Below are 72089 nucleotides of genomic sequence, written 5' to 3' on the forward strand. Positions count from 1 at the left end.
TCAAGTTTTAAAACAAGATTGAATGTTGGACAGCAATGATGTAACATGAGACATATCATAGCACAGTTCCACATAAGTACAAGCTATCTTCAATGAACACTTCAATAACTTTATGTGCAATCAGAGAAATATGCTAAAACATAAGAATATTAAAAAGCCATGGACATAGTCCCAACGAATTTATTTTGATTAAAGTAATTGTATATTATTTTTTACTGATTGTCAAGCGGAAATTATGTTGATACATATATTTTATAAATGTTTATAGTTTTTATTTTTTCAGTGAATTAACAGAAATGGATTCTGATGAAGATTTGGAGGCATTAGTAGATAAAAAGAGTGAGGCAAGTTATGAAAAATATTTTAAAATACATTATTTTCTAACTGATTTATTAATGATTACATAAAATTGTCCTTTAGATAATTTGTTATATTAAATATTGAGAAATAAGCATGTGATTATATTCATTGTTTGGGCTTTGTATCCTTACAGATAAACTTTTATAACAATTTCCTTTTTTTTTCAGAAAGAGAAAGTTCAGGAAAGACTTGCAAAGAAAAAAAATTCTTTACCTAAAGAAAGTATTAGAAATCAGGTACTTTTGTCCATATTGAAATAGAATATAGTATATTCTTTAGAATTTTGGATAGTCTTCAGAAATTGCTTTTTAAAAAATGCCTCTATGTTGACAACTTGCTTTGAACTAAAGAAAAGATTATTTGAAAAATATTACATTAAATATACACCAATTTGTACCCTGAAGTTAATCACAAAACAACAAAAACAGTACAGGTTATATTTAGGTTTCTTCCAGGTGTAGAATAGTTAAAAACAGGAAGCAGGGAGGAACAACAATGGATAACTTTTATGCTAGAGCAGGGGTGTCAAACTGGCAGCCCATGGGCCAAATGTGTCATAGCAATAGCAATAGCAGTTAGACTTATATACCGCTTCATAGGGCTTTCAGCCCTCTCTAAGCGGTTTACAGAGTCAGCATATCGCCCCCAACAACAATCCGGGTCCTCATTTTACCCACCTCGGAAGTATTTGTTATACTACCTTGTTGATTTCTATTGTTTTCTGCATGTATTGCACAGGTTTAAGAGTATATCAAATAAAAATACTAAATGCTACTTGTTAAAATGGCAAATATAATTCAAGGAAAAATGTAATTCAGATATAAATGAATGGAAATTGAGGTCAGTGACCTGTTGTGGCAATTGTTGAAAAAATGTTAGTAACTAAAGGAATGGAAAATAAAACTGCCAATACTATAATGCCTTTTTTTAAATACACAGTGTAAACCCACACAATGCACAATTTGGGTTGCTGAACTTTGATAACTGTATTATAAAAAAGAGGCAAAAAAGAGCAACCAAAATGTTCAAGCTGAGGAAAAGTCGTAATATGAGATACATAAATTAAAATAGACATGACAGAGATCTATAAAACAAGTAACCATAGTGTATAATGAAAATGGACAGAAATAATTGTTTTACATTGATACTTTTTGAATCTGATCAGCTTCTTATTGTGGGAAATAAGAAGATTTAAATGGAAAAACCTGGAAAATAAAATGTTTTGCAAATATCTGTCCTGGAGGAAAGATGGGATATAAATTTATTAAATCAATCAATCAGCCATACGGGAATGTAGTTGTTATAGTTTATTAGCAATTTTTGTTATTCAATTTAGCAAACTGAGGATAACCTATATGATGAAAGAATACAAATTGAAGCACAAGAACAAACTCCACAGAAAGGTAATTCAATGTTTTATTTGAGTGGATATGAAATTTAGAAACATTTAGTGTGCCTTAAATTGAGTTTTATTATTTCATTTTATCCTTATTTAACAGGATCTTTATTTCATTTTATGCTTTTATGCATACTTTTCAATATTAAAAAAAAATCCTGGGAAGATATCTTGTCTTGACTTCTCAATATAATACCTTATTAGAGAAAATCAGAATGAAAAAAGATGCACTGTGAAAGACAAAAACGTTCAAATATCACAGTACAATGGTCCACTCTTAACAATGTAGAAATATTTCAATATTAACTATAACATTAAAGTAATTTGTAATATTTTGTTATTCCTGCATCTACAATTTCAAAAATTAATTGTGAATTCATTTTTGTCAAATAAGACTGTTCTCAGTACTGCTGCTCTATCTAACTTTACTGCTTAGCACAATGATTCTTAAAGTGGAGGTTTTAAACTATACTCAAAGGGGTAATTTGGGCATATGTTGAGGGTAATGAAACATCGTCTAAGACAGGGATGTCAAACTGGTGACCCACCGGCCAGATATGTCACGCATAAGCCACATCCATCCCAGCTCCACGAAGGCAAAAAAGTCGTGATACATCACTTGACATCAATGTGACGCAGCACGTTCGACACCCATGATCTAAGTGATTCCTACTTCCCCAACCCATGTATGTCTACAGATGCCCCCCCCCCCCCCTGCTTTCCCACCTTTTCTACAAAGGAGTCATGAACCTGCCCTTTTTCTGCTGGACCTCCTATTGGAGTGTGGTGGTAGCTGTTTAAAGAAATTATGCAATACCTTTGCACTTTTAGAAAGTTACTTTTTGATTCTGTAGTCTTTTTTTTTTCTTTCTTTCCATACACTTTTGTGTGAAAACTTATTTGTGAATTGTTTAATTTGTTGTTCTGTAATTAATCAGTATCATTGCAGCTTGGCCGATAATCCAGCCTTCTAGAGAATTTATGAACAGAAGCATAACTTTTGAAGAATAATAATCACCGAAAACCTAATCTCATTCTAATTTAAGAGACATTGTCAGCTGCAGAGTTAATGTGGTTTGTGACTTCGTGCTTTTCCATTCTTAACATAAATTACTAGGTCCTTTGAACATGTTGTTAACTGCATTTTTTCCAATTTGCATATGTGAGAGACCTCCTCTAGAGAAATTTTACTGAGGGGAAAGTGAAGCAAAAATATAATTCCCCGCCTAAACACTGCATTACACCATCTTTTAAAAAGGTTTACAACAAAATGGTTAACTGAGTAAGCTGATGGATTATTTTTCCAGAAAAAATATACTTTGATACTGTATATAAATTATCCATTCATGGAAGAAGGTGTTGTCTGATTGATAATGAAATGGTGTAGCTCCTTCTGTTACTGTCAGACTTTCTATTCTTTGCGTGTTCCAGAATTTTGCACTCTTTCTCTGGATGCAAAATAACAGTGCCAAATACTTGTTATTTAATTTCAGGGGCAGGAAATGTGGCTCTTTTCCATGATTAGCCACAGATATTTTCCCCCTCACTGCTTCCACTTCTGCTTTGTCTCCCTTTAGTAGCTCTAGCACAATGACTTCTAAATGATTCTTGAAAGACAGAAGGCGACTGAATAGAACTAAAACGCATTATTGGGCAACATTCCTAATAAAGTATAGTAATGTTGAAAGAAATGTCCTTTTGGGTTCAGTTCCAAATGGGGAAAAAGACACTGGAAACATGGAGGCTGTTTGGAGAGATGGCTTTAATGGTGGACAGGACCACATGATTTGAGGTCCTGAACAGGAAAGGTGATCACATTCTTCAAAATGTTGAGTGAAGAAGAAAAGAGAACAAGAGGCCTAAAGTTCCTGGCTTTATACTCTCTGTTCAGCCCCACCTCTCTGTTTCCTGTTCCTGTGTAAGAAATATATTCTGATTAGTTGTCAGGCTCCCATGGAGCCCTTCAGGGGCAACCCTCTAGTCTAGGCCGTCGTTTGGTTGAGCATTGCTTCTTGCCAGATGCCGTGTGGTGAGTTTCTGTAGAAGGCAAATCCTATCTTTGTTATGTAGAGAAGACCAATTCAGGGCCCCTAATGGCCCATTGAGAAAGTGGGGGCTATTAAGAGTGAGTCTGTTTCGTGCCTAAAGACATGTTTCTCTCCCTTTCTTATCCAGGGAAATATAATATTCTGCCTTTTCAACATTTCCCAGGATATTTCATTTTTTCTAGGAGAGTTGTGGGATTTAACTTCCTTCAATAATGCCAACACTAATGAAGTGTAATTGGAGCAGAATCAGTTATGGACAATTATGGAAATTTTATCCACCTCAAAGTATTACTTGTCCCAAAAACTGAATTGGGTTCTTACGTTATAGAGCTCAATTTGATTTGTAGATATGCTGGTTGATCCCTGAGTCCAATATTCCCTTTCCTCCCCACCAATATGGGTAAGTGTCAGAAATTACTGTTTAAAAACCTTCCCCTATTTTTGGGTGCAAAACACAGCATCCTCTCTTTTCCAGCAGGCTGATCTCACAAACTCATGATCTCAAAATATTAGAAGTAGAATTCCATGACGATTTTGAATCAGAGATAAGGCTGTCAGAGACTCTCATGTCAGGTTGAAAGCTGAATCAGAGCACAATCCTATTAAATATGCATTCATTTGGAATTTTGCTAAATGTGTGTCTCTGTATGTGGTTCATATGCAAAACGCAACCATTTAACAGCTTGAAAAACTAAAAAAATATAGTGACGTATTTTACTGTTAGATCTACAGTATATACTACAGGGACAGTGAAATAATTCTGGCACAAACTGCATTCTAAAAACGTATGTTTTCTTGATTCTAGTTGTGGCTGAAGTAGAAGAACAAGATACATTAACTGAAGCATTACGGGACAGAGTAAAAGAAAAGCTGAAAACCGTCAAGGTGATAGTTTTAATTGGTTTGTAACTAAATGAAAAAAAAAATACAGAATATTGATTTATGTTTCTATGAAAGGAAAAAAAGATAATCTAATGTAAAATATTCACCTTCAACATCACTTGAAGTGTCCCAGGAAAAAAGTGGTTATGTGATGTGTAATTTGTATGTGATTTTAGTTGTTAATGTGTATGTTAAAAGTAATATACTAAATAGAGCATAATATTTATTTTAGGCTGCGCAGGAAAAAGATTTTTCTCACAAACAAAATTCTGCTGCAGGTTTTCAAAACAATCAAGAAATAAATGCTGAGGTAACAAAACTTTTGTGAAAAAGATTCCCGAGAGTAATGAACTATAGTTTGATTCAGTTTCAGGATATTAATAAAGAGAAAGGCACAATTTTGTAGAACTGTAGTTATGTGGTACTGCCTAACATAAATAAAAAAATGATTCCTTCTTAATTTTTAATATTTTACTAAATATTATTAAAAGTTAAAGTTGATGGTCTATATAAACTGTGCAAACATATCTGTAATCTTGTAAAAGGATTAGAAATAGAGCATATACAAGACATTTGTTTATCTTTTTTCAGAGCTTTCAATGGCCAAAGAAAATAATAACAAAAGTTGCAACTATGGGACATAAAGAAAAAATGAAAGCAAATGAATTGCACATATTTACCTGTACTTGAGTTTTAAGATTGCATCTTGGTTAGAAAATAGCTGCAGATTGTGTACTTCTTTATTCGATTGTTGGTGTGAAGAAAAAGAAAAGTTGCACATTGGAGGATTTTTTTTTTCCAGACAACAGGAAGCTTGAATCTAGGAGAATTTCTAATTGATCCTAATGGGTCTATTCCTTTTAACTTTAAAAAACATAATCTTTTCAATTGTTTTCCTTCCTTTTAAAATCTCATCTAGTTTTTGAAAAAATGTTTTCTAGCAAAATTCTATTCAGTTTTATGTTTCAATTTTTCATATTTATATTTATTTTAAAATTAGTGGTACAAGCATCAGGGAGGATCCAGAAAGCTTAATAAAATAAAAATGATCTATATCTGGAAGGTCAACAATAAAAAAACAGGAAACGCCCTTTGAAATTATGTCAGCAGAAAGCTAAATATGGATTTCAGTCTGTCAAATATAACAATGAAAGGTTAAATAGCAAAAAATTGATAGCAACAGAACCCTGCTGCGACAGCGCAACACAGCTGTTCACCCCTGAGGTTGTGCCCATGTCCTCCGGTCCCTGCGCCAGGCTCTTTGGGAGCCTGTTCACAAGAGAGCAGCCACGCAGAAACCCTTTTCTCCAGCCGGACAGAGCGCCACTCACTGCCCCGGTGGTATCCTGAAGGCAACAAGCCGTGGGAGCTGAGGGGAACAAGCACTCTCACAGCTTGGCACCTTCAGGATACCACTTGGTTGGTGAATGGTGCTCTGCCCAGTGGGAGAGGGGGCTTGTGTGAGCACCTATTCCACCCCCGTTCGTGTGCCTCCCAGTCTCACCATCACGTGGGCCAGTTCTCCCTGCAGGGCCAGGGCTGTTGCCGCTGCCATGCCAGCACTGTGGATAGCTTCTTCTGTGGCTTCCAAACCCCGGAAGTCTGCTGCCGAGTCTTCCAGGAGCCAGGGCAGAGAGCCTTTCAGGAGCTGGGCCACAACCATAGAGCGGGAGGCGCACTCCCAGAGTGGCCACTGCCGGAAGACTCTCTGCCCTGGCTCCCAGAAGATTTGGCAGCACCGCTGGGGTGTTGTGTGGCACTTTTCCCAGCTGGAAAGGGGAGTTGCCGAGTGGCTGCTCTCTTGCGGGTGGGCTCCTGAAGAGCCTGGCACAGGGACAGGAGGACACGGGCACAACCTCAGGGGCGAACGGCTGTGTTGCGCTGTCGCAGCAGTGCAACACAATAGCCATGAGGTGACCACGCTTACTGCCTCCTGCACCCAAAACAATAAGCTCCCCCCCAATAATAATATCCCAAAGGCTCCAAGGCACACAAGTCCCTGTCCCCCCCCCCGGCTCCAACAGTTTGGCGCCTTTGGGATACCGCTGGGTCAGTGAGTGGCGCTCTGCCTGGCCGAGGGCGAGGTTGCCCAATGGACTTATTTTTAGGGGATGGCATATATTTTTGCCCACCCCAAAAATCTGGCATGGCCTTTTTTTCAGGACATGTGATGTTTCTGGGTAAACACGGTATATGAACAAATTACATAGTTTTAGTTAAAGGGTAACCTATGCATCTTTTAAACATAACAATGTTTCCCTGAGGATTGGATGGTTGCTATTTTTAAAATAAAGCATAATATTTGAACCATAACTTCTACTTTAAAAGAATATGAGGACAAATAAAGGAGAGTATATTTTAGAAGAAAATAAAAGGTTGCTCTATGACTGGTACAATCTATCAACAGTTGTTCAGATATCTGTTCTATTTTCACTCTTAGAATGAAGTACCCTTAGATGTGGGTTTTGAATTTTTTACATCAACTTTTGAAGAGCACTCCAATGTGAAAGAACTTGATACAAATGTTGGACAGGTATTAATATTCTTTACATATGAATTGTCCTTTTCTTTTGTGTGGCTTGTAGTTCTTTCTAATAAATAGGTTAGATATAGTGCTGTATACTTCATTATTGTTTTTAATGAAATAAACAATATTGAAATGTTATTTTAATGTCTCAGAATGTATACACACATCAAGTAAATATTATTTTATTATTTTTTTCTTTTTGGTAAGTCTTCAATAGTTTCTTGGAAATCTTTCACTATAATCATGGAAGTAATATGTACTTATATGTAATTACATTATATTATGTTTTTTATGTATAAAAACAGTGCATTTGCAACTGGATTAGAAGTCATATGATTTTTTTTATATCCTGCCTTTTTTCAGTCTTTTTAAAAATTGCTGCATTGTTTTTTTCAAAATAATCTTTAAAAATGGAAGAAGCAACAACCATTGGTTTTAATTGTTCAGTGCAGAAAGTTTGTATCATTTTCATCCTCTTACTGGCTCCAAATGAGAACTAATAAATTACATTGAACTATGCGTATTCTTTTTTAGATAGGATCTAAATAGCCCCTTGCAGAAGTGGGAAGCTGTTGTAAAAGAAGAATGCTGTATACTACTAGAAGTGTGTTTCTGTGTCAAATACCTGGACCACTTCTGATTGCAAATAATCAACTTCTAGAAGTTCATAAAGTAATTCCACATTGTACACATTAGCCTGTTCAAAGCAAACAATAGAATGTTCCAGAGCCAGATTGTTTCAGTCCAAAACTTTTTTATATCCTTAGTGTGCTCCCTGTTCAATGTATATTGGATTGCATCATTAGTTTAATAAGTTATTGAATTGTTAAAGAAGTTATTTTAAATGAGTTACAAAATTTTAAGTATTGAAGAATTACATTTAAAAAACAGAAATATGAACACTGAGAAATTGTTTATTTCTGTCCTGAAGGTAGGTCATTGATGCATATTTGATGAAATTTGTCAAGTTAAATGATATAATAAAATTCAACAGAAATTATCAAATAATTATCTTAAATTATTTCAAATAGGATAATTTTTTGTTAATACTATTGACAAATCAAAAACCAAATTATCAAATTTGTATATTTAAAATATTTATATTTATAGCCTTTCTACTACCCATCTTTTGAGGGTAACAATGTGTCTCTTTTGACACCTTTTTGTGTTTCTAATAAAGATATCCCTCTATTTACTGTCTACATAAGTAGAATCTACTATTGTGCCACTGGAATTCTGTTTGTTTTCAACATCTACTCCAAATGATTAAAAAGTTTTCCAGCCAAACTTTGAAGATACATGGAAATTGAAAACAGTAGATATCATTGCTTTTCATTCAGACTGGATTTAATTTATGAACATATTGATTATTTTCTAGGAATTACCTTTATCACTTCAAAGAATTAAGTTGAAATATGTTTCATTTTAGTTTGTATTCAATTATTCCCGAATGTATTATTTAACATTGTTTTTCTTCATGATGAACAATAGAAATCAACAGATGGCTGCCTTCAAAACATCTGTAGCTTAAATGAGCAAACTCCACTGCTTGTCCATGAGAAAGAAATGTTGACAGAATTACTTGAAATAAAATCTCCTGCCTGTAATTTCAATAAAGTAGACAAGGAAAAGGCGTGGAACCAACTCTTTATTCCAAGCACATCACCAGGTGATGTAACTTTCCAAAGATAGTATAACTTTGATACTGATTTTATAGACATAAATATAAATATTATCTCTGTCTGCTGATTCAGGACAGAACTGTTACCATGTGCAAAATTAAATGTAGTTTGCATTTTCACTAAACCTATCTATACTGATGTACAATTCATCATAAAACTGTTTGTAAATGCTAGGGAAGATTTTTATGCTGCAAAAAATGGCATAATGGCACTATGTCAAAGAGGTGCTCCCCCTCCATAAAAAAAAAACTATATACTTTGCTTGTGTAAAATGTCTTCATATAGAAGGAGGCGAGAATAATGTTAAATGCAGCGATTCTTAAGAACAAGCCAAAGTTGGGTCCCCAATTCAGGTCCAAATTTTCCTGGAGGTATGAGTTGTTTGTCATTGTGAAGTACTCTGACTTTCTTATGAACACTGAAACCATTCAATATCAATAGACAGAAGAATCTCAGTGCTGCATTAGTGGTCACCTCTAGCAACTTAGGAAGGAGCTGCTTGGTAGCAACACATGGCATATCAACATTTTCCTGTCCTCTTCAAACCATGAATGAAAACCAGTTAGATTAAGGACATCGCTGGCATAAGTCTCTTGATGAGAAAAAAAAATCATGATGGATATAATGTAATTCCATTACCTTATTTCTAGGTAATGGCTGCACCTCAAGGGATGCAAAACTGTACCAATGACATTACAGCAATGTTATCCTTTTTTTAAAAGTATTTTTTTTAAAAAAGTGGGTAAATATAAAAAAATGATACTTCTGATAAATCTTGGTAGCATGTTCAGTCTAGCCTTTAAGAGACAAGATAAAGAAATGTCATAACTGCTAGGTACATTGTTGTTGTACATAATCAGTGTTATGACATTTCAGATTTCCTTAATCTTTCCATAGCTATATGAGAGCAGTAAGAAGCTTAGAAGAGCAAAAGTTGCAGAAAGTAAATTTTTTACTAGCAATTAACTTTATGATGAATATTATCTGTAGCAGATTAATATGGGTGTATAAATGATTTGTGGAATATTATAATTATTCCACAAATCATTTATACCTCTTTTCTCAGCATGTAACTAGTAAAAGGAAGAAAACTAATGAGCATTGCAATCTCTAAATAAGTATACATCATTCTTGAAGTCATCTTAATTATTCTCAGTTACACATAGCTGTAAGCTACCAATCAATATGTCACCACGACTCCTAGAAGAGGAAGGATTTTACATTCCAAGAAAGCCTTATATTCCTAGGAATATGTACCACAAAATGGAGAATCGCCTTCAGCGAGAAGGGGTAAAATGATTTTGCATTTTTTTTAAATAACTACTTTCTAAACAATTTGTTTGTTAAAAAGTTATGTTTGTTAGTTTGCTTGATTTTCTTTATGCTTTTGAATCATCCTTATCAAGGCAAAAGGCTGGTTTGAAGAAAGTGGGGAAATAATATCATTACCTTCTCCAGTCAAGCAATCAAGCCATCGCGTAGTGTCTTTCCCTGTTAAGACTGTCACAGAATTAAAGACAATATACAAAAAGGTTTGTTTTCATTCTTTCACACTACTTCACAAAGGGATATATTTCATTGGATAGCATTCAGTTTGTATTGCTAGAAGTGCTACATATATTCAGGAACACTGACAGTATATTTTAGTTGTTGTTTTTTTCACCATAATTAAATAACAATTTGTGGAGGGGGTGTTACTCATGCAAGGGCTGTACTAGCGTTTGGAATTACATAAGATAGGTGGAGATGCTATGATATAATTGCTTCATCACTTTCCATTTGCTTTGAAGGATACATGAACGAGCAAGCGGCAAACATCTCAGAGATCTCTGCTCATTTTGAATTAGTTTTTAAAGCCTAGCTGCCTATTCAGGCCTTTCAGCTTTGGTTTTTGTATCAAATCTTTTAGGGGATACAAATGTACCCAATCACATCCATGGCTTTGTCACACATTGCTGTTTATTCATACAAAAAAACCTAGTATTTGACCCAATCTCATATCTAATAGTTAAGTCTGAAATATTTCATAAAATTGAAATGGTGTCAGAAAAACATAATTTTCTATGTTGATTCATAAAAAGTTTTATCTATCAGGCCAAACAGGTTTTTCTCACTTTGGATTCATTTACAGAGCCTGCTATAAAAATGTGCATACATAGAAGTACTGTCTGTATTGTTGTTCAAAATTTATTTCTTTAAAAGAAAATTTTGTGTTTTTTACCCCACAAAATAGGCAACGCAACCAGAGTTGGAAAATTGTACCAAGTTTGATGACTGTAAAATGTATCAACTAGATCTTAACATATCAAGTATTGTCTTCAGTCATCATCCTCTTTTTAACTATGAGCAAGTGTTGGCTGTTAAATTGATTGATATTTATGAATGTTTTCAGAAAAGACAAGAGCAAAATGTTACTAACTTGCTTTCTGAAAAAGTAAGAGAATACCTTAGTTATATTTTAGTTATAATGTTGTTTGAAAGGATGTTGTTTAAATGACCAGATTGTCTCAATTTGAAAACTAGAAATATCCCTAACTTCAATATATATTGTCATAATATCCGTACATATTGATTTTGAAACTTTGATTTGATTAGAGCTCTATTTTTATATTGCTTACAATATTCCAACATAGATGAGACAATAAATTTATTGTTAACATGTCAAATTAACATTCAAAAGAGTCTAAAATATATTTCCTAGAAATATATGGTGAATTGTTGTTTTCCCCCCACTCCCTGCCAGCCTTTGAACTGTTTTTGTTTAAACATAAATTGAATTGAATGCATGAATTGCATTCATGCTACATATTTATTTAGGGCACTTGGGAACCAGTCCACATTTACAGCCTTTTGTAACATTCTGCAGTCACAATGTTTCACTGGAAACCAATGCTTACCTCTGGTTTCTGGCAAAGCACCCCATAGCGAACAATGGATTCACTTAACAACTGCAACATTCATTTAACAACCACTGCATTTGATTTATGACTGCCACATTCACTTAACAACTGCCCCAAAAAAGCTAAAATCAGGTGAAATCATGTAGTGATTTGCTTTATGTCTGTTACAGCTTACAACTGAAATTGGATGCTCAATTACAATTGTAAGTCAAGGACTACCCGTAATAGGACATATAAAACTGTAGTCAATTTATGATACTAGAAATATTTACATCTCTTTTAAAACATTGTGATGAAAAATTCCATTTACCATATAGAGAGCTATTTATGGCCATAATTTGTTTGGTTTCCTAAAATTAAATCTCCAGAACATAAAAAAAGATTCTAGAGAGACCAATTATCCTCTACTGCAAAGTTCTTTTAATAGTAATATCCGGCTGAATGAAGCCAAATTACTTAGTTCTTTTACACTGAAGTTTGAGGATTATTCATTTTTTGTGAAACAAATATTTCTGCTGGAATTATGCAGAATGTCTATGACTATTCTTTTTATTTTCTGTTATTACATCATGACTGCAAAATGTAGACATTTTCCACTATAAATATATGCATCGGTTTTACAGACTGCTTTTTTCTACTTGTTAATGCTAATTCACTAATAACAATTAACTAATTATAAATTATTTTTATTATAGCTAAAAGCCTTAATAAGTGCAACAAAACTAGCAGAAACAAATTTAAAAACAGGCCGGTTGAATACAAATACTATAAAGGATTACAAATCACAAATCAGGTATCGTGTTATCCTGGAATATTTCAAACATGCGGCAGATATGTTATTTTGTTATTATTGTTGTTATTAATGGTATTATTTATTTAGTTTGCTTTATTGTTATTTCTACAGTCCCTGAAATCTATATACTATTAAAAACTCTTATGTCTGTAATCTTTAATAGGCAAAACAATAGGGTAAAACATTTTCAACGAAGGCACCTCGAATGGGCTAAAATTCACAGCCGATGACTCTTGTGGAATCGGGAAGTTTACATATTTTATAAAACTTTTTATGACATAAAAATCAACATAAAGCATTTTTCCCATATCAGAAGCACCAAAACACTTATCTGGTGAAAGGATCAACCAGTGACATCCCCACTGCCTGGGGAGACAGCCAGTTGGGGGCTCCTTTCATGTCCCCATTAAGTTCCCCTCCAAGACCTCCAAGGTCCCTTCCATCTCTGTTATTCTATTTTTCTATTCTATTTTTTTCTATCCAAAGGGGAATTTTGAGGTGCTGATCCTTTTGCCCTCATTCCATTGCCATCACTTTCAGTCCACCGTTATTTTCCTGGAAGTCTCACTAGTTATTCTATTCCGTTCTAATATTAATTTTAATATTAAATAAACCTCATGATCTCTATTCGAATGTTGAAAATGTAAGTGTGATGGAAATTCAAGATCTTCATTAAACAATAGTGATTTTTTTAAATGTCTCAGGTAATCTTTTATTTTTTGTGGTGTATCTCTGTTTTCACAAGAAGACACTTATACAGGTAGTCCTCGACTTACAACAGTTATTTAGTGACTGTTCAAAGTTACAACGGCACTGAAAAAAGTGACTTAGGACCATTTTTCACAGTTACAAGCTTTCCAGCATTCCCAGGATCATATGTTCAAAATTCAGAAGCGTGGCAACTGATTCATATTTGTGATCATTGCCGGGTCCCGGGACCACGACGTTTTGCAACTTTCTGACAAGCAAATTCAATGAGGAAGCCAGATTCACTTAACAAGCAGGTTACTAACATCAACTGCAGTGATTCACTTAACAACTATGGCAACAAATGTCGTAAAATGGGGCAAAACTCACTTAACAAATTCTTAACAACATAAATTTTGGACTCAATTGTGATCATAAGCTGAGGGCCACCTGTTCTTTGCATAAGTATATAAGAAAAGGTTTTCGGTGTATTTGCATTCCTAACAGGAGAAATTAATGTTTAGCTTTTATTGTGCCTTTAAAGAGTAGAATTCCCACTGTAATTTTCTTCCCTATGTTCATTCTAAAAAAGAAATACTAAAATATTATATGACAAGGAACAACAGCGCGATTATTCTTTAATACAAAATATGCTGAAAGGGTGGAAACAGATGAAGACTTTACGCAGACAGCAAAGCTTTACCAGTACAACTATAAAGATTCAATTTCAAAGGTAGATGTATAAGGCAATCATAATGCAATTAGAATTTGTGTATTAATTCTCTATAAAAAGTAATATCATGGCAATCTTGGAAAAATATGTATCTTTAGCTTTAACGAAGAAGCCTAGAAGACATAAAATCTGCATTTGGCCTGATACGAAGAGAAATTTCTGGAAAGCTCAATAGAAACGGAATATAAATGGCTGCTAATTTTTATTCATATAATATTTGAATATTGAAGGTGTTTCTGAATATTATGGTTTAATCTAAATTTATGGCTTATTTCATAATTAAATTTTATAAGCCATAATTAATGTTAATTGTAGTATGTTGTTTTAGATCCACTTTTAACCAAATATTCTTGTTTTAAGTGCCCTTCCCAGATACACAGTAGAAAGATTGAGAGAACTGATAGAGCCAAAGTGGTGCTATTTAAGATGATGGACAAGGATTAGGGAGAGTCCAACTAATTGTCCAATTAATTGGGTTGCTTTGGGCTACTCAAACTCACAGGGGAGGTAAAAGGTCAAGTAAAATTCTAAAAATTAAAACTACCACTAAATGATAAATACTTCATTTTTGCATTAAATTATACCTATGAACAGGACACAGAGAGTTGAATTTGGGGGTTCTGAAACATTACTGGAAAATGCAATTGTTTATTGCTAGAATATGATGTGGCACACAGAATTTTATAGAAGTGGATAGGCTGTATGCTATCACCAAATGCCATAACCTTGTGGCCTTAAAATCATTAATAGGCTGGGGTGACTGCAGCAATATGTTAATCATACACTGCTGCTTCCGAAACTCTAATTTAGTGTTGGTATAACAATAATTAATCAAGCTTATATTTTACCTTGGACTATGTTGGGCGTGTCTTTCTCTTAATAGCTGGCATTTTTCAATGCAAAATCATCAGTAGAAACTGCAGTTTTTTACAATGGGTATCAAGGACAGTGAAAAGACTATCCCCACTTTTCCATTGTTAATTGTATTCTCCTTCCTACTGAAAATGAGGGGAAGAAAGTAATGTATAACTTGGACATTTTTGTTAACTTTGTACTCCTGAATGTCTATTGTTTATTTTTCATATATTTTCATATTCAAGGCAAATGCATAATTCTGAATTGGATGAATATCTAGCCAAAATATCAGAAGATGATGAAAAAGAGGTAAAAAAAGGAAAAATAAAATGTTGTGAAATCCGTAAACCTGTGTAGAAATTTTTATAAAATGCATTTTAAAAAATGCAGATGTTATCTTTTGAGAGAATATTGATTATAATCAAAATATTAATATTGAATTCTAGGATTCTTTGGACTCTGTTTGTACCTCTCAATCTTTAACAGACCTTAAAGAAGGAAAGAAAACATTTTTCGTCCCTCATATGACCTTTATATCGGAAATAACACCAGCAAAATTATGTCCACTGTGAGTTCCACATTTTTCCCCACTTCGTTTCACTTTTTGTAAATTATATTTTTATTTAATTTTTTAAAAATATACATCCATATTGTGTATGTACAGAGTAACAGTATTGGTAATCTCTATCACATTTATCATATTTAAGTAATCCTCATTCTATTGTTTAAACATACATAAACAAAAAATGCCTAACTTCTCACATTTATCTCTATCTTCATCTATTTCTTGTTCAATCTAAACATTTATCTATTGCGTATAGGCAGCGTTGATTCTGAGTATCATTCATATTTGTTTCACTTTTCAATGGCTATTTTTTTTTAAAAAAAAATGCAGATATATCCTTTGGTATCTTTAAATTTTCCTCCCTGTACCCCACCTTACATTGCAATCTTCTGTAGAATAGGCTTTCTATCGCCTTCTCGTAGAACTCAGAGCAGTCCAAGCTCTCCAGAAGAATACTGTGGTTAATAGTTCAGCTAGGCCTTGGCTTATGTCCATTTGTTCAGTGACTGTTCAAAGTGACAGCAACATTGAAAAACATGGATATAGCAATAGCAATTAGATTTATATACCACTTCACAGTCATTCTCATTAGCAACATAAATTTTGGGCTCAATTGTGGTCCTAAGTAAAGGACTACCTATAAATGCATACTTCATTTTTTTTCCCTGCAAAAAATTATGTGTAGTTTCTTTTGTGTGACAGTATGGTTAAATAAAATATTAACTTTAATTTGTTCATTTTTAGTGAAGAACAGAACAGAAGAGAAAAGGTCAAAATGGAGAAATATTTTATTAAAATATATTACAATAATAAATTGGTCTCTTGCACTCCAGAGTTTTCTCTTTGTGATGATTTTAAAGTTATATTCCAACAACATTTTATAATTCAGATTTTAAACTGGTCTGAATCCCTTCAGCTAGAGGTATCTATGCAGATGTGAATATTGCATCTGAAATCTAATAATCTTCTCTTTACAAAACCTTCATCTAATTGAATGTTCTGTTCCTATTATTTTGAGGGGAATTTTTATATTTAACTATTTTATCTCAGGATAAGCATGTAGTTGACATGCTTGTTGAATGAACTTACTATGTCCTCCATAATGTTTGAAATACTGTAGGTGGTCCTCAACTTACAACAGTTTGCTTAATGGCTGTTCAAAGTTCCAACGGCACAGAAAAAATTACTTATGACAATTTTTCACACTTATGACCGTTGCAGCATCCTCATAGTCACACGATTTACATTTGGATGCTTGAGAACTGATTCACATTTATGACTGTTGCAGTGTCCTGGAGTCATGTTATCATCTTTTGACAAGCAAAATCATTGGGGGAACCAGATTCACTTAACATCCATGTTACTAATTTAACAACTGCAGTGATTCACTTAACAAGCAAGAAAAGTCATAAAATGGGGCACTTAACAAATTTCTCACTTAACAGTATAAATGTTGGGTTCAATTGTGGTCATAAGTTGAGGACTACCTGTAATGTGCTGCGATCAGTAACTTATATATTCCAGGAGATTACACTGGTTCTTTTGCAAATGTGCATTGTAGATTGACATTACAATATCTGTGGTCTCGTTATATGGTATCCACCAATCTACAAAATTAAATATAACACCCCCCCAAAAGGGAAGAATTTCATGATGTAGCTATGTCCTGTGCATTTTTTGTTAAGACTTGATTTCAAAACATTGCTTTTGTTTACATTTTAATTTTTTTGGTATTTATAATAACATTGTGCCTTCACTATAGTGTAAGATTGTGCAATCCTGAAAAACTGACTGGCCCCTAGATATTATTTATTTATTATTAATTGCATTCTATTTTGGGTTTTTTCTCTGTTCTATTTTTTTTTAGAACTGAAGTCAATATACATGGCAAGCTTGTCTAATTTTATTCTTCACAACAACCACTACTCCATGACATAGGTTGTAATGAGGGAGAATAAATGACCCAAAGCTACTCAGCAGTGGGCAGATGGGTACCTTGATCTTTCCAAAAACATACTCATTATACTGAATTAGTTCTGCTTATGTAGAAGCAACCCATGGGGGAAAATCCTTTTAGATCTAGATACATATATTTATAATATTAACCTTACGTTTCTATCTGTATAAAATATTTTTATTGTGGCTTTTTCTTCCTTATACTTTGGTTAATTAATATCAATTCTTATTTGACACAGATGGTTTTATATCATATGATATATTATTTTGTAGATTATGGAGTCAAATAAAAACATGTTGCTGGCCAAAGTCTACTTACCTCTTCCTAATAACTGTATTTTGAAAAGCAAGGATGTTTTGGATGAAGTAGAGTTTAGCTGTGAACAACAAGTTAAACCTTCAGATGGAGCAGTGGGAAGCAGTAAGTTACTACAGCAATACTTCTTCAAATTACTTACTCTGTTTCACTGTATGTTTTTACGAGGCAGGTTTTCAGTTTCACTGTGGTTTTTCTCTCTCCAAATTTTAAATACAAAACGGAAGAAGTATTTGGTGTTAAACTTAGAGGCAGAGAAGGATTAAGTGTAATTTTGAAAAAGATGCCTCTGAGGTTTCCCTTTTCTTTCTTTTATTGGTAAAAATAACTTGTTCATTCACAACGACTATGGGCTTCTAACAGTGCTTTGCAGTGTTTCCTAGAATGACCATGTCATGCAATGGAGAACTGTAAAGAAGAAGGAGTTTCCCTGAAAGGCTGGCATTGCTGGACACATACTAAGGCTGGAGACAAGCATAATATCTTTGGGTTCAGATACATTTTTTAAAAAAACGCTTGTAACTCTTTCCAAATGTAGCACATTTTTTCTAAATTATTTAAAATTATTTTCAAAGCCCTTCTTTTGAAATGATTTGGGGTTTTGTATTACCATTATTTTTAGTAATATATCTCAATTATTTGTGCCAGGAAGAAACCTTAGTAAATTAGTGGTCCTCATGTTTTCATTGCTACCTGAAGTATATTTCAAAATACACATGGGAACAGACTATAAGGCTATGATTGGTGAGATGAAAGGTCTTTGTTTTTCTAAACAATTTGAAAGCAGATGCTCACATACCCATTTTTATCAGCCATATCCATTTTATTGTGACTAATTTGACCCTAATTTTAAGCGCCAAAGATTTGTCATTAGCAAGTGAACAGTCTATTGGTTAGTTTCAGAAGTTAGCATTTAAAACTTACATCAATGAATATGTGGCATTTAAAGTGAAATAAAAGTCTGGTGTTTCAATGATGTTTGTTTTGGTTATGTTTATACTGTAGATGTTCCTTTTTCCTTTGGTGAAAATCAAACAGAAGAATTATGTATTATGACATCAGGAAAATTAATATATTCTTTATCTTGGACAGTTAATGATAAGGAAATTCATTTGGCTCCTACTATTCAACATGCATTTATTTCCTCCAACAGGTGATGATATTTATGTATTAGTTTCACTGTTTGCTTTTGTAAAACAATATCTATACAGTCTATTTTTCCCTGCAATGCACAAACTACCATGCCATGCATCTCTTTTCCTTGTCTTGCAAGGAATCTATGAGTTCTAAGTCTTCCTAGAAATAGATTGTGTATTTCATAAAATGAGGAAATACCTATTTTTGCTTTTGCCTCAGTAATCATGTGAATTATAATCTTGAAACTACGCTGATAGAACGATGCTAATCTAATTGCATATATCTGTGTTACCTCTGCACTCCAGTTTGAAGTAGTTAAAAATTGCAGGCTTTGGGTTAGCACAGCCTATTTCTACAAGTTTCCTACCCACCCACCCAATTCCCAGAAGCATTTTATTATTATTAATTTTATTGGAATTCTGAAAACTCATAGCTTCTCATCACCCAGTCCAATTAAATAGGCATGGAGGAAGCATGAAATGGATATAAATACAGATAGTCACCAACCACAATAGGGACTGGCAAGTCTGTTATTAAACAAGTTATTAAGCAGTCACTAATTGTGATGTTACATTATCGCACTGATTTACAATGCCAGTTCTAGTTGCAGTCATGAATCAGATCACTGCAGATTGTTAAATTGATGTCATGTGATTGAAACTTCTTGCCAGCTTCCTCACTGACTTTGTAAATAGTGATCACATGACCATGGGCCATTTCAATCCTTGTGAATGTGCATGGTTTGACAAGCACTTGAATCGCAATCATGTGACTTCAAGAACTAGTTGTAAGCAATGTTCCCTCTAAGCTGTGCGGCTGCGCGGCCGCGTATGTAACAAGAAAATGGCGCACAGCAGTTTCCAACTTCCGCCAGTGTTTTTTAATGTCTTAAAATACGACTTAAAATATTCCCCCTCCCTCCCTCCTTTCTCTGCACCAAATTCTCTCCTCCAGCGGGTGAAGTCAAGGAAGACTCTGCCAGGAGACCGATGATGTTGCAGAAGGGAGAATTCCCATTGGTCCTCTGGGGCTTAGTCGGTTCCTTGGAAAACGTGATTTGCTAGTTGTGGCCTGCATTTCTCTGCACATCCCGCGTTTCTCAGGCATTGCATCATCTGAAGGCACGTTCTGGGCTCAGCAGCCTTTCTGCGATCCCTTCGCTTTGCGGAGAGAGGGAAGCAGCGTGAAGTTGGACTGCCTGAGCCAAAGGAATCCACGGGATCTTGAGACTTGATTTTTGAGCAGTACCAATCCATTCCACTCTTTCCTTTCCCTTTCTGTCCTTCTTCTATCTTCCTTTCCTTTTCCTTTCCTTTTTCCTTTCCTTTCTCTTTCCCTTTCCTTTCTCTTTTCCTTTCCTTTCCTTATTTCCTTTTCCCTTTTTTTCTTTTCCCTTCCCTTCCCTTCCCTTCTTCATCCTTTCCTTTTCTTCTTTCCCATTTCCTTTCCCTCCCCTTCCCTTCCTTCCTTCCTGAGGGTCTGAGGGAGAGGGAGGGGACCCTTTCCCTCCTTGCTCCCCTCCCCAACATCTGCTCTGATGGCAATTATGGCTAAAAAAATTCAGGTGCTCAGGCATGAAAATGTGCTGCTCAAACACTATACTTTTCCGCACACACTGAAAAAAAAATTAGAGGGAACATTGGTTGTAAGTCTCTATTTTCAGTGCCATTGTAAATTCAATGAATGAGTGGTTGGAAAGTGAGGACTTAATGCACTTCAGATTTTGCTCGAAAAGTGAGAAAATGTTAGCATTAAGTTTCTGTATTGCATAGATACTGGTCATAAACGACATGTGTTACTAATCTTGTGATGGCGTAACCTGTCTCCAGATAATTAACTAGAAATTTATCATGGATGGCTAATTGTAAGCATGTCATATGTTGATTTGCTCTGTACTTAATAGCCATCATTGGAGGGCCAGTGGTCCTTGGGCCTTAAACTGGGTCTGACATGAAATTTTCCCACTTTGGATTTAGATCAGAGCGTCTCCTCAGAATAGCAATAGCAATAGCAATAGCAATAGCAGTTAGACTTATATACCGCTTCATAGGGCTTTCAGCCCTCTCTAAGCGGTTTAGAGAGTCAGCATATCATCCCCACAGTCTGGGTCCTCATTTCACCCACCTCGGAAGGATGGAAGGCTGAGTCAACCTTGAGCCGGTGAGATTAGAACCGCTGAACTGCAGATAACAGTCAGCTGAAGTGGCCTGCAGTACTGCACCCTAACCACTGCGCCACCTCGGCTCAGTGAATGAGAACAGACCAATATTCCTAATGCAATGTACATGTTCAGCTTATCGTCATAGCTATTATTGCTACAAAGTTTTCCTAAACTAACCATAAATTTAGATCTTACCCAAAATTAAGAGGAACATACATACTTTTATTCTCAGAAATGGTTACTTTCTTACATTCTTTTAGATGCAGCACAATTTTGCTCCCAGTAGCCTACATTTCAGGTATATAACCCTATTGACTTCTTTTAAGGGTCTTTTCCACACTCTTATAATTTACGGCCTGTTTCTACACCCTTAAATTAGTAGCTCTGAGTGTATGATTTAAAGTGCTGGAATACATCTTGAGGTTCATATGCGTTGACTATTTTAAACTGTTAAAATAAGTCTATATTCTTTCAGGTTTCTTTTTTCCTATTGTGGCATCATAATGAGACTGTTATTTCACATTAAGGTTTTGTTTTTTTTTGTTTGTTTTTGTTTTAGTGTACCAAGGAACATCAGTTCAGGAAAAGGGACAGGAATTTGGTGGCATTCTGATATCCAAAAATTAATTGACTGGGCAAAAGACATAAATATTGACCCAAATGATCCTTACTACTCAGATTTGTTTGAGTTAATTATGGTAATGATGGAATTTCTGTAATGAAGTTCTGAGTTCTCTGAAAGAAACTGTAATAAATGTTAAACAATATAATTTTTTTATTCTAAATAATAAATTTAAAGACTTAGAAACACTGATTAAGAAACTAAAATAGGATGTTGTAATAATTTTTGATAAGTAAAAAGTGTGTATATGTTGTTCCTTTTTAACCCTACATGATCATATCGCTTATTTATTAATTTTACAAGAACCAAGTTTAGAACTGTCTTTTATCCTTTTATCCAACTTGTTTCATTGTAGCTTTGATTCCTCTTTAACAAACATGAGAGTACAAGTACAGTTTATAGACATTTGACAAAACAAAGCCTTACAGTGTGAGCAGATGCAAAAGGAGAGTTTTTCTTTCTCTCATAATACAGGACATTTTAGTTAACAATTGAAATTGAATGGCAATAGACACAGGACTGGTGTGGAAACATTTGTACATATAATGTGACTTATGGAATTGATATTCAAAATGCTTGTAGTTATTAGTTCATTGATTAGGTGACTATAAAATTAATTAAACGGAAGGATAAATACGTATTTGAATTATAGATATCTATTCACTATAATAGTTACAGTACATGGTTCTTTAAATAGAAACATTATAATCCTAAAATGTAGCAGATGTTAGATGCTCTGTTTAGATGCTGACTAAACGAAAGTTTTCATAGCATTTAGTAATAGTTCTACTGTTTCTATACATACATATACATACATAAAGAAAAAAGTCAATTATTTTCTGAATAAGTTTGTTTTTCCAAAACATTTAGCTCTCCTTATGCTTCTTTAGTGGCAAAATCTTTGCAGATTTCATTATATTTTCTCCTCTTCAGCATGTGAACAATGTTCATAGCAGTAAAGTTTTTGTATTTATTGGTTGTATTTATCAAAATTATCCCAACTTATATTTATTATTTTCTAACAGTATGCGCAATCTCAGGAGAAAAGTGATTCAAAACACTTTCGCCTTAAGCTACTGCAAGAATTTAACCTTGCTATTGAAGAACATATTGAAAATTGCAAACGTTTCCGGTTGTTACAGCTTAGGAACTTAGGACAGTTGGGCTTCTACTGTTTTCAGCAAATTCCTCTCTTTGACAAAGAAATCCCAGACACAATTTTTCAGGTATTTTACTGTAAGAACAAATATTGAAGTTTAATTTTACATTGTGCATTCACACCATGTTCTACTTTCACCTCTTCCAATGCCTATGCCAGTTGATGTTGGCCTGGTTCCCAGTGATGGCTAAAGCAGTGAGCCCACACCTAAGCTTCTTTCGAGGGAGCCACACTTGGGAGCCACAACTAAGCTTCTTTGGAGGGTTTCTGATAATGGCTTTGTACAGATGCAATAACACATCAACTGAGCATTTAAAAGAATCACAGTGATAAGTAAGCAACTAGATTGGGGTGTTGGGGGAGAAAACAGAAGAAAGTAATGGAAAGCAACTCCATTTAATGGCAACAAAATTCCATGAAGTGACTCTGTAATCGATAGACCTAAGGCTTAGCTTTTTACAAATTCAGTTTTTCTCATGGATCAACAGAGGTTCCTTTTGCTTGTTTTTTCCCCCTACACCTTGCATGCATTAGTTACACTATTTATTCATTCTATATTCAGTCCTCCCATTAAGAAGTGTCATAAGAGTTATATGATTAACTAGTGGAACATTTTCTAATACTTAAATTATATACCAGCATAAATTGAGGTACTAAAATATTAGATTTCTATAGTAGATATCACTGTATGAAATCAATAGAAAGTACTACTCTAAATAATTGTTACTTAAGACCACAACAATCTATATCTTTCAAGAAGGTAGAATATAAATATAGTGACCTAGATGCTGTATTTTACTTGGCTGAACAGCCTAGTGTTCCTTTTAATTAATAAAAACAATCCATTTCTTCTTTCAGGAACATGGAGGCCAATTGGAAAAGGACATGTTTATGACAGATATGGATCCTATTTCTGCACAAAGAAATAGTTCTGCCAACTTTGTTAGGATGGTATGACAGTTTTTAATATATTAGAAAATGAATGGTTGGAAGCTACTGCATTGAAAATAAAATAATGTAGTATTCCATCTCTATCAAACCTAAGGACAGTTGTCTTAAGATAAGTTAACCTTTATTGTCACTTTTTTCTTGAACATACTGGCGCACATTAAAAAATTAAATTCTAATGCCCGCTCTCAAAAGAAAATAGAACCATACACATACATGCACACACATATACATATGCTACACATGCACACCCATGGGCGCGCGCACACACACACAACACACACACACATCAGTCCGTTCTGAATACATAGCAGAAAAAAGAGCCTTGAGAATTGGCAAGGTTGATACTATATGGTTCAAAGCTATAACAGAATCTAGTTGTTCTGCTTCTGATAGCACGAAGCCTCCTCTCAGAAGGTAACAAAGAAAACTGGTCATGGATAGGTTGTGTAGCGTCCCTGACAATATTGCAGACCCTGGTTAAGCAACTCTTATATGCTATGTCCTGCATAGAAGGAAGAGGACATTGAATAATATTTTCCGCTTCCTCACCCATCTCTGCACAGCCTTCCTATCCGAAAGAGTAATACTTCCAAACCACAGAGTAATACAATATGACAGGGTGCTTTCAATTGGCCATCTATAGAAAGATTTGATTGATTTTGATTTTGATTTTATTAGTATTTATAGGCCGCCCTTTTCCCTGAGGGGACTCAGGGCGGCTTACATAAAATAAGGAAGGGAGGGTACAGACAATAGACACAAACAATACATAGAAGTAAAATAGTAAGCAACATTCATTCATCATTCGGGTGGGGACAAATTAGCTTTATCCCCAGGCCTGACGGGCTAGCCAGGTCTTAAGGGCTGTGCGGAAGGTCTGGACGGTGGTGAGGGTACGAATCTCCACGGGGAGATCGTTCCAAAGGGTCGGAGCTACTACTGAAAAGGCTCTCCTCCGCGTAGTTGCCAGTCGGCACTGACTGGCAGATGGAACTCGGAGGAGGCCTAATCTGTGTGATCTAATAGGTCGCGAGGAGGTAATTGGCAGGAGGCGGTCTCTCAAGTACCCAGATCCACTACCATGGAGGGCTTTATGGGTGGTAAGTAGCACCTTGAAGCGCACCCGGAGATCAACAGGTAGCCAGCGCAGCTCGTGGAGGATAGGTGTTATGTGGGCGAACCGAGGTGCACCCACAATCACTCGCGCGGCCGCATTCTGGACTAGCTGAAGTCGCCGAATACTCTTCAAGGGTAGCCCCATGTAGAGCACGTTGCAGTATTCCAGCCTAGAGGTCACAAGGGCCCGAGTGACTGTTGTGAGGGCCTCCCGGTTCAGGTAGGGTCGCAACTGGCGCACCAGGTGAACCTGGGCAAATGCTCCCCTGGTCACAGCTGATAAATGGTGGTCGAAAGTCAGCTGTGGATCCAGGAGGACTCCTAATGTTACATATGTATATTTTTCTGAAGTATATGCTGCTTAGGATATAATTGCTGTAATAACATCAACAACAAAATACAGATGGTTTCTCAAGAGAGCCATGGTTTAAATCCATATATAATTCACGTGGAACAAAAATAAAATAAGTAACATTGCTATATCAACATAAAAACTGCTTAAAGTAATGCATTGCAGTTATATTGTTAATACAAAAGCTGAATATTGAACAGTATGAAATACATTCATTTAAATCTTGTGTAGCAAGTAAGAATTAATTTCTATTCATATAAAGACTCACATTTTTCACTTTAATTTAGTACTTTAACTTTATTATGTCAGCCATTGATAATAGACAACAGATTACATAAACCCATAACAGAAAATAAGTTTCTACAAACACTGTATTTAATAATTAGGTTTAAAATGGTACATTTAGTTTTTACCTTAAAATAACAGAATAGTCAAAATACATACTATTATATTTTTGTTTAAAGTTAATATGCTTTTTAATTAGACCTCCGTAAACTTTGTCACTATAATCTGCAAGTGAAAGCAAAGCATTAATAAGTCCCAAACAGTCAAGGTTAAGGGAAATGTATTGCAACAAAGTTATATGCTATTTTCAAAAATTACCCATCTAGAACAGCAGAGGTCATTCACTGCATTCTTAATACAGCCAAACCAGCTTGAAGAATAGGTTTAATTATTTTTCCAAATGTGTTTTTCCCCCCATGTTAAATATGAGAGGGGGCAATTTTTTAAATAGGCAAATGTACTGAGATCCACTGGTGGAGATATGACATAAATGCTAGATTTTGAAAATGATGAGTCAAATTATTCAGTAACTGAAAATAATCTGCATATATATGATAAAGCTAAATATTTAACAAATTTAGATAACCAAAAGGAGAACAAGTAGTATGTTTCTTTCTTTAAAAAAGTTTAAATTATAGAAAAGAGGGAAACTCTATTACCTTAAACCAATTATTTAAAATTCTAATAATCCACATAAGTCAGTAACCTCCCACTCCATAACTAATTTTAAAGAAGCAAGATGTAGATGAAATTAGTATGTCAATTTTTTAAAAATTAAATATCTGATCAGTCTTTTCTTTATGCCTTTTCTAATGGATAAGCCATTTCACTGAAGCTGACAAAAATAAACCAACTAAGGTCCAAACATTAAAATTTACTCTTCTTATAGTTAATTATTAAATTATATTTAAAACAGTATTGGATCCAAGCTGATAGAACTCTATTCAGACATTATAAGAGCCAAGGTGGCGCAGTGGTTAAATGCAGCACTGCAGGCTACTGCTAGATCAGCAGGTCAGCGGTTCAAATCTCACCGGCTCAGGGTTGACTCAGCCTTCCATCCTTCCGAGGTGGGTAAAATGAGGACCCAGATTGTTGGGGGCAATATGCTGACTCTCTGTAAACCGCTTAGAGAGGCCTGAAAGGCCTATGAAGCGGTATATAAGTCTACTGCTATTGCTATTGCTATATTGCTATTGCTATTATGGTGTGCTTCAAATAATAATTTGTATCACAAGCCTAAATTAAAGCCAATAGATTTCATTTTCCTTCTTTGAAAATTTGTATCATAAATATACAGATTAAAAAGAAGTAGGAAAAAGACAGAAATGCTTAACTGTACAAAATACTTGTTACACTATATGTTAAATATACTATTGAGTTGAATCTCACTTGAACTTGGGTATTTTAATACAATCACACACCTTCCACAGAACTGCATGTTTCAATTAGGACTAGATATAGACTTATTGTATCTTATTATTTCTTACATCTAATAAGATGTTTTGGTTTCTTTACCTCAAGCAATTATCTTTGCACATAAGAATTAATCCAGCTGTGCTGGCCCAACACAATAATTTCTCCATTTCTAAATTTCAGTACAAATTGTATTGTACTGAATAAAAAATAAAGCACAGTATAATTTGTATTGAGGGACATGGTGGCTCAGTGGCTAAGACCCTGAGCTTGTCGATCAGAAATGTCAGCAGTTTGAATCCCTAGCACCGTGTAACAGAGTGAGCTCTCATTACTTGTCCCAGCTTCTGCCAACCTAGCAGTTCAAAAGCATGTAAAAATGCAAGTAGAAAAATAGGAACCACTTTGTTGGGAAGGTAACAGTGTTCTGTGCACCTTCGGCATTTAGTCATGGTGGCCACATGACCATGGAGACGTTTTCGGGAAGCACTGGCTCTTCAGCTTTGAAACGGAGATGACCACTGCCCCCTAGAGTCGGGAACAACTAGCACATATGTGCGAGGGGAACCTTTACCTTTTAATTTGTATTGAAATTTATTTCTTATCTTACTTTGTTTTTCAAACATTCAGTCTATGTTGGATGGGATGTTCTGGAAAATGGAAATTGTAGCAAATTATTGCTTCTAATGTGATGTTACTTTATTTTACTAATTTAATTTTAATAAATATAATAAAGCCTACTTTGAGGTCTACTTTTAAGATCAGAAAGGGTGCATGAATAATTGAACAAAATCCTGCTTTCAAGTGGTTATTCTTGCTCTCAAACGCATTTAATTTCTGACATAATTTAATACAGAAGGGGAAGGATTTTGCTAACAAATATAATGAAATAAAATTTATATCTCCCCCTAAAAGCAAATACTTTTTGTTCTAAAAATCATTTGTTTCCTTATTTGGGGTCTGATTAGACATGGACAAAAGTGTGTATGTTTTGATCCCCAAGGGCAACATGCACCTTTTATCTAGCAATAAAACGCTTACTCAACCCTCTAACCTTCTATCTGCTTCAAGCAATGCCTGTACGAGATAATTCACTCTAAATATATTTATTTCTGCTGGCACTTCCAAAGCATTAACAACATCAGTAGCGGGATTCAGCCAGTTTGCATTTGGGAGAACCGGTTGGTAACTTTCTAAGCAGTTCAGAGAATAAGTTGTTGGAAGAAATCTCCTTTCGTTTTTCCCCACTTTACAGGATTAATCCTGTAAGGAAGGCAGGAAGGAAACATTCTAGTGTTGTTTCTAGCCTAATCTTTATTGCCGTGCTTACAGAAACTGCCTCTCTGGTTAACCCTTATTACATTGTAACAGCTAAGGCGAAGCACTCATCGATGTGAGTTATGTTGAATTGGCCACGCCCACTCAGTCACATGACCATGGAGCCCCTCCCACTCAGCTGGTAATTAGGACAGAGAACTGGTTATTAAATTATTTGAATCCCACCACTGAACAACATCTAAATACTAATAAAGGAGAACATTTGTAATTCAGGGTCTCTGAGCTTGCTTGTTTTCTTGCAGACGTTTCATTACTCAAACTTGGCAACATCATCAGTGCTAGTGTAATGGCACTAATGATGTTACTTAGTTTGGGTAATGAAACATCTGCAAGAAAACAACTAAGCTGAGAGAGCACCAAGGAGCCTTCAACAGCTAAATAAATTTTGTTTCTGACTTAAACTCATGTTGATTAAATTTTACAGAGAACTTATGCTTTTTTTTTACTATGTTTTTTTTTTAGATGCGAAATCAAGTTGCAAAACAAATTTTGACCATTAGGCACAAATTTAACTTATCAGACCTTGTGAGTGATTATGAAGAAATTATATCAATGAGGTAGTTAATTTTAAACAACATATTTTAAAATGGCCCAAGGTGGGTACAAATGCCTAATACGAACAATGTAAAATTCCAAAAAAACTTCTTACTACATGAAACTGAAAGGTTAAAAAAAATAGTCCGAAAGATCTCGTTTATTATTGAAACACTAGAACAAATACAGTTTTACAACACGATATGCTTTGTGGCATCTGGTAAATAGTATAAAATATATGAAATGAAATTGTTTTTTAAACCAATTGTGCATATATTTCAAGCTCTGAGAAGTGGTAAATGCCATCCCCTGCTATAGTATCATTTGCACGATGAGATCAATGAACAGCCTGTTATTAGCAGGAAAACTGCAATAATCAAAATCATTTGGGTGCACATAAGGGTTTCCACTTGAATTGGATCCAGCAGCATCCATTGGGAGAGGGTCAAGAAGACAGTTGCAGCAGTGTGATTGTCATCCCCATCCTTCGTATGTACACGTGAAGTCAACATAAATACCAAAGAGCTTTGATTACAGTGCTGCCGCCATCAGCTTGACTTTTTCGGTCTGATCAAAATAACTTTTTTATTTCTTCATTTGTTCTAGCCAATTGAGTAATGCAATTTTCAAGCTAAGTGAACGCAGAAGACATTTGAAACCACAAAGGAAAGAGAGACGAAAGGTTGCAGCCCAGGGAGTCTCAGATGGAGATGTTAAACTTCTTATCAGAATATTGAGAGCATACAATATTCCTGCAAGAAAGGCACCAACATCTAAGTAGGTGCAACATTCAATTAATGCAAACAAGTTGTTTTTAGTAATATAGTAAAATACAGACTGTTCATTGATGCTATAGTAAAACAATAATACAGTAATCTACTATAGCTACAGATTATCTAGATACTGTGTTTCCCTGAAAATAAGACAGGGTCTTATTTTCTTTGGACCCTGAAATAAGCGCTTGGCCTTATTTTCGGGAAGGTCTTAATATTTTTGAGGTGCAGGAGGCGGTGAGTGTGGTCACTTCATGGCTGCTGCTGTGTTGCAATATTTTCAGGGAGGGCTTATTTTCGGGAGAGGGCTTATTTTAGCGCATGCGCTCAAATGCCCGATTGGGCTTATTATCTGGGGAGATCTTATTTTCAGGGAAACAGGGTAGTCATGCACACTGCAAGGTAATTAGCAATTGTAGTGCTTTTAAGTTAACTTAACTTTATTGTCATTGCAGCTCGTACAACGAAATTAAATGCCATCTTCAGTCTACATTATAACTATAAAAATAAAACACAAATGCACATCCTTCACATTATATACAATTGAATTGATAACCCGATATTGCATTAGTATTGCACTATACAGTAGAATTCAATAGAAAAATATTCCAGATATAATTTCTTCATACCAAAAAATGGTCAAGGAGGCTATGGTCAACAGAAAGCAACCATTTTATTACACCTGCGCAGGTGGATTCCCAAGCAAATGAGAATCCCTACAAGGTGCATAGGCGCACCTTAAATACACAAAATGACGTATCATATGTGTCATAACTTGGATACAAAAAATACAAGTGCGTGCAAAAAATACAAGTGCAATTAAATTCCCCAAATGCTCCGAAAGCATACGTGTTCAGAAGCCCCAAAGGACCTCGCTTTCCCAGAACTAAACAATGATCATTACCGGCTTCCTGTTACTCCCTGTTACAAAGGGAGGGATCAGGTTATTTTTGATCAGATCACTATAACTTTCTGATTATGCTCCAACCTGTGATTGTCCAGGGAAGCTTACTTGCTGGTCAGATATTCAAGATGGAGTCTATCAGGTTCCTCAAATAACCTCATCTAATTTACCCAAATAATTCAGGGTCCTAGCCTTGTTCTCTCATACTGCCCTGGGATAGAAGCTGTTTTTCAGCCTATTTGTCCTTGTTGTCCTGCCTTCCAAGCAGTCAAACACAAATAATTATCAATGTTGAGAACCTTGGCTTGAATAAACTTTTCATTTCATTTCCTCCAGTGCTACTACCCCATGTTTTACTTTCCCCCCACATTATTCAACTGATTCCTCATTTACCTTCCCACGAATTACTCATTATCATGCAATTTCTCTACAACTGTAGTATTCAAATTGTCATCTCAGAACTAACATGGTCTTCACATCCTTTTTTTTTTTTTTTTGCAATTTCCATAACACTTTCTGAGTAGTAAAATTAATTTTAGAAGTTTCCTGTTATTCTGAAATAGGAAACACATATAAGCAGAAAAATAGCACTTACTACACTACTGTCCAATTACCAGCTCCTTTGCACTGAGAGAGGAATGAATGAATGAATGAGCAAACCTATTTATGCTCACTCCTCTTTTCCGTATTGTCTATATTATTTTGGCGGATATGTCTGGCTGCACCCAGCAACCTCCTCTACACAAATTTATTGTGTTGTCCCACATGCAGGTTCTGCGCTAGAACCAAACTTCATTCAGAAAACCTCTATAATTTGGGCAGGAACCCTATTTGCACACTCAAAGAGAATACTACTACTTTTTTTTCTAGATTAGAAAGAAAACTTGTATCAGATAATTTGGACATTAATGCATTTATTAGCCCTAAATAAATGATTCTTATGCAATCTCTAATCATAAGAAAATATATGAAATGGAAGCATAAGAATATAAATCATGTTACAATGAAAATTTCTTCGGAATGAATATGTGATGTATTTCTCGTAGCTTTGTTTACAGGGGAGAGTATCTAGGTAATAATTTGCATTTATATAACTCCTATATTTCCTGAAATTTCTATATTATTTATTGGTACAATTCATTAAGAGAAAAACAAGTTATAGTAGAAAATAATCTTTGATTGATAGCAAGAGAAGCAGTCTATTAGCAATATCCATGTTTAACAACAAAATGAAAATGAAAAGTTTGCTGAGATGACTCTTCTGATTAGACTTTTCTAAAAGTAATGTCATGCCAACTTATATTTTATATTTTATCATGCCCACCTACCGCATTGCCTTGTATCAGCAAATTTGAGTTACAACTTTTACTCAGATTTTCTTTAGATTAACAGTCAAAGTATTATTATGCATCAATAAATGGGGGTTGTGATGCATTTTAATGAGAAAAACTGGCTGAAATATAAATAATATTTTCTTTTAATATTGTTAGGGTTGCAGTTACTTATTCACCATCATACTTACCAAATTGTATATCCCGAGGCAGACATATTGCATTAGGTAATTCAGCCTATGCTGGTGATCTTCTCTCTGAGGTAATTATGATTTTTTTCTTCTAAAAGAACCAATTTCCTGGACACCTGGTCATTACTTTGACACTTGGCAAAACAGCCAGTTGATTGAAAATATTACTTTGAATAAATAAAGACCCTTTATTTTATCCTAACCCTTTTCTGTTTTCAGACTCTTGGATTAGTTTGCTAATGTGCATGCAATTCAATAGATGGATTTTAATGTTTTCATTATGGAGGCGTGGGTTTTGGAAACAGCCAGCAAAAATATAACATCAAGGTTGGCGATTCTATTGTCACCCTCCGAACCCTGTGGGTACTTCTGCCAAGCCCCTGATTTGGGTCGCTGTTTGCAGTTTTGGCCCCCCTTGGGTTGTCCTGCGGTTGCAGGAAAATCTCTGCGGCACACCTTGGCGATGTGCCCTTTCCGCTCGCATTGCTGACAAACGGTATTACGGAAACAGCAGGATGATCAGATGTGATCTCCTCCACAGCTGGCGCAGGGCGGATTTTGTGAATTGAATTTCCGCGCCAGTTTTGTTCGGCTACTGCGCATGCGGTAGCTGTCTTCCTCCTCACTCTCAGAGCTCTCAGGCTCTGTGGTCTCACGGTGGACGTCGGTACTTTTCCGTGCGTCCAGCGGCACACTATAGCGCTGAATGGTTTCCACTGATTGGGTTGCTGATTCAGATGCTCTAGCTTCATCTAGTGCGATCTGCAGGGAGAGATTGGATCTGGTCAGAAGACTTGTCTGCAGATTGAGATCTCGCACCCCCAAGATTATGCGATCCAGAATCAGATCGTCTAGCTCACAGAACTCACAGTAGGCTGTGGCTTTCCGGAGAGCTGCCACATATTCGTTGATCGATTTGCCCTCTTTCTGGTTCCGTATATTGAACTGGTACCGGCGAACGTATTTAGATGGCTTCGGCGCGTAGTGGGTCTTCAGCATTTGTTGTAGCGCAGACCAGGATACGGCTTGCAGAGGGGTTGGTTCTGAAAGATTTTTCGCCATCTCGAATACTTCGCAGCCGCAGTACCCTAAGAATAAGTTCTTTTTCTGGGCTTCTGGGACGCCCGTGAGGTCGTTCGCTTCCAGGAAACACTCGAATCGTAGCATGTACGATTCCCAGTGTTCAGTAGCTGGATTGTACGGAGTCGGTGGGGCGTGCATGGCCATTCTGGTTCTCTCTGGGTGTTCCGCGATGGCTCGCTCAATGCCTCACGGAATGCTTCGGGCTGGATGTACTTGCAAGGCTTTGCTCTCTTTGTTTGCCTAATCGTCTTCCGATCCCACCTTTGTCGCCAGTGTTAGATCGGGTAAAAGAGGCACAAAAGGCTAAGCAACAACAGCTCTTTATTGCAAGTCAAATAAACATCCGGCTGGGGTATGGTCGGACAGCATCCCCTTTTAAAGGGATCTGTCAGACCTCTCAGCCAATGAGATTCAACCTCTGTTCCTGCCGGAACAGAGGACCTTGGTGGAAACCTCTTGCAGTCTGTCAGCGGGAGGGAATATCTAACACACCCTCCCTTAGGCATCAAGACCAAATGGGTGACTTTGGGCCAGGCACTCTTTGAGTTTCGCCCTCCCCTCAAAGAGTTATTCTTATGAGATGAATATGAACAGAGTATTAGCTTGTCATAGACTAACCCATTGCATTATTAAAGTTAGGGAAAGGGGCTCAAGAATTTTTACAACTTGTCTATCCATTAGGACAATATTTATCTGAAAACAGAACTGGATTGAAGTGTGTGTGTGTGTGTGTGTGTGTGTGTGTGTGTGTGTGGTGGGGAGAGAAAGCAAAAGAAATCTTGAGTTTGAAAATGGGCAGATCAGATCCAGGGTTATGAAGAACACCCCCTCCCGCCCAGTGCATTCTCTGATATAAGAGGCAGTGACTTGAAATGTTGGTTAACTGCTTCATTGTAAATCCTTCTCCCTCCTCCCTCCCAGTTACACTGTGAGTGACTCTGTTTAAGAGATTGGAAAGAACACTGGAAGCGTCACTTTGCATTCTTTCTGTACCTTACCGTATTTTGCAAATTGTTTTAGCACAAGTAGAAACAGAGTCAGTACTGTGTTTAAGTAATAACTGCTTTTTGTACTGTCCACAGAGAAGAGAAAGAGGTTATGTAACTTTACTAACTGTTCTTCCTTTCCATTTTAATAAGGTAAAAACATTTGCTCCGTTTTAGGTGACCGTTCATCCTTTTGTAGAAGTTACATTTCAGAAAACAGTTTATCAGACTAGCACTGCAGATGGCTCTCATCCATGCTGGAATGAAGAACTTCAAGTTGATTTTAAGTGAGTTAACATTTCAACTTTAATAAAACTTGTTTTAGTAAGATGAATGTGGCATTTACTCAGTAAAAATTCCATGTCTCCTCTGTGTCCAAATACTTCTCCCACTGCAATTGGTTCCATTTTCTTAGACCAGTGTTTCTCAATCTTGGCAACTTGAAGATGTCTGGACTTCAACTCCCAGAATTCCCCAGCCAGCGAATGCTGGCTGGGGAATTCTGGGAGTTGAAGTCCAGACATCTTCAAGTTGCCAAGGTTGAGAAACACTGATCTAATTAGATTAATGCATGGGGAATTCTGGGAGTTGAAGTCCAGACATCTTCAAGTTGCCAAGGTTGAGAAACACTGTCTTAGACATTGCATTGGACTTTAGTTGTCTGCATATAGTGAAACATGATCCAAAACAATGATTTCTTATTTATTACCTGAATGTTTTGAGGGGGTTTGCTGTATAAAGAAAACAGGAAAACAGGAAAATTTCACTTTAACAGATTATTCAGGGAACAGTATGTCCATTATATTTGATGTAATCTAAATCTAAACTTGTATTATTGGCATCAGTTTACCATTTTCCTCATTATGTAATTCCGCTATATGCTTAAACTGAGAGTCAATTAAAACAGTAGATCATTGATTCAAGATTATCTTTATTAAACTGAAATTTGATTGCAAATAATGCCATTTAGTCCATTTTATAATTATGCAAATTATTGAAATTCACACAAATGATAAACTCGAAATTAACAGATATGAATAGTCCATTAAATGTTTATGTATGAGACTTAATATTTTCTAAATCTAGAAGTGATTTCAGAGTTTCAAATGGAAACATATGTAAGCAATTGTACAGAAGATTTAGAGTTTGTACAGCGCAGTATATAGTTTAAATAGTATTACTATTTAATCGTGAATATTTTAACATTATTTTTGATTTGTATATGTTTAAAGTAGAAAAAATAGAACTTTTTTGGGTCTCATTTCAAATATTTGTTTTTTGTTTCAGCTCTCCAGCACGTGATTATACCTTTTTAGGTCTATCTAAAATAAAAGACAACATAAATATTAGCATTTTTGATGAATTTGTGATTGAAAAGCATGAGGTAAATTGTGTATTTGAAAAAAGAATAAACTTTTCAATAAGGAATCATACTGATTTGTAAATAAGTATAAGAAATCAGAATCAATAGTTTTTTTATTTTGTTAACAAATTGAAAGTTATCATTAAGTCCAGAATATAATTGTAATATTTCTTATTATATTGTTTAAGAAAAGAGGATGTTATGCATAAACACTGTTCAGAATGCTCCACCTCATTATGTTCTTGATGTATTTCTTCCACTTCGATTAGTTAACCAACTAACTATTAATGGAGCATACTGACTTGGCCAATATGATTCACTCTTGTCACTTCCAGTTAGATTATTTTAATATTATATATGGGACTACTTTTGAAAACAATTCGAAAGTTGCAATTGGGGATACTGTATTTTTAAAATGCACATATGCTATCTTGCATTCTCTATCTTCCACATAGATACATGCATTAATCTAAATACAAAATACTAATCCAAGTTATATATTTAACTAGGATGCCTGCCCAAATAGTTGCAGTGGTCATTCTTACATAAGAAAAAACTGGCTTGGATCAATTGTGTTTCCTTTCTCTGCTCTGCTTGAACAATCTAAGGTAATGAAAAACAAGAAATATGGTTTTAAACATGTCAGTATAATCCCTGTAACGCAGCCATCCCATCAGATGTTTACTATGACTTTATTATATGTATTTTTAAAATGTATGTGTTCTCAGATCTGTGGAACATTTCAGATAGATATGCCACCTGTTGTACTTGGATATACTTGGAGTAAGACATATGTACCGCCTAAAGAAGAATGTTTTGGGCAGAACCTGAAAGAATATAGCTTTTTAACCATCTTTGCCACTATTGAACCTCAGTTATCCTCTACTGAAAATAATTTAGATCTGGATACGGTAGGCATTTGTAATTATCTCGTTTGATATATAAGATATTTTCAAAATATTTTTTACAATTATAAATACTCCTCAACTTATGACCATAATTAAACCCCAAATTATGGTCATAAGGCATTTTGGTTGTATGTTGAAGCATACGTGACAGGGCCTGATTTTTTTACATTTTTATGGCAGTCATTTAGCAAACACTGGTTGTTAAGCAAATTTATTTTACCCAATGGGCATTTTTTTGGCTGGAATGCTAGAAAACTGACGAAAAATATTGAGATGCTGCAAACGGCTGTAAAGTGAGCCACGCCAAGCATACAAAATTTAACCATGTGACTATGAGGGTGTGTATGGCCGTTGTAACTTTGAAATGAAGGAAGGTTCATCATAACTTCATATGGTTAAGTGGTTGTAAGTTGAGACTTAATTCTGAATATGTCTTTAGTTTGCAGATCATGAAGCAGAAACACCATTGCAAAGAGCATATATTTTTAAGCAAACATGGAAAGCAGTGTTTCCAAAGAGAAGAATAATGACCTCGGTTTTTAACAATCAGGGAAGGAATATTTTAGTAACTAAGTACATTAGCCCTTTGAATCCACCACAATTATTGCTAGATATGTATCCAAAAGATCCCAATTCAACTTCTGTGAGTATGATTTATTATTAAATAAAAACTTTCTGATTTAATTAAATATGGCTTTGAGGCATTTCAAATTATTATTTCTCTCTAGATTTTTCTGGTATTCCAATTAGAACTTTTTCTTTACATTTCTTAATAAATATAAAAAGTATAATACAATGAATAAATAATTAATGGATGCTGTAATTCCAAATAAAACAAATCAGACAGATTTACTGATTTGATTTCCTGCTGACTGGATTTCACCTTATTTATTTTCTAGGACCTTATATCACGATTCGTATCTTTAATTCCTTGTATAGCAGATACAGTGGATGAAAATAATGATGTTGATGTGTGGATGACATCAGAGGTAATGCCAAATTTCATAGTAATACTGCTCTGCTGATTTTTTAACAATGGTTTTATTTTTATGTAATTTGCAATGATAGCCTCTGAAGTATTTATATGGAGGTGAGATATAAATCTGTTGTTCTTATACTCATAATTGTTTAATGAGATTTTAATAATATGTTATTTTTCATATAGACTGGCAAATAATTTTTGATTTTGTTGCTGTTTTGTTAATTGTAATATTGTTTGTTCTATTCTGAATTTAACTCTAAGTTATAGAGTTGAATTATCAAAAAATCAGTTTGATCCAAGAGTGGACCTAGGAAAAGAAAGAAAAAAGACTGATGTGGTCCTTGTGATCTGGTGAAAGACTTAAATGTCATGCTGCTTTATCAGTTTACAAAAAACAGTTAACTTGAATGATAAAATCCAGGAATGTGTTTTTCTGCAGAGGGGAAGATATTCTTAGAAATTGTTCTCACTTACTCTGATATGCAATAATACAAAAAGAAGTAGAATCTCACACCCTAAGAAAGACCACTCTGTTTCCAGATTTGTTTCTGTCTTACTCTGAGATAGGATATATCACCCATAGCTCACTAGCGTTTCTTCTCATGTTTCATACAGTTACCACTTACCTCTACCTTGTTAGCATGCTTTTTATCCTTAAAACCATTCTTCTCTTTTGATGCAGAACAAGTTCTTTAAAGCTTTGTGTGCATTGTATCTAGTGCTGAGGAGCAAGAAAGCCCAGAAGGTTCTCAGATGAGGAAGAATCCATCCAAACCCAGAAGACTGGAAAAAAAATAATTGAACCAAGTCCTCCCAATGCCAGGGCATTTTTCCCATCTGACATCAAAATATTATTTCTTTCTTTTCTCTGCTGCTAAGTCTTAATAGCAGAGAACCGACATCCCTCCTCAGAGAGGGTAGAAGTTTCTGGAAAAATAGCAAAGATAATCATCTGGACTTCACACATCATTATAGGGAGCATATTAAAGTTCTTCTACGCCAAACCTTATTAGATTAGAAAAATTATAATTAAAAACAAGGCTTAAAATTACTTCCTCATAGATTACAAAATACCGGTACTATAGTTCTAGCAATTGCTTTGTCATTCTCTGAATAGTTTTCTTCCCAGCACAAAATTCTTATCAAGTATTCATTTTAGAAAAGAGATGGAATTTTAATCAATTGCTTGAAGTAATTCTTCCATCCATCTATTCCTGTTTTTTCTTGTTTTTCAGTAAGTACATTCAAATATTTCAAAATGTCCAACCTGGTTTTAACATTATCTTGCAACTGGTAAAAACTCAAATTGATCCTCATGAATAAAATCTTGCAAAATCATTTTCAATCTTCAACTTAAATCATCGTAAAAAAAAACGAGCTTGTCCCTTTTTAGGTTTAACTGTTATATTAGCTCTTTCCAAGTGTCTGGCATCTTTCCCCTCTTTCCACCCTTTCCTTCCTGTAGAATATAAACCATTTGTAAATGTTGTAAAAATTCATCTTCAAAGTACTTATAACACAAACTTGATAGATCATCTGATCCAAGCAGCTTTCCAGGTTTACTCTTTTTAATTGCTTTTGAAAAATTAATTAGCATTATAGCTCCATTCATCATTTGCCTTTGTTCTTCTGTAATCCAGGGTAATTGTTATTTTCAAAGATATTCATATATTTTCTCCATTGGACTATGTCCCGAATAAAAATTAGAATAATATTATTATATAATATCTGTATAAATACAAATATTTATAATAATATTATTATCAAAATATTTGAATGGAAACCTTATCTGTTAATATGGTATCTCTCTCTCTGTAGTACCTATTTCAGTATCATCTTTTTCCAATACCCATTGCATCTGTTATGACTGCAGTGAAATTCTTTCTATGATTTCTATTTCTGTTTCCTCCAATTCTTCTTTATATCTTTCTAAAAACATCCCTTGCCTTTTGAATAGTCAAATCTGATTCTTTGCTCTTTGAAAGTAAAAATTACAATTTATCCCATTGTAAGTGAGTTTTTTTTTCCTGTTTTAATTTAACCAAAAGGGAATATTATTTCTTCTTATACAAAATTCAGTTGGGAAGCTCTTTCCCATAATTGTTGGGAAACAATTATATCAGTATTACCCATTTTCAATATTGTATTCAAAAATAAGGTTGTCATAAAAGAATTTGAAGAATTCAAATGAAAGAGAGGCTATTGTTAGAAAGGAATATGAGGTTTCTGTTGTGGTTATTAGGATTTCCTCAATATCTCAAAAGTGCTTTTTCAAAAGGCAACTGGACTTTGTTTTTCCTTGAAGATTTTTCACTTCTCATCCAAGGTTTTCTCAGTAGTGCTATTTCTTCCATAATAGTAAGAACTTTGTTAATCTTGACCGGAGATCTATGCAAAGAAAGGCCTTTGATCACACTTAGTTTTGACAATGGATAATAAATGAGTCATTATTCTGCTTTGGTGGCTGATGCTAGTTCAAATATATCCAGTTTGTTCTGGATATGGCTTTTAGTTCAAAATCTTAATTTCTTTCTTTGTTAGATTTTTTAAAGACATCCTTTGTAAATGACCAGGATATAGATTCTTTCAAAAATAAAGCATTTATGCATTTACAATCTTGCAAAGGAGACAATTTAAGCAGCAGTAAAATGGAATTTTTCAATAAAGACACAGTGTCTTCCTCACTGAAAATATTGTATAGTATGAAAAATAACAGGCATAATGCCAGCCACCTCCCAGTATAGACTTATAAATAATTGATGCATCAGTGAGGGTGTTCAGTAATAGATCAAGGAGTGCTTAGCAACCAAAAGGATAGTTTAAATTTGGTGTCTTCAAAGCGTTTCCAACTTTTCTTCAAGGTATTTCTGGAAAGAATGCTATCTTTAAATAGCACAGACATCACATATTTGTTGCAGGAGTTATTTCATATCAAGTATATGTAATAACCTGTTCAATATTCTTCATTATTCCTAAGAATAGAGATTGGAGATCAGTAGTGAATTTGGGGGTGGGGGTGGGGAATCAATTTATCAGATAAAGATAGTTTAGGATTAAGGACTCCATGTCTTCCTGGTAGCCTACAGACCAAAGATTTCCTTACTTTTGGCAGTCCTCCAGATGAATTCACATGCCAATCTAACTGCTTTATTATCTTTTTTTTTTTGCATATTAAATGCAATTCAAAGCTTTCTCCCTTGAGTTCTTTTCTCCACGCTTAAATTATTCACCAGCGTTTGAGTAATGTTCATAAATAATGAATTTGGGTAAATATTGGAAAGAGTAATCTCCATCTAACACCAGATTGGGGAAAGCACTCAATATGCAATATGTTGAACAACAAGATGAAGTCAGATCCAATTCTAGAAAAAGCCTAGAATTTAAACATGGAGTATTCACATAAATTGATATTCTATATCAGTATTTTGCAGTAATCCTGATGTCTGTGCATATATTATTTATTGTTTGTCTGCAAGCAATCAACAGAGGCAAGCTGCTCAGAGTCACTCACTTCATGAACTGCATAAAAGGCGTAAATGTAACAAATAATAATAATAATAATAATTTACTGATTTTGTAAATTCTGTTTTAGTAACTTCCAAGTAATGGGATTAATTGCCCGGGATGCAGGGTTTTATTGCTACAGTCGTTGTGAGTCTGACATGCACTCACCTTCCCCCCTCCCTTCCATAATGTATTGAGGATATCCTCTCTCCAATGAAGCTGAGCAGACGTTACCCTTATGATACTTATCTGCACTTTATTTAGGGAACTTTTTCAAATGCTGCTCGTCAGTTCATTAATAGACTGGGAGATTGCTTTCTATTTAAGTACATATAAATGGTGGCCATGTTACCCTGGGATGCTGTAACAATTGTAAATTCCTGTCACCTGCTAAACGCCTGAACTTTGATGACATGGTTACAAGAACATTGGTTGTTATAATCATGGTCATAACTGTGAAGATCAGTTATAAATCATTATTTTCACACTGTTTTAACACTATGGTCGATACCTGTATGATATCATTGCTCGACCATATTTTATAGCGTCTTCTTTACAGGTTGCTAAGTAGGTGCTAGAATAATTAATGGGGGGGAGATTCATTCGTTGCTGATAATTAATTAAACAACTTCAGCTCCTCCTGATATGATCTCAGCAAATGCTTATTATATACCTATTTTAAACTCCTTTTAGCTTCTGAATCTTGAAATATAGAAGAAACAATTAACATGGAACGGGGCTGTAGGGGTATAATTTTTTTTTACTTTTTGAATAATGTATGACTACCTGAAATATCTTGCTGCTTCTAAACTTCATGATAATAACACTCTGCTATTCATAGTGACATTATTCTGTTATTATGTATGAAGATGAACTTACTTTTTTTTCCTTTTTGTTTCTAGCATTGCATCGAATTGGGTGTTGGTAATAAAGAAGAACACGCAGTGCTTCTGTGTAATTATCTTCTGTACATTGGGAAAAAAGCCTGGGTATTATTAGGAACATCTGTGTTAGAAGTAAGAGCAAAATAATTTTGGAATTAGCAAAATAATTAAAACTATGCTTCTCGGATACTCTAAACTACACAATGAGTGAAATTGTAAAGCAGATTGAGATTCTTATATGAAGAAAAGCATTAGCCCATATATTAAATCAAGCAACTTAAGCCATGGGTGCTTTTAGAAATGCTTTGATGAGTTTCTTTTCAAACTGAATTGGTCTTGATGTCACAGTGTTCATTAGTATTCACTAGTGTATGTGAATATGCAGTGCTTCTTGCTCAGGGATAGCGCACAAAGCCAAAATGGAAATTAATTAATTAACTTCCACAATGGAAGAATGATTAGAGAAACTGATGGAACTTGTGGAGATCACCAAATTAACCACTTTAATCAAAGAGAAGAATACATTCGACTTTGTTTCCATCTGGAAACCACTTAAGGATTTTATGCTTGAGGTGCAGGAAAATGAAATTTTGACTTTGGGATTTACTCTTACTTTATTCATGTCAGAAGTATCTTCAAATTACAGATATAGTGCTGCACGATGGGGTGAGCCTCCGTGACATGCCCCAGCTCCTGCCTACCTAGCAGTTCGAAAGCAGGCAAATGCAAATAGATTAATAGGTAACACTTTGGTGGGAAGGTAACAGTGTTCTGTATGCCTCGGCATTTAGTCATGTTGGCCATATATCCATGCAAATGCTGTCGGACAATACTGTCTCCATCAGCTAAGAAATGGATATGAGCGCCACCTCTTAGAGTTGGACATGGCTGTACAGGGGAACCTCTATTTTTCTTTAATATTCGACACTACGCAAGTAAAATGGGTATAAAATAACTCAAAGAAATATAGCACCTGTAAAAAGTATGTAGAATGAATAGAATTAAAATTAAATGACAGTCTCGCAGTATTGGGCCATGTCAACATCATTTTCTGTCACTAGCATGATTGGGATTTACTGATCAGACAAGTTTTCTTTGTTATAGAAATGGCTAGTAATATATACTGAGTAGGCAAAGTAAAAAGTTGAGACTATAATGATATTATGTTCATAATTATTGATATTATGAGACTATAATGATATTACTGTGCTGAAAAGTTAACTTTTCTTCTTTTTATCTATTTATCCTACACCTCTTTATTCCTCCTTTTCGCCCTTCCCATTTCCCCACTATTATCATTTGTATTTTATATTCTAATATGTAATAATATCACACTATAATAAAAAGAAACAGTGCACAGAAATGTTGTACTGGAAACAGTTGCATAGAAAAAAAGAATACATTTGGGAAGTTGAATAGCAATTACATATTTGCTGCAGTTTTAAAAAATAATTTCTCCAAAATAGTTGATGGAACAATTAATTGCATGCGTATTGTACCAACACAATTTCAATTTACACTGATTTGCATGTTCAGTTGATTCTTTTTATTTAATTTCAGATTTAAGACAACTCCATCATAAATATTAAGGATTTATTTCAGAACAAATTATTTCTTATACTTCCTATTTCAATAGAAAAGAGAAATAATTACATACAATAATCTTGAACTAGAATGGCTAAAGATGGGAAACCGGAAATGAAACTGCACTATGATAGTTTGTTGTGTGTTGAAATTAATATTTGGAGAGCTATGGGTGTTCCTATTTCTGCCTTACATATGTCAGTGTTCTCATTCTAAAACTTAAATCAGATATTTATATTAATGTACATAAGGATGGTTTTTCCCCCAAAACTATGCTACATGAATGATTCATTAATTAGAAAATATAATTAAGTATAAAATTATTTATTTTGTATTTGGAATGAACAAACATTTTGCTAACAGGGGAAAGTAGCTTATGTTGCAACACAAGAAAATGGAGAATATTTTCTGTGGAATCCCCTGAGCGGCCACTGCTATAAGCAGTTTGATGCATTTTGCCCCCTACAGAGTGTTGATTGCTTAATCAGTTGGGAAAATGTAAGTATTTATAACAAAATGGGTTGATAATGTATATACAATCCTAATTTATCCAAGTAGTTGGGCATTCCATGATTATAGTATTATAATTAATGTGGTGGGGGGGGGGGGAAGAGATGAGTTATACTGAACATTTCTGATATCTCTGTAATTTTAAAAAATGTAAGCAAACAGACTGCTATCCCATGGTTTCTAATTAAAAATTTCTTGGACAGCTCTCTCCATTCAACCTCCAAACACGTCCAGTTGTTTCTATGCTCTCTATGCTTTAGATGGAAGAGTTTCATTTATCTAAGCTTTTAGCAAGTGTGAAGATTTATAGCTGAAGTAATTGTTGTTTTTTTTTTGGTTGTCACAAAAAATAATTAAATTTAGAAAAAGATAAAAGTTAAAAGCTTTCTGTATTTTGCAATCTTAAAAGCTTTGTTATCGCTCTCTGATGAAATGCATATATAAAGTACAACATGGAATGAACAGTACATATAATGAAAATCTGAGAATCAGAAAACCATTTTTCCATCACATCATTGGCTAGAGATCCAACCTTCTATTGTTAGAAGCCAAACTTGGTTACATTGAACAAATATTATAAAGTAAATTCTTCTAAAGCATGACAAACGTGTACATTTTCTTTTAGAAGGTCCCAATTAGAAGTGAACTAAGAAATTTCCCCAGGACTGTTCTCTAATGCCAAACCTCCTGAACTGATATTACTACAAACAAAAATTTCTGAAACAAATTTTACATGAGGAAATGGGGAGGAAAGGATTGATCACTTTGTTGTATGTCATCTAAAATTATAGTTACTTTTATTCAGAAGGAAGAGATTGAACAAGAAGCACACATTTTAATTATCTATTTTATATGACATTTGTTTTAATGTCTTAGCATAGGAAACTCATAGAGGACTCAAAAATAAACAATACTTGTGTACATGGGAAGAATTAATAATATTCTTGAGCAAATAAAAACTATTTTTGAATATAGCTAAAATTTGAACGTTAGTATTCTTTTTAAAAAAACAAGTAAGTGATTCTTTCTGAATATGATGCCGTTAAACTGAAATATTTTTTTCCTATTTTATTTCTACATATTTTGCTGATATTAGTAAAATGTATATGTTTAAATTATACATTACAACTACATTTATGTGCAAGGAAAATGATTGAATGATATAACACCAAGTGGTTTGTACCTTGTGAAGGAATAAATTTACTATATAAGTGAAACACAATATAATGAATATAAATTAATATAGGAGGAATAAGACATTTATATTTTAGACCTCTGATAAAGATTCAACTCAAATTACAACTTTCTTGGTAATTTCTTACAAATTAAAAATGTGGCAAATAAAAAATGTTCCATTATTTTAAAATAATGATTTAACATATTAAGCTTATGTTTTTAGATAGAGTTAGTTTTATAAAAATATAAAATATATAAATATATTTTGTAAGTCATTTTTAAAATAACATTTTATAGGTCTGGTTTAACATTCAACAAAACAATTCACCAATGTGCACCAGTTTTGACATTTCAAAGGAAAGCTTTTGGAAACAATTACTTCCATACAATTTCCAGAATTCAAAAACACAAACTGTGCAGGTAAGAAACATTTCAGTATCTACAAATTATAATTTGCAATTGAATTTTTACATTTGAGTTAGGTATGGGGGAATACTTTCCTTAAAAAAAGGATGTCTGTGGAAAGAAATAGATATAAGGAATGTAGACTAAGAAATTAGTATTATGATATTGCTAGCCACTCCAATTCAGGGTAAGATCAGATAAATTTGTTTACCATTTAATGAAATATTCCATCTTTATCTATCCTAACATACTGCTACTTATATGCATACCAGTGGTGGGATCCTGTTCCAACCGGTACGGTTGGAAAAGGGCCTGGCAGCGTCCATATGGACACGCACAGTGCATGCATGCATCTTAGTGCCTCCACAATGCTCCAGCTGCTCCACGGAGCATTGTGCAGGTGCTGTGTATGCCATGCACGTGCGCGGAAGAACAGAAGCCTTAAAAGACAGGTAAGGAGCTTGGGCTGGCGGGTGGGCCCTCCGGAGCACCATACCGGAACGGTATCCGGTGCTCCAGGCAAGCTCCAGTACACCCATACCAGGGCATACCGCCTGCAACCCACCACTGATACATACATAGCATCATACTGCTGCTTCTAGAAATGCAAATGGCAGGTATGGACAGCTACAGTATGTCATTTTTAAAGCACCTTTAGAAACACATTTAGCAGAGATTTTGGACAATATGTACATAGTATATCTAATCACATCGAAGGTTTTCTTATCAATTTTACTGCCTCCATTGCTTATTTATCTATACTCTTAGCCAGATGTGGAACAGTTCTGCTGCTTATCTTCTTGAATGTAGTAAAACAACAATACAGTAAAACAAGGTCAAGAGCAAGAAGTCATGGAGAAAGCCTGTGAGATACCTACACCTACAAAGTGCTCTAATATTAAAATAGGGTTTATTTATTTGTTAGTGAAAGGTATAAGGTTACAGGATGAAAATGGGACAATGTCAAGAAACCTAGGAAAAAAATGCAAAATCAATAATCTGTGAAATAAACTCTTATTATTTCTTACCAGTTCCATTGGAGACAAAGTATACGACTGAGATGAGTTAAGGGACATGTCCATCAGATGATATTTATGTGAGGCTTGGGAAACCATCTTGCTCTCCAACTCATGCTAATTCTCAGTTGCAACCGGAGAGCTGTTTCTACTCTCCTTCCTTCATTCTGTTTGAGGAGAGGCCTTGCTCTTAGCAGCAATTCCTCAAATGGCAATTGCAAGTGTATTATGTTACATTATTGACTCAATTAAACTCAGGCTGATAGGAGGGTTTAATAGCAGTAGCCCAGAAAATCTATTTTTCATATCCCTCAAATACTATCTGATCAGTGGAGAAGATGTTGTAGGAAACAACGAAACCCACAAGTTAGCTCTTTAGAGAAGGAAAAGTTTATTTGCGCAAGTTCAAAGCAAAGAATAAATGGCCTGAACCCTGAGTGAAATTCAGGAACTTCCTTATATAGTTTATCACTTCCAGCCAAAGTCATCTGTTAGTTTTGGAAACACCCCTCAAGATTTGCCCTTGAGTTACAGCAATATTATGTCTACAGGATGTCATAATACATGGGTCAGCCAACGGACATACATAGCTCGTATTTTGAGGAACTAACAATATATGTCTACCAAACAAATTAACAGCCAAGCAAGCAGATGGGCTAAAATAGTTGCTCTACTTCAGCATATTTCATGTGCAGACTTCCTTCTAACTCATGTCTAACCACACTATGTCCTAAAAGCAAACCTTGCAATTTCTATATGAACAGTTAAAGCTTAATATCATGAAACCCTAGTTTGGTTCAGGCTTGAGGCCTACTTCGGTTCAGCCTGTTACCTTAAAGATACAACTGATTATCACTTCTGAGAGAGACTGGAATGAAATGGGTGTTAGTTACTCACCTGATACACCCCCCTTTCGAATGGTGGAGACATCATCCAGACATGGGTTATTCCAGCCAGTGTCCAATAGGACTGGGTCTACCAAATTGATAAGTCCCGCCCTCCATGCTAGCCTCTCCAGCTTGGTCAAAGGAAGAATAAAGGTAGACTGCAGTGTCAAATCTCCGATAATTTATGTGATCTCTCCTTGTCAATGCAAAACACAAAATTAGTCTAAACAACACTCACAGGGTGGGGCTGGATGATATCTCCACCTACTGGGAGAATGAATGGAATGTTAGGATATGGCATGTTTGTGCCTAAATCACAGCATCAGAACATAGTCATTTAATAGTCATATTTTAAATATTTTAATGCTTAAATACTTTATATTACTTTGATGTTGTAATCAGCCCAGAGTCACTTGACTGCGAAATGGGCAACATTTAAATTTAATGAATAAATAATAAATAAATCAGCCTGTCAGGAACCTAAACCTTGGCAGTGAAGAACTGAATAAAATTCTAATTTCCTTTCTATATGTGAGGGAAGAGATAGTAAGGTAAAAGGAATATGAAGACTTAGCAGCATTCAGAGTAAAGCAGAAGTTGTGAGAGTTTTAGGTAATGGGACAAGTGTGTATCTGTGATGTTACCAAATACAAGAATAGCATCTTCCAAACATACATTTTTCAGAATTAAAAAATCATTTCCTTAGAATTTCTGTCAAAATCCTGGTTATCTTGTATTTGAATGGTTGTGCAATTGCCTTTTGTTCTGTTTCAGCCAGAAAAAATATTTTATGTTGCAACGGATGGAAGTTTGGTAGATGAATTACAAAATAGGTAATTACTTTAATTAATAACATTTATAAAGTTGAGGGACTCTGCCAAACTATATATTATTTTTTATCATTTAAAAAAAATGTTTTGGAACCAATTGCTATTGGGTTGGATATCCGTTATTATTCTTTAGGAAAAGTGTCAAATTATGTATTTATTCTTGCAAATAGTGTCAAACATAGTGACACTCTTTCATTATTTATATAAAAAAATAATCTTAGAATCATCCAAAACAGCCTCTAATATAATAATGATCTGGGAGATTTTTATGCTTCTAATGCACCAAATTATGTAATGGATGTTTTAATCAAATACACAACCATTTTGCAATTTTAGGCAATCTCAAAAATGTTAAAAATAATCAAATTTAAAAATGTAAAAACATGATTAAAACATATGAAGAACGGTTGCAGGAACTGGGTAGGTCTTGTTTAATGAAAAGAAGGACCAGGGGAGACATGATAGCAGTCTTCCAATATCTCAGGGGCTGCCACAAAGAAGTCAAGTCTATTCTCCAAGGCACCTGAGGGCAGAACAAGAAGCAATGGGTGGAAACTAATCAAGGAGAGAAGCAACTTAGAACTGAGAAGAAATTTCCTGACAGTTAGAACAATTAATCAATGGAACAGAATTTGCCTCCAGAAGTTGTGAATGCCCCAACACTGGAAGTCTTTAAGAAGATGTTGGATAGCCATCTGTCTGAAACGGTATAGGGTTTCCTGCCTAGGCAGCGGGTTGGACTAGAAGACCTCCAAGGTCCCTTCCAACTCTGCTATTGTATTGTATATGTTTGAGTCCATTAGAGTTCATAGATGATAGATATTTTAAAATCCGTTATACTCTGAATCTCATGTTTTCAATTCATTTGCCAATACTGCTCAGGTGGGTCTAACCCTGGCAACTTTAAAACCTGAGGACATCAACTCCCAGGATTTACTTGGCTAAAGAACTCTGGCAATTGAAGTCCACAGTCTTAAAGTCACCAAGATTGGACATTCCTGCAGGGTTTTCTGATTCTGTTTATCATGTGGGAACATTTATGCTTGTTACAGAGTTAGAGGAAGATGGACAGCCATCATGCTGCTACAAAAGTTTTTTTTTTTAAGTAAGATGATCTACTGTAAAAAGTAATGTCTATCGCTGATCTTTGACCGTAATAAAGATATATACTGCTAAAGTAAGATGATCTTCCTCCCATTGCAAATTCCAAAAGGAATCCATACTCTTTTTAGATTGCACTTTCTATCCCCAACATTCCTCAAGCTTCATGAACAAGATGGTTAACAAAAAAGTGAAGGCACTTAAAAGTAATAATCAGTGTTTAAAGGCACTTAGCATTAAGTCCGCTTCTCTGAAATTGTGAAGTCTGTGTCTCACCAAGCAGAACTATTGTACATCCATGTTTTATTGCATTACAGTTGCTTACCATCTCCCAATACTGGTTTCTTTCTGCTTTCTATCTGCTGGTCATAAAGAAACTTAGAATAAGTTTAATTTTCACCCTTTTGTTTTTATTAATTGCAGCAGTAACAGTGCTATTTTAGAAACAATGCATACAGTATTAGCAACATTTCCTTTTCAGTATTTTTTTTTTCACCATTCAGTGTGTTTCACTATCCCAGTTTGTTCTGTAGCTGTTGTAGCTCTATAATTTTTCTTAACAAAATTAACATCCTTCCCAAATTGTATACTGTGTTCAAAACATGATTACATCAGGAAATGGAGACAAAGTCATTTAAAAGTTTCATGATCATAAAGACTCTTCACACAAAACAGTATTCGAGGTGTTTTTTTAAACTAGTGGGTAAATTAACAGTATAGTAACTATAATGATGATAAACATCCTCGTTGTTTTTTTTTTGAAAAACAGAATTGAAAAAACATTAAAAAATAAAATAATGGAATGGCGATCTCATCTTCCAACTCGATGGCATCGACAGTGTACTAGCGTTTTAAGACAAATTCTTCCTAAGCTTGAGCTTAGAAACGGACATATAACCAAAGAAAAAGAAGGAAGTTATTTGGAGGCTTTTCAAGAGCATTACTGGGTTAGTGTTTTGTTACTGTTACTTGAACTACTCATTTGGGGAGAGGGCATCTGCCGAACAACGTTTCATAAGATATGAAGGGCTACCCTTGGAAAAAAATATTGTTTGCTTTATACTCATGGAAGCACATTTTGCTTGCACAATATAAGTAGAATTTGGATCCTGGTTGTTAGTGGTCAGTCATTAACAAAAATTGATTACTAACTGAGCTCCGAGATTCTTAGTTGGGATAATGAGGCCAAGGAAACAGAAGATGTGAGAGGTAAAACCAGATACCAAATTACTATATAAGATAAACCAGAACAGTAAGACAAGAATAAGACAGAGCCATGAAAATGTATAATTATCCATATGAAGTCCTTGGGTAGGTGCCTTCATAACTTTTTTTATTGAGAAAGCTTGAGGAAGGATAAGCTTCAGGCTATTCCTTAGAGTATTTTGTTACCCAAAGAGTAGCAATATGAACACTGGTTAATCACTTCAAGGCATGGCACAACTTAACACAAAAGTATGGCTCCCGTGTTTGACAGTATTCTCTATCTATCCCTGTATGAATAGCAGTGGTAGAAAGCATGAACTTACAGACTTACAATAGATATGCTGGTTTAATTCTAAGCAATTTTTGAATTTATCCCTCTTCCACGCCATTAAAATAATAATTTAATGTAGATGATTGTCACTATCTGTTCTTTTCTTCTATCATCAACTCCCTTCACTATTTTCTTTGTCCCTGGTGAATTTGCCCTGGATATGATATCAACCTTTTTAGAAAAACATGGCATAAAATTATTCTTATCCAATGGTTTCATATATGAAAGAGGAACACTTAGCTGGAAATTTGTCTAGGCTGTTAGTGTTTGATAAAAGAGTCATGAAAAAAAAAATTGTTCCACTCTAATTTTGTAAGAAGCTACTTTCTTTTCAACTATGTCTTAGTTATTTAATATTATTTCAGGTAATGCCAGTTGTCTCAAGTTCAGCTGCTTGAAAACAACTGTTACTTTCCACAGTCTTTCAATCATAAAAGGTCGATATGGCAGAATCCTTATTAAACCATCTCACTATCCCAGTAACATAAGGGAAACCAATTATCATTTCTTTGTTCCTTGAAACACTTGTAAAGGAAGACATTTCCCCAAAAGAGGGAGAACAGTATCATTTTGTATTAATAACTAGATTCCTCTTACTCCATAGGAAGTAGGATCCCTTTTCATTCTATTTACATCATAATCAGCTCTTGAGTCTTAATAAACTGATATCTCCTTCATCCAATTAGTTATACTATACAAACAAAAGTTAACACAATTACGTTTCTGATAGTGAGTTTATCGAACTATTAGCCAGTAATTTCTCCAATCTTTTCTCAGCCCTGTTCTCTTTAGGAGTCATCCCACTGCCTTGTTAGGACATTGATATCATTGCCAGCCTCCTATTGCGGTGGTTCCCAAACTTGGCAACTTTAAGACTTGTGGACTTCAACTCCCAGAATTCTCCAGCCAGCAGAGTTCTGCTGGCTGGAGAATTCTGGGAGTTGAAGTCCACAAGTCTTAAAGTTGCCAAGTTTGGGAACCACTGTCCTATTGCATCCAACTACCTTATTGGGGGAGACAGGTGCTGTGATTAGTCTCAGAGGCCTTCTTGCTCCATGGATATAAAATTTTATTACTCCTTGCAATAAAGTATTACACTGTGAAATAACATTACGTACATATATGATCAGTATCGTAGCTTATAGCATTTTTTCCATGAGGTTCAACTACAAACATTCTACTTTCATATATCTTCTGTGATACTAAATAGTCTCTGCCATGATATCAAGAATTTCAGATTCATCTGCAGTTTCAGAGTGTGAGTTGTACAATAAATGCTATTATTTAGTTCTAGTAGCAATGTGTCCGTTCGTTTCATTAATGTCAATTCCAACACCACTAATGTCAAATTGGTCATTCAATAAAGAGTTCAATGTTCCTCCCGGTATCTTCTTTGCCAACCTCTAGCCTTATCTACCCTGCATTCTGAAGTCTCCAAACCTCTGAAGAAGCATGTACTCAAACCAAGTCTGTTCTACATAAATTATATTCTGAGTATTTCCTTGTGAGAAAACAGAGGGTTAAGGCCAATATTGCATTTTAAGGCATTAGGGATTTTAATGAAAGGATTTTCCGTATGTTTTACTCACCGTCAATACTTCTTTGACTATAGTAGAGAGCTGTTTAGACCAGTCATTTCAGCATAGATGCATTTAGTCTTTTCCTATTCCTATCCATCATATCAGCTATTTAGAACCATTTGCAATGTTAAACATTGTGAGTTCCCTCAATTACTCTGTTCAGCACAAAGTGCTATTTGCAAATAGTCGTCTTAAAGCTGCTTTTTGAAAAGGCAACTGGGCTGTTTTTTTTTTCCCTTGAGGAAGAATAAAATGTTTTGCTTCTCATCCAAGAAGCTTCATCAATTCTGATGGGGAGGGGGTATCAGAATTGATGAAAATTCTTGGATGAGAAGCAAAATGTTTTTTTTTCTTCCTCAAGGAAAAAATAGTCTTGTTGCCTTTTGAAAAAAATACCTCTGAGACCACAGTGACCTGGATGACTGAGAATCTCCACAGATATTTGCAAATAGCTTCTGAGTTTTTTTTTAATATATTGATCAAATGATAGCACATCACACACATCTTATTATCTAGTCCTAGAATTAGTGCTTGCACCCACTATCTCTAAATGCCTATGGGCATCTGTTTCTCAGACCCAGGTGTGGTGATTACTCTCGGCAATTCAATCATGAATGTAAACCCCATAGTTGCTCATAATCTTCCCAGAATGGAATAACACTTATCAACCTACTTGATGAAAAAAATAGAAACATTGCAAATTAAGTTGAATTTGGGAAGCCTAAGAGGATCTGTTTCTTCTACTCTGGATCACTTGCTTCTCAGGAATTTTCTGCTCACCTGGGTGATTCAGCGTATTTGCCCTGAATATTTTTTCCATGCCTTCTAATCATCCCATAATGCAGACAACTTTGGTTCTTGGCCATTGTTTGGGTTCCCAACTCTTGCGCCAGGACACATCCTTGTCCCATCATCATCATCTTCTATTTCATTGACTGATTCCTACTTTTGGAATCAGGAATTAAAAGATATCCTGAAACCAGCAGAAAAACCATCGTCTTGGCAACTCCTGCAAAGCCAAACAGTCTACTTACTCCAGATCTATTTCCAGCTGAACCCTTCAAACAATCTTTTGTGTGTAGTAATATATCTTATATATAAGATATATAATATAAGATATAATGTATTTTTTTAAAAACACTGTTCTTTTACAACTTTTGAACAAGAAGACAGACAAATTAAAATATTTTAAACAAGATATACAAGTTAAACACTCGTGTTATTTCATGGAACCAAAGAAAGACAGTGAATAATGTCCTGTCCTCAATCTCTAGAACTTCGATGACTTTATACTTTCCTGTAATTTTCGAACCAGTCTGCTACATCTTTCATCCCTTTCTAATTCTTACATGATTTATAGCCAAAGTTCATTAAGACCTTTGAGGTCTCATTCTTATAACCCTCTAATATCCAGGATAGATATGATTCCCAGCTTCTATAGCTTACCTTCAAGCATTATTGGAGGGTTCTGACATTACCAGGCCTCATCAAAGAGACAAGATGCTTTCACCAGTTCTTTGATTTCTTTCAAATATGGAGTTAAAAAGGATCCCAGACAGCTGGTGACAGGTGTAGTGGAGGGTTCTGTGAGCCCTCTTTTTTTCCTCTTCACTCTGCATTCATCGCGTGTTGTTTGAGCTTTTTTATGTAACTATTTAGATTTGATGCTGTTTAAACATGTATTTAAAATTCTTTTTTTTTTGGTAGGTTACAGGATTTCCTTTACAGATGCCATACCTAGATATCCCATCAATAACTGAGGCGGTTTATCAGACAGGAATTCATTCTTCAGAAATTCCCTATACAGAATTCGCTCTTGCTGTGTATGTTCATCCTTATCCAAATAAGATTTTATCTGTTTGGATCTACTTAGTATCTTTGGTTTGTCATCAGTAATTAGCAGTAACTGACAAACCTCTTCAGGAATTACTCAGTGCATCTGTGAAATTGGTATTTGTGGTTTTTGAATTGTTTTGTTGTAGATAAGAAACTAGTCAAAAACATTGTTGTTGTTTTTTTTTAAAAAAAACCCTATTTGCTGTTTGATTCTTTCATTCTTCTAAACTAATAGATTTATTTTATTTTTGCTTCTGTGGAAAAAAAATCTACTGAAATTTATCTGGAGTTTAAACATCTAAAAGTTTTATGTCTTTTTGTAAATTCTTTTTGTAAAACATTCATGTAGTGATTTGGGGAACAGTATATAAAAATTTGCCATTACTGTATTCTAGAATAATTCTTCAATTCCCATTCTATAGCCTTGAATTTCCCCCTGGCCTTCACCCAACTATTCACTGGGCCCAACTCTGCTTAACGTCTGGATCCAAACAAACTTGGGACCCATTTCATTATAGGAGACTACAAATGCCTTCACAAACTTTCAGTCATCCGGCTGCTCCCTTGTTATACAATTCTGGGCAACAAAGAACAAGTTCAAAAATAATAACACACAAACTATAAAACCTGAAAAACATCACATCTGTGGCGTCACACGTATCCACGTAGATAATCTCCTATATATGGGCTCAGCCAGCCGTTTAAGAAAAATGTCTTATGAAAGTTCATCAGGTTTGGCTATGGAAATAGGATGTAACCTAAGGTTTATCTTTGTAAGAATACAATGAAATCTGTTGCATCAAATGTCCCAACATTTGATATTCTCTTTTGTTTGTGACTGTTTAATCACCATTTGATGCTAAATGGCAATTTTAGATTTCTGAAAGCCAAACATTTTAAATCAATGACAAAAATTTCTTTACAAGTCCCAGTTTCAGGAATGCGATTTTAGGTTTGATGGACACAGTAAGTCATAGTTTGATTACAGAGACATACTATATTGGCTCTGTAAAATGCTTGATAACAGGTTTTTCAGCTTAAGCTTTATAATATTAAAATAGATACATCATATAAAAGGGGTATCACATTCATGAAGACAATTGATAGTGTATGTCATGGTGTTCTTATTATATTAGTGGAGATCAGAGCGTAAATGGAAGGAGTTGGTATCTGGTTGTATTTTCATTAAATATTTCCCCTAGCATTGTATCTGTTAGTAATTTCAGCACCATAATCTTATTCAAATGCAGTGCTAAGCGAGTTTCATGTTTAATAAATAACAAATTAAATTGTAAATGATCACTAAGTTCATGAGCATTCCTTTTCCTTATTTATTTTTAATCTATTTATTAAATTTATTTGCTGCCCACCTCATATTGAAATGGAGTTTATTAAAGTCAATTTAAAGTCAATTTATTGGATACAGTCACACCATGGGCAAACTATGGGTAATCTGAGCTTAGTTTTATAATGCAATTTGATTCGTTTTCCCAAATTATAATATTATAAAGTTAAGGCCCAAGATGTAATGTTAAAACCTTTGAACTAAAAATATAAACGAAGTTTTTGAACACTTCCTCTGAGTAGCACTAAGGAAGTGAACACTCGAATTTACACACAATATATTCAAACTAGGTAATACCCTGAATGCTGAACATTACTGATACAGGCAAGAGCCACTTGCTTGAGATAGGTGATTTAGAAATTAGAAAGGTGTTTCTGTTTAGACGTCTGCACGTATGTTTTTATAATACTACTGCAGTGTTATATTTAATGCCAAGAAATTTTGAAATATAAAAATTAGTTAACTGAGCATTATTCATTTTTCATTGTAGGAAAAAGCAGCTAACAATCATTTTCAATAGGATTCAATAATCTACATTTCTGAATCCTTCCCAAAGCGTTTATAAATGATATAACATTTACAAATCACTATAATTTTTGCCTCAACCAACAATATTTTGATTACGGTTTCTTAAGAATCTTAAGAATGCTTCATGCTGCTGCTTGGACCATTCATTCAAAGCATGATTTATTTCTTAGTGTTAAATGTGTCAAGATTGATTTTGCTGTTATAATCAAGAATTTTTCTGCCTGATCCAGAAAATTCTCTTAGATCTAATTCTACATATGTGCCTGGCCACTGCAAAAAAATTGCCTTTTTTGGTAAAGGGCATCTTGGCACTGCTAAGCAGCATAATTGCAATTATTGTAATGAACTGTAATTCATAAAAAGAAAAGTGTAACGAACTCAGATATGGCCATCTAGTAGCATGTAGCACCAAGAAGTTCAGTTCACATAAATGGAGCATTTAATATAAGGCTAGAAGATACCTTGGAAGTCTTCTAATCAATCCCCGGCCCAATTGAGATATTTTAAAAATACAATTTATATAGTTTTTGAACAGAGTGGTACAGTGCCCTAGAGGTGGAGCTCTTGCCTCACAATCAGGAGGTTGTGAGTTTGATCCTATGTGGAGGCAGATTTTTTTCTTTCTGGGCACAATGAGAATATATCTGCTGAAAAAAAAAACTGCATTGGCAACAGGAAGGGCATCCAGCCATTAAACACTCTGCTAGCTACATTCAGTTGCCCAGACTCCACCCTGCAAGGGATTATGGGATTTATGTAGTTTTTAAACCAGTATACCTAAATAGAGGCTGCTAAATGGAGTGTATTAACTGTAAAATGTTAGCACTCTCCTTTGATTGGCTGGCCAATAATAGTTGATGGTTAAAATATCTTCCTTGTATTTAGATTTTTAATCCCAAATGATCCAATGCCAACATTACTGAACATACTTCTCAGAGCTAAACAAATCCTTTGAAAGTGGTGCCTTGAACAGTGCTGGAGCATAGATGAAGCACATAATTTTCATACCCGAATGATTTCTGTTCAGATATGTACTATTAGGTGCTTGCATTTATCTATAGATTTAATTAGAATTAAATTAAATTCTAAGGTAGAATGCACCAACTACGGAACTGATTTTTGAAGATGAGGCGTCATATTGCTTTCTGTTGTGTAATGTTATCTGTGCACAACGCGATATGGACTTTGCTCAAAAAGAGGGATGGGTTTTCTGTGACTTCTTGCATGTAACTGTGCAAATAGTATTGCCTGACATAATTAAAATAAACAATTTTTCCATATTCCAGCAGAATGTACAAATGGATTCAGCATTGTTCACAGTAGTAATCATTTTCCATTCTTTCTTGCTGTTGTCTTTCCCAGACAAGGTTAGTAATGAAGTAAGAAAGTTCAGATTTTTAATAAATACTTAAAAAATGCTTTTCCTGTTTTCTTTCATGTCTGTTGTATTAGTCAAAAATAAACTTGGAATGCATTACAGTATCACTCTCATTATGAATGTAACTTTATTCAAAGCACACACACAAGTTACGCAAAACTAACTTTATTCTTTAAAAGAGTGCATGGCACTCGTTTTTTCCCCAATGTGTAGTTCTTCCTTGACGACACACATTTTAATTCCTGCAGTAGCAATTTTCAGCCGTGTGTCGATTCAGTGGAGGTTAGTCAAATACGTATAAGAAAATAGGAAATGTCGCACAGTGCATATTCTATTGCCAATATTAATCTATAACAACAAACTCAAAAGGCTAAATAATAAATTAAAAAAGTAGTGAGCCACAAATCTAGAAACTTATAGAGGATCAATTTTTTTTTAGCAAGAAGTCTAATTACTTAAATATCTTAAATAAGATCATTTGTTTTAGGTGAGTTTTGCTGGTTTGACTAGACAAATTAACTCTCCCACCGCAATTCCAGTGTTAATTATTAACTAATGTTTTGAGTGTAAAGGGCCTGAAAGATAATTTTCAGATGTCTGCTCTGCTGTCTCATTTATGGAGGACTGACATTGAAGGACGCATAAGAATTTTAGGAACAATGTGCTTGTTATTTCAAGTCATGGGTCTCCACAAAATTGTACATTCAACATAGTATTGAGGTAGTTTAAAAGTATGGAGAGTTGTATGAGCAGTATTGCAATTTGAGATCAGTATCATTCCTTTTCTGATGTATTTTGCAGTCCTTCATCCCCACATAAAGTGAAATTGTGAGAAATGACATCATGTAAGAAGATACCTCAGACACTCAATTCTGTTACCTAATCCATCCCCCCCCCCTCAGACATGCAAATACAGTAATAATAAAATATGCTTAGGAAGGAAGTAGCATTTCCCCAGTATATAAAATGTTTTCAGAAAGCTTTACTTCTTTCCCTCAAAATTCCTCATTTTTATAAGGAGACACACACACACACACACAAAACACATTATGGCATAAAATAATTACTACGGAGGATAGCTTCTCCTCCAAATTAAAGAATATCTTCTCATAGCACGATCAGCTCAAAGAGAGCCATTTTAAGGCCATTTTTCTTTAAACGAAAACTATTTCGGATGATCTCTTTTTCATTAGGGAAGGTCTGTCTATCTTCAGGTTCTCCATCCATTTATCACCTCCATTCTCAGTCATCTCTAAATACTTGGATCGCAGACCACTGGAGAAAAGTATATCAAATTAGTCACTCCTCAATCTTAAATGCTGGGCAAGAAGAAACTCAAAAATTCTTTACTGCCTATTAATTCAAATAATTCTAGTTTGGGTAAGGATAGAATCTAAGGACTTAAAGACACTTCTGATGATCATTATGTAGCACCCTTATTACGACTGCTTAGCTCACATTATAAAAATACCTGAATTGCAGCTAATGTGGCCAAAGAAATAGAAATATGGAAATACAGTTGTGCTGTAAGAGTCCGAAAACTTCCATTTCTCATTCTGCTCTCTGGCCAACATAAATAAGGCTTTATTTCTTGTAAGCATTTCAATTGTACCTGGAAGCCAGAAATCAATACAACGAAGGGAAAAAAAAAACCCACCAAAACCTTTTGGACACAAATAGTTGGCTGCATAATAAACTGCAAACAAAACTCCATTTTTTATGGTATAGTACTGGCTTCATTTAAATACAACCTGCCTATTTTTCCCCTGTCTCATTGCAAAGCACATTTAGGTGAAGGGAGTACTTGGATCCACATCTCGACTCCCTTTGGTATTTGCTAATACAATTACCCTGAGAACAGAACCCGAGGTAACCCTTTAAATGATATATATCCTGTATCACAGTCACTTTTGATTATTCCCTGAGTTGGTAATGATAATTTATCTCTACCTAGCTTCAGCGAAGGCAAGAATACTTGAAGTAGAAGATTGAAGAACATTAATCCAAGGCCACTGAAACACAAGTTCTCATCCGTGGGTCATCTCAAAAGAATTGAGCTGCTCATTAAGATGAAGAAGACCTCTCCATCTTCTGGAAAGCAACGGCACTTAGTGGATTTTCACGGTTCGGTATCTTACTCAATACTGCACAGGGCTAAGCGTCATCAAGATCACGTATAATCTTTCATCTTTTCAGGAAGACAAAACCTGCAGACAGGACAGGTGTCTCTCAACATGTTTTAAGTTCAGCCTGTAGAACTACAGTGTGGCAGAAATATATATTTTTTCCATCTTCCTCCATTATTCTGCAAGCAGGCACATTCTTGTATTTGCAGCTTCTGCAACTGAGAGAACCGGGAGAAAAATATGGTGTTTCTCTTCCAGCCACTTCCCAGGTTTTAGGAGGACCCCAAATTGTCCTCTTTATTATTGATTTAACACTGGCCACCCAGATGTCACCTCTCAAAGCATGGAGTAATACAAGGGTAACATCCAGCAATCTGATAGGTTCGATTGTAGGAGACGTTTAAACATGGCTTCACCTCTATAGGGACGGCTAGCGGCATTTCCGATGTCTGCATGTGGCTTTGAGCCTGAGCACCACCTTGTAAACCAGCAGGGCAAGTCTGCATTGGGTAGGCTGAGGTACGACCGCTTGGCATAATTGGCTGGCAGTTTTGTTGCGTTGCTGGTTGAAGATAGGGCAGAGACGTCTGATGCGCTTGAATATAATGGGGTATGTGCTGCGGTGTGGGTTGACCGGTTGTTTGAAATAAAGCGTTACGGGGTGGTTGAGAGCTATGCTGTCCCTTTTGTTTGTTGGCTTCTTTGACATCATTATCATGGGCCCTAGAATATTAAAATGAAGAAAAAAAAAGATTATTTTCTGTTTGACCACACTGGGTGAAATCTATAGTTCATAGCAATAGCAGTTAGACTTATATACCGCTTCATAGGGCTTTCAGCCCTCTCTAAGTGGTTTATAGAGTCAGCATATCGCCCCCCACAGTCTGGGTCCTCATTTTACCCACCTCGGAAGGATGGAAGGCTGAGTCAACCTTGAGCTGGTGAGATTTGAACCGCCGAACTGCAGATAGCAGTCAGCTGAAGTGGCCTGCAGTACTGCACCCTAACCACTGCGCCACCTCGGCTCCTTGTACAGAACCATGTACAAGGAGAGGAACATTTTGTCATTCATGCTTGATGGGAATGGGCCAATAGTTCTTCTTGATTCGATGTGAGCATTTCTGCTACAAGAAATAAAACCTCATCCATCCAAAGTAATGAAATCTTAGTAAGGCCACACCTAGAATACTGCATCCAGTTTTGGTCACCACATTACAAAAACTATGCTGAAACTTTGGAAGAAGTGCAGAGAAGAACAACTAAGGCAGTGTTTCTCAACCTTGGCAACTTGAAGATGTCTGGACTTCAACTCCCAGAATTCCCCAGCCAGCGAATGCATTAGTCAGCCTATTGGCCCCAACAATCTGGCTCCTCATTTTACCCACCTCGGAAGGATGGAAGGCTGAGTCAACCATGAGCCTGGTGAGATTCGAACTGCCGAATTGCTGGCAGTCAGCAGGCGTATCCTGCAGTACTGCATTCCAACCACTGTGCCACCACAGCTCCTTAATGGCCATTAACCATAGCTGTAAACTGTGGACTGTCTGTATTACCCTATTAAGGAAAACCCGTTCTGAATACTTACACCAATAGTCGCTCAATGCATGGCAACAGAAAATCCCAGGAGTATGCCGTCAGGCGATGGAGACGCACTGGCCACGTTGGCGAAAGACGCAAGATAATCCTTGAGGAAGCGACGCACGCAGCCGCCACTAGCGAAGGGGCATAATTTAAGAAGGCATGATCTGGAGAGACAAGAGGATTAGGATTAAGTTACACAGAGGCCACCCCACTCCCTCCTCCTCCTCCTCTCTCAGCTAAGTAACCGGTTCCACCACAAAAGCGCGCTCGACGAAAGCGCGTACGTGACGTCATCACAGCGCGACGAAAACAGCACGCTGTGAGCGGTAAACTTAAAATTAACGCGTAAATCTAAACCTAACCCCCCCCAAACCTAACCCTAAACCTAACCCTAAGCCTAACCCTTAACCTAACCCTAAACCTAACCCTTAACCTAACGCTAAACCTAACCCTTAACCTAACCCTAACCCTAACCCTTACCTTTATGTGAATCGGCTTGCTTTAAAAGCACTTTTTAAAGCACCCTTTTTTCTCCGTGGTCGTATTTGTCGCGCTGCTGATGACGTCACGTACGCGCTTTAATCGGGCGCGGTTTAGTCTACCGCGGTTCTGACGGGTCACGAAGTAACCACGGGGAGTTTGAATAAAACCATATAAAAAAAATGCACCTTGCAGGGATACTTCCAGGAAGTAGTCGGCATATTTGGCCATGTACAATTTGGTCTTCTCCAAGCAAACCATTGGCCATCCGTCATGCAGGTCGGATTCGTGAACGGCGATCGAGAGATAGTAGTCTATGAAATGAGCCGCTGTGGGCAGGCAGAGGTTCCACTGGAAAGTTTCTAGCAAGAGCAGCTCCATGTGCAGCAAATTCTGCTTGGTTAGGACCAGGCTCATGTTGGTCATGCACCCCAAGCTGTTCAGCTGTTCAAGCTTAGGCACACTGTCTTCCTTGTCTTCAAATTTACCTGACGGGCATAAAAAGGGGCGACAGACCATTAAGAACACAAGAAAGAATTTTATTAAAAAAAACCTGTATGTTGTGAAAGGAGATTTCCCTCCCTGAAGAAGGTTCAGTTACTATAGATCAGTGACGAATGCCCAAAATGCACATGAATGCACGCATGCGCCCCCATCCACGCACATGAGCCCCTCCCCTGGCCCCCGTTTTGCTTCCAGCTTGGTGCAGGCGGCTTTTAGTTAGCAGTTAGCAGTTACGACTTATATACCGCTTCACAATGTTTTACACCCCTCTCTAAGCGCTTTACAGAGTCAGCCCCCACAGTCTGGGTCCTCATTTCACCCACCTCGGAAGGATGGAAGGCTGAGAGTCAACCTTGAGCCGGTGAGATTTGAACCGCCGAACTGCAGAACTGCAGTCAGCTGAAGTGGCCTGCAGTACTGCACCCTAACCACTGCGCCACCTCGGCTCTTTCTACCTGCTGAGCTTCTTGCTTTGAACTTACTTGCTAAAAGCAGGCAGGATAGCGCCACCACGTGCAGCTGTTGAATGGAGATGTCGTAACGATCCATGAAGAGGTCCAACAGGTAAACGGCCAGGTGTCGGGCAGCGGGACAGAGGCGGAACTGGTTGCTCACAATGGCAATCAAGTCTGCAAAATACCTTCTCAGATTTAGCTGGGGAGACTGGCCTTTGTAAGAGGGCAGCTTCAGCTCCTACGAAGAGAGTAACAGTGAAGTCAATGCTCAGAATTTACAAACAATATATTCAAACTAGGTCAGTGTTTCTCAACCTTGGCGACTTTAAGTCCTGTGGACTTCAACTCCCAGAATCCCCCAGACAGCATAGCTGGCTGGGGGATTCTGGGAGTTGAAGTCCACAGGACTTAAAGTCGCCAAGGTTGAGAAACACTGAACTAGATAATACCCTGAATTCTGAACATTACTGATACAGGCAAGAGCCAGTTGCAAATGGAAGGAGTTGGTATCTGGTTGTATTTTCATTAAATATTCCCCTAGCATTGTATTTATCAGTAATTTCAGCACCATAATCTTATTCAAATGCAGTGCTAAGCGAGTTTCATGTTTAATAAATAACAAATTAAATTGTAAATGATCACTAAGTTCATGAGCATTCCTTTTCCTCATTTATTTTTAATCTATTTATTAAATTTATTTGCTGCCCACCTCATATTGAAATGGAGTTTATGTTTAAATTTAAAATCAATTCATTGGATACAGTCACACCATGGGCAAACTATGGGTAATCTGAGTTTAGTTTTATAATGCAATTTGGTTTGTTTCCCCAAATTATAATATTATACAGTTAAGGTCCAAGATGTAACGTTAAAACCTTTGAACAAAAAATGTAAACAAAGTTTTTGAACACTTCCTCTGAGTAGCCCTAAGGAAGTGAACCCTCAGAATTTACACACAATATATTCAAACTAGGTAATACCCTGAATGCTGAACATTACTGATACAGGCAAGAGCCACTTGCTTGAGATAGGTGATTTAGAAATTAGAAAGGTGTTTCTGTTTAGACGTCTGCACGTATGTTTTTATAATACTACTGCAGTGTTATATTTAATGCCAAGGAATCTTGAAATATAAAAATTAGTTAACTAATCATTATTCATTTTTCATTGTAGGAAAAAGCAGCTGGCAATCATTTTCAATAGGATTCAGTAATCTACATTTCTGAATCCTTCCCAAAGCGTTTATAAATGATATAAAAATTTACAAATCACTATAACTTTTGCATCAACCAACAATATTTTGATTACGGTTTCTTAAGAATGCTTCGTGATGCTGCTTGGACCATTCATTCAAAGCATGATTTATTTCTTAGTATTAAATGTGTCAGGATTGATTTTGCTGTTACAATCGAGAATTTTTCTGTCTGATCCAGAAAATTCTCTTCGATCTAATTCTACATATGTGCCTGGCCACTGCAAAAAAATTGCCTTTTTTTTGGTAAAGGGCATCTTGGCACTGCTAAGCAGCATAATTGCAATTATTGTAATGAACTGTAATTCATAAAAAGAAAAAAAAAGTGTAACGAACTCAGATATGGCCATCTAGTAGCATGTAGCACCAAGAAATTCAGTTCACATAAATGGAGCATTTAATATAAGGCTAGAAGATACCTTGGAAGTCTTCTAATCAATCCCCCGCCCAATTGAGATATTTTAAAAACTGCTGTGGAGAAATTGGCATCGAGAACAATTACATCCAAATTACACGTCTTTCCTTCACTCGGTTTGCATAGCTGCCCGTCTTACATAAGTGACACTGGGCGTCTCACATCCATTGCAAACTTCAAAAGAGACAGCGCAATACAAAAACAGAGAAACGAAACACACACAAACCGTGTCGAAAACCTTCAAATATATTCCGCAAGTAGCCTGTCAAAAGCATTCAGGACAACTGACGAACAGGCTCTAGCAATAGCAATAGCAGTTCGACTTATATACCGCTTCATAGGGCTTTCAGCCCTCTCTAAGCGGTTTACAGAGTCAGCATATCGCCCCCCACAGTCCGGGTCCTCATTTCACCCACCTCGGAAGGATGGAAGGCTGAGTCAACCTTGAGCCGGTGAGATTTGAACCGCCGAACTGCAGATAGCAGTCAGCTGAAGTGGTACTGCACCCCTAACCACTGCGCCACCTCAGCTCTTCTACACCACAACAGATCCCCGAGCAGATTTAAGACCATGTTGGAATTCGGGTTCCTAAGAATCGTCGTCCCTTACATTTTAAAAAAAGGACACAAAGAATTGTATAGCTCTCATTCCCAGAATTTGCACTGCAATCCCTCCTTCAATCTTATGAACAACAGATGCAGCCCAGGCATTAAATCCACAAAACAGTTGAAAAAAAATATTGCAGGAAGATAAGGATTTTGGCATTCATCTCTGGGCATAGTTGCTCAGGGCTGAGTTTCCCTTAAACTATTGTTTTTACCACACAAGCAATAACCACGTGGGGTAGGCAACTGAAATGGTTGTGGCACTTCCATCGTGGGGCAGAGAAGGGGATGGAGACATTAAGTACAGGGTAATCATATCTACATATCTCAGTCCCCCACTGAGCTACAGCAAAATGGTGACATGTAGAATGGCATTGATCTGATTCAGATCAATATGATCTGAATCAGATATAGATTCAGATCTATAGGATCTAAACCAAGACACTCTAACCCAGGGGTATCAAACTCAAGGCTCGCGGGCCGTATCTGGCCTGCGGGGTGCTTAGATCTGGCCCACAGGCAGGGCCGGATTTAGATGAAAAGAGGCCCTAGGCTATTCCACTTATGAGGCCCTTTCACCTCCAATTTTTAAGTTTGTAAATTACACGAGAGACAATAAAATACATCATTACTGTGATGTATATCAATATATGGAGCTGGCCTCCCGACGGAGGGCGGCTCTGCTCTGCGGCAAAGGCAGCAAGGCCAGCCGCCTCCCCTGCTGCCCTCAGCTGCCCGGCTCGGCCCCCTCGCCCTCACCTGCCTGGCCGCTGGTGGGCTCCGCGTCGACGGGGCGGCTACTGGGAGCGGCCGCGCCTCTCGCCCGACCGCTGGTGCTGGGAACATGGGCGGGCTCCCCAACTGCCGCGGCGCTGGAACGATCTTAACCAATACATTTTTATGTTTGTTTATTAGTCATATGCGTAGAATTTCTCCTTATTTTCGGTTCAGTGTTTTAGTGTTCACTGTTTTTAGAATAGTGTAATTTTAATTTTGCTAACAATTTGAATGTAGGCCCCTCTTGATCTCGAGGCCCTAGGCTGAAGCCTAGCTAGCCTATAGGAAAATCCGGCCCTGCCCACGGGGGTGCCCTGGAAACAGTGGAGGACCTTCCGGCGGTGTCTCTGCCAGTGAAGTCAGAGCTTGTGCCATCCCGGGCTCCATTTTCACTGACAGAGAGGGCTGCAGGATGCCAAGCTGCCCACACTCCCCACCCCAGCCATGCTCACTCGCCCCCCCAGGTCAAACACAAGCCTGATGTGGCCCTCAATGAAATTCAATTTGACACCCCAAGGAGAAAATTCCCTGAAGAAAGCATACAATTAACTAGAAGGCATTGCTAGCTGTTACTAAATTTGAAATATTGTCTGAGAAATAAATGCCCAATAGTTGTATTGAGGATAAGTGAAGTGATCTTGACAGTTTTGCTTTTTTGGTATTTTTATATTTTTTCTGAAATTTATTAAAGTTTCGGAAGTTCTAGTCCTTGGGGGGAAATTTTTTTTACAAAAAAAATTATTATCCTGGGAATGAGGACTAAAACATTCGTTGAGTCCCGGGAAGCAAGATAATATTCAAAGAGAGCTAAACAAACAACGCTGATTAACTGGGATACAAGGAAGGAGGGAGTTCAAGGACAATCAGTTTTTGCAAGACGTCATTATTATAGTGTATCTCAATAAACTATAGTTTCAGTCTTCTTGTGGAGTTGATATTCTGGTTTGGTCTACCTAGTGGGCCTGACAATCATCAGTTGTCTTTGATGTCTCTCGTTTGCCGTATACATTATTTTTTTTGCTTGCATAAAGCACATTCATTTCTTTTTCTATCAATGCTAAACCTGTGAGCTTGGATAATGCAACCTCATTGCTAATAATCTGTTTTCATTTACGATAGAACTGAATTTGCGATAGAACTGAATATACTGAGAAGCACATTTTTCAACTTAAAAAAAAATCTCGAAAGAAAAAAACACGAGCAAATTCTTTAAAATGTCTCCCTCTGCCCGGTTATTAGTCCAACCTGGGAAGATAATATCGATACCAGCCTTTCCCCTTCCAAAGGCCAATCAGAGCTAACAGGAAACGAAAGAATAGCAATAGCAGTTAGACTTATATACCGCTTCATAGGGCTTCCAGCCCTCTCTAAGCGGTTTACAGAGTCAGCATATCGCCCCCAACAATCCGATAGATAGATAGATAGATAGATAGATAGATAGATAGATAGAGCTAGATGATAGATAGATAGATAGATAGATAGATAGAGCTAGATGATAGATAGATAGATAGATAGAGCTAGATGATAGATAGATAGATAGAGCTAGATGATAGATAGATAGAGCTAGATGATAGATAGATAGATAGATAGATAGATAGATAGATAGATAGATAGATAGATATAGATATAGATAGATAGCAATAGCAATAGCAGTTAGACTTATATACCACTTCATAGGGCTTTCAGCCCTCTCTAAGCGGTTTACAGAGTCAGCATATCGCCCCCAACAATTCGATAGATAGATAGATAGATAGATAGATAGATATAGATAGATAGATAGCAATAGCAATAGCAGTTAGACATATACCACTTCATAGGGCTTTCAGCCCTCTCTAAGCGGTTTACAGAGTCATCATATTGCCCCCAACAACAATCCGGGTCCTCATTTCACCCACCTCGGAAGGATGGAAGGCTGAGTCAACCCTGAGCCGGTGAGATTTGAACAGAACTGCAGTCAGCTGAAGTAGCCTGCAGTCCTGCATTTAACCACTACGTCACCTCGGCTCTGCTATGACAACTTTTAAGATGTGTGGACTTTAAAATGTGCGGCATGGCTAGCTGGGGAATTATGCGAGCTGAAGTCCGCACATCTTAAAAGGTGCCACAGTTGGGAAACATTGCTACAGAAGAAAAAGACAGAAGGCAGATTAATCTTCTGATACCCGATTTTCCATCCCATAAATCCTAAACTCACCCCTTGCACCAAGTCCATACTATTACAATGGCCAGATTCACAAAGAATGCTAGCAAGAAATCTATTGAAAAATCACAGTAGCTGAACTCACCTATCTCATGATCTCAACACCAAAGAAATCACACCGCAGCTTAATACATCACATCAATTTTAATTTAATCATTTAAATGTATGCTGATTAGTGTACATTCCAATGTGACAAAAACATTAGAAGTAAAGGTTCCCCTTGACATATGTGCTAGTCGTTCCCGACACTAATGGGTGGTGCTCATCTCCGTTTCTAAGCCGAAGAGCTAGCACTGTCCGAAGACGTCTGTCAGCCTCTGCTTCGCTATCGCTTCGGCTGCCATGAAACGGGGAGGGAGGGCATGGTATTTGGGAGGGGTTACTCATTGTGCTGGAGGAAGGTTCTGGAGTTCACCGACTGATGGGACTACGCATGCGTGGGTGTTCCCGCCAGGACTAACGGCACTGACATTCCATCTCTGTGATGCCTTTTGAAGTTATCTCACTCCTGACACTTGGAAGAATTATGATTGGACTGGAACTGTGATGCCAAGGGGTGGGGAATGGGCTATTCTATCTGTGGTCATGTGGCCGGCATGATTAAACGTCAAAGGCGCACACATTGCTGTTACCTCCCACCAAAGATGGTTCCTATTTTTCTACTTGCATTTTTTTACGTGCTTTCGAAATGCTAGGTTGGCAGAAGCTGGGCAAATAACAGGACCTCATTCCGTTACGTGGCACTAGGGATTCGAACCGCCGAACTGTTGACCTTTCTGATCGACAAGCTCAGCGTCTTAGCCACTGAGCCACCGTATTATTTATATAAAGTTATTCTAAGTCTACATCTAATGTTAGTGAAATTGGTGATAGTAAACATTTTCTGCTTTCTCCATCACGACCATCTCAAACTACCTCCCCGTGGAGATTCGAACCCTCACCACCCTCCAGGCCTTCCGCAAAGCCTTTAAAACCTGGCTGTTCCGACAGGCCTGGGGCTGAAGAGCTTTTGCCCCCCCCCCCTCGAATGGTATGGTTGTTGTGTGTTTTTAAATTGTGTATTGTTCTGTTCGTCTTTTTTATCCCTTGTCTGTACCCCCTTCCCTGACTTGGATTGTGAGCCGCCCTGAGTCCCCTTCGGGGGAAAAGGGCGGCATATAAATGCAATAAATTCAATTCAATTCAATACCTTGAAGTTCAGTTTTATGGGTATAAAACTGGGTATAAGACAACTTATCCTCTGTTAATGATTCCAGAACATAAGCAATTTATTAGGCATAGAAAGGGATAGATGGTTCTATCTATTCTACCTTGTTACAGTCTGCTCTTATATTTATTCACACTATTTCCCTGCAATGAAAAAAGTCACATACTTAAGTTCCACTCAACAGTTGGTAAAACAGGATGGAGCAGTTTAACGTGAATCACAGTAGCAGTAATTGAAACCGTGAACCTTCTCTGAGTGTTGCTTGACTTGAAGGCAATTCATACTTCAGAGGCATATCTGTTAGACGGGAAGTATATTGGAACTACCAATAATCAATGCCATCAGGTATCACATATCAGTGGGTCATTAATCCAGAAAAGGCCCAAGATGAACACTGGGTATTGCTACAATCACAATAAGCCAGTGGTTCCCAAAGTTGGCAACTTTAAGACTTGTGGACTTCAACTCCCAGAATTCTCCAGCCAGCGGAGAATTCTGGGAGTTGAAGTCCACAAGTCTTAAAGTTGCCAACTTTGGGAACCACTGCCCTAGAGCAATATTTTTCCAACTTGGCAACATTAAGATCCCTGAAACTCAACTCCCAGAATTCCTCAACTGCATGGGGAATTCTGAGATTTAAAGTCTACACATTTTAAAGTTTGAAAAACACTACCCTACAGCAGAATATGTTACATACAGTACAATGAAAGTAACATGCCTGCCAAATCCTAAGAAGTATCTTTTAAAAAGCTGTCAAGATTCTAGTTCTCACTGTTTTTATGTCTCAGAGCTGGCTGGAGAATTCTGGGAGTTGAAGTCCACAAGTCTTAAAGTTGCCAAGTTTGGGAGCCACTGCCATAAGCCAAAGGAAGATTCTGAGTGATGCAGCATATTAGCTGCCAATGTCATTAATAATAAGATATTTTGGGCAATTTGGGGTCTTAATTTGTTGTTCTTCTATGATAGACCAAAAAAAATATCCAGCAAACAAGGTAGAGTTGGAAAAGGAGAATAACACTGTGGTGTCCTTGGTGCTTTCTGATTTTGATTGGTTTTTTTTTTTGCAAATATTTTATTACCAAACTCATAACATCATTAAATGTACCAAGGACCCCACAGTTCAATCCTGAGGTAGAGAAATATTCTCTTCTAACATTTTCTGGACTCCTGGTACAATTCCATGGAAGAAGCTTAATGAAAACCCCTTGTAACTTCCCTTCATTGGGAATCACCAGATATGCAGACATCAAGCTGAAAGCATTCATGGTTCAGACAACACGCATTTGAGAAACAAACCCCAGCTTTTGGATCTGTTAAGCATCCTTGGACCAAAACCCATCCAATATACTTTGCAAATCATATGGCTTAATATTTTATATGAACCTCAGCAACAGCTACAGCTTATTCAACCAACTGAAATAAATAACTGCTCTGGGGACTGATTCAAACCAGTGTCATGGATCTGAAGGAAAAATAATAATAATAATAAGAGATAAGAAAATGAACAAAAGATAACTCTACAAATAAAAAAAACCAGAACATTCTACCTGTAGGAAAATAATAATAATAAGAGATAAGAAAACGAAGAAAAGATAACTCTACAAATAAAGAAATCAGAACATTCTACCTGTTCAAATAATCCTATCAATTTAACAAACAACAATACAGAAGGGTGGAACTAAATTTCTCAGGTCAGAGTTGCACATTAAGTTACTTAAGAGGCATCTTGTTTGAGGTATGAGGAGATCAACCAAACCTTCCAACTTAATGGGATAGCAGAAAAGTAAATACTTATGGACAGGTCACAAAGAACTTTTGCTAAAAATTTCAGGAATATACACTGGTTTAATTTAAAAAGGACTGACATTCACATTGTCCATTTCTGTACCACGATTTAATTGGTAAGGGAATTAACTTGGTTTTCAATAACCTACTGAACTTTAAAGCCACTACATATCTGCACATTGGGGGGGGTAATTAAGTTTGTGATACAAACACAGCCGAGGAGGTGGAGTGAGTGGTCGAATAGCAAAAGCTTGTGTTTTTTTTTATTAACTGCCTCCATACAGTAAATTAAATCATGATTTGTTAAGTCCTGGCTTTTGACGTTAAGTAATGTCTCTGCCTGTTAAGCCACAAATCATGATTTACAAACCACACAATCTCCAAGCTAACATATTAAACATCACCAAATTATAACCATGTTACAGCTAAGCACTAACTCACAGATTCTGAAAATATGATCATAAATAAAAAGATTATAAAGAGGGTAAAAAGTTACAGGTTTAAGTTTACTGAACAATTTTCTTCCACTGAGTTTGGGAAGATTTCATTCTGACTTACACAAGCTTATAATCAAGGTAAAACCTGAATATGTTCCCTTCCTCGATGGGAACTAAAATCACATGGCTGAAAAGCCTTTTTATACTAGAGAGATAATTACTGCAGCATGTTAATGATCAGACAACACCACATTTCAAAGAATTATCAAAGTCTCAAGCATTTTACATGAGTAACAGAACTGAATCAGTACATTATGCTCAGTGAGTCTATCATGCGTGCTCTAAAAAAAATTATGTTCAGAGAAAGAACCTAACCAATGCACCTTTCTTTAGCATTACAGTATAGTGACAAGAAGCTGCACCTGGTGAATATCCACCAGGAGCCTTTTAAAAAACCCCGAAGTCTCTTCAGAAACTGATAATCAAGCATTTATAACAGGGGCCCCCTAATGACCCACAGCCTGCCAGAAACTGGGCCACGTAAAAAAGCAAACTTTTAAACTTTAAATTTAACTTTAATAAGATTTGTATGCCGCCCACTCCCTAGGGACTCTGGGCCCATCCGTGGGGGGGAAACCACATCCCCACTCTGGTCTGCAGAAAAACCTCTCTTCGTGGAACCGGTCCCTGATGCCCAAAAGATTGGGGGGGGGGGCACTGATTTATAAGACAAGACAAAAATGGCTGCTTGGTAAAACACATTGCTGTAAATCACTTGATTGTGGTTCATTGAATAAACCCTAATTAACTGGATCAATGCAACGCAGGAAGATACAAGCTATGATAATTTGATGCAGTGTTTGCTCCTTAGC

General features: G+C 36.1%; 2 protein-coding genes across 2 annotated transcripts in view; one reads left to right on the forward strand and one right to left on the reverse strand.

Moving 5' to 3' along the window:
- Nucleotides 1–296: 296 nt before the first annotated feature.
- On the forward strand, nt 297–54202 carry CC2D2B (coiled-coil and C2 domain containing 2B). Its single transcript, XM_032231700.1, has 33 exons — nt 297–344; nt 528–596; nt 1697–1763; nt 4610–4689; nt 7127–7219; nt 8705–8882; nt 10052–10185; nt 10302–10427; nt 12491–12588; nt 13868–14008; nt 15109–15172; nt 15310–15431; nt 16173–16350; nt 17658–17805; nt 18706–18853; nt 21558–21696; nt 22646–22846; nt 23638–23730; nt 28700–28794; nt 29378–29548; nt 31939–32041; nt 34217–34326; nt 35327–35423; nt 35912–36010; nt 36131–36313; nt 36750–36953; nt 37210–37299; nt 41699–41812; nt 43628–43762; nt 45248–45370; nt 48033–48091; nt 49905–50136; nt 54014–54202. The coding sequence occupies exons 1-33, from the start codon at nt 297–299 to the stop codon at nt 54200–54202; spliced, it is 4131 nt and encodes a 1376-aa protein (XP_032087591.1).
- Nucleotides 54203–57542: 3340 nt separating this feature from the next.
- The window catches only part of CCNJ (cyclin J), a 17948-nt gene continuing 3401 nt past the window's right edge, over nt 57543–72089 (reverse strand). Inside the window, exons 3-6 of the mRNA XM_032232287.1 lie at nt 62567–62777; nt 61769–62068; nt 61105–61264; nt 57543–60242 (exon numbers count right to left, since the gene is read on the reverse strand). Of these exons, the coding sequence (XP_032088178.1) occupies nt 59849–60242; nt 61105–61264; nt 61769–62068; nt 62567–62777 (1065 nt within the window). The 3' untranslated portion in view covers nt 57543–59848. The remainder of the gene's footprint in view (nt 60243–61104; nt 61265–61768; nt 62069–62566; nt 62778–72089) is intronic.

Source organism: Thamnophis elegans, chromosome 15 (assembly GCF_009769535.1).
Source record: "Thamnophis elegans isolate rThaEle1 chromosome 15, rThaEle1.pri, whole genome shotgun sequence".
Classification (NCBI taxonomy): domain Eukaryota; kingdom Metazoa; phylum Chordata; class Lepidosauria; order Squamata; family Colubridae; genus Thamnophis; species Thamnophis elegans.

Excerpts from the sequence above, each read along its gene's own strand:
- CC2D2B (XM_032231700.1), top strand. The coding sequence starts at position 297 with ATGGATTCTGATGAAGATTTGGAGGCATTAGTAGATAAAAAGAGTGAG. Across the intron at positions 36,954-37,209 it reads AAGATCCCAATTCAACTTCT|GACCTTATATCACGATTCGT; the intron begins GTGAGTATGATT and ends TTTATTTTCTAG. Across the intron at positions 41,813-43,627 it reads TAGGAACATCTGTGTTAGAA|GGGAAAGTAGCTTATGTTGC; the intron begins GTAAGAGCAAAA and ends TTTTGCTAACAG.